Source organism: Ornithodoros turicata, chromosome 5 (genome assembly GCF_037126465.1).
Source record: "Ornithodoros turicata isolate Travis chromosome 5, ASM3712646v1, whole genome shotgun sequence".
In the NCBI taxonomy this organism is placed as follows: domain Eukaryota; kingdom Metazoa; phylum Arthropoda; class Arachnida; order Ixodida; family Argasidae; genus Ornithodoros; species Ornithodoros turicata.
Genome location: NC_088205.1, coordinates 37,766,829 through 37,838,917, shown reverse-complemented (window position 1 = coordinate 37,838,917; position 72,089 = coordinate 37,766,829). Strand labels below are relative to the sequence as shown.

The following is a 72,089-nucleotide window of genomic DNA, read 5'->3' as shown; positions in this document are numbered from 1 at the left end:
CTTCCACAATTTTTCTGCAGATTTCGCACGCATGAATGCCCCATCGTGCGCCACCGGAAGTTCGTTAGTTAGGTAGGCAACAAGCTATGTGTCTAAATGCGGGTCACGTTTTTCTGCACACACCCTGTATATCTTCCCCCTCTCCTCATTCTATTTCACAGGCAGCCGTAGTATCACTCTGAGTGTGCCCGTGCGTCCCCGTTGAAATAACGTATCTCGGACAGAAGCCAATCCAACAGCGGACTGCTTACACATGCATCTGTCTTGGATTTCCCTAACCATGTGTTGTTTAAACACAGCCTTGATCTCTGTGTTCCGGAAATTTAGGGAACATCCAGAGTCCCTAAAATGTGTTGCCAAGTTTCTCGAGGCCATCAAAAGTCTGCCCTTGTCTCTCTGTGTTTCACTCTGGCACTCAGATACAAACTACCCCATTTCAACACAATAGGAAACACAGATTTGTAAATAGCATCTGTTGATTGCACTGTACGTACCCCCCATATAAAGGATCATAGTGGATGTTACATCTTGTGTGATAATGTCAGTAACACAAGAAAGCTAGATTTGAAACCACTCATACTTCGTAGTAGGAGTAGTTTTTGTGTGAAGCTACGCAATTCCTGTCCACCAAATAATTTCAACCATATGTTTCATCTGCCAGTGTGATAATCCCCTCAAAAGGAATTCTCACTTAGCTGGAACTACCGGTTCTAAAACCTATCCCTAACATGTGTAGCATCAGGGAGGAAAACCAAGGGGCACTGTGGAAAAGACAAACACACACGGGCTATGTTCTTACTGTGTAACAGCTCCTCTGGCTAACAAAATGAACATGTTCTAAATTAATACAACATGGCTTGACATGATACGCTGGTGAAAGCTAAGAAATAAAATAAGTAGTTAAATGTACAATACATAAACACTTGTCATAACATGATAGTTTCCTTCCCGCATTCATACGCTGCCATACCTCCCGCTTTAAAGCTCAGCTACGCCGATTTTCGAGTGTCACAGAATGGAATGGTACTCACACGATGTGTTCATAAGGGAACACTGATTATGTATGCAAAATAGTTATCCCAAACTCCTCGCGGTTTTCCGAAAAAGTGAATTTTTAGTTTCACTGACATCCCGTCTTGTGGCCCGCAAACCCTGTGTCGACGACACATTCGTGGTCTGCCCGCGCTCCGGCTTGGCATGACTTTTGGCTTGGTTTCTTCCGCCAAGCCGGCCAGTTTCTTCTGCCGAGCCGTCTGCTGCGCAGATTCACATTGGGGAAGCGATAAACAGTTCGCTATTAGGAAGCCAGTATATTTCTGGACTTCACTAAACCCACGAGGAACGTGAGTTTTGCTTCCTTCGACTGCAAAGCATTTGCTAGGCCAGTACAGGTGTGGTTCGTGTTCTGTGCTGCGTGCCGAGAATGCGTGAGCATTTTGCTCCCGTTTGCAAGAACACTTCAGCATGCAGTTCCAGTGTTTCAAACCACAATTTTCCGAAAGGCGAAAGAGAAATCTATTGACTGCAACAATCGGTTACAACTTCGACTGTGTGCCACCTTCGAAAGCAGCGATTTGATCAGTTCATCTGGCTCATACGAATGTTACGGAAGCAATGCGCAACTTCTTTCACAAGAAGCCGAAGATGTTTCGTCCGGGATGCTGTGCCAACCTTATCTGCAGCAGGAGATTGCGGGGGCAGGACTGGGCAGCAGATAAAGGTAAGACGCGTAATGTTAGACAAGTCAGTCATGCGGTGCAAATTGCATCACGTAGAAGAGAAAAATACGCTATCTGTTAGTTACTGCTTCATCCTTTAGAGATTACGCCCCAGCGGGTACAGATTTGGAATTGCCTTATTTGTTAAATGATTTCGCAGGCATTCTGGCACCACCGAAAAGCTTGCACTCCTCGTCTCAACTATCACCGTCTGGGGTTCAAGCTGAAGGCTGTCACCAGTGCCAACCAGACGCCCCTTCAAAGTTAATCTGTTTTTGTTGACGGAACAGTGACACCTGGTACTGAAACATTTCATTTTCCGATTAATCAAGTGCATTCCATCACTTGTGCTCGACTTCTTGTGTTCGTATACCCTTGCTGTTGCTCGCTAGCTTATAGCAACCATGCCTGAGGTGCCAGCGCTTTCAGAGTACATTTAAGCAGTATCATCGTATCATATGCACGGCAGCACATCTTGTGTATTTTGAGTAAGGTATAAATTCAGTGCTGGCTCAGCTGTTGTATTTTGGTCACAAATAAGGTGTTCTTCCAGAGCGCTCAAGGGCAGTTCAAGCAGTTTCATGCGTGCAACAGCACATACTTTTTCTCAGTTTTGACTAAGGTAAATCAAAATCTTCCAGTTGATGTCTTTCGGTCATAAATTATGTTTTTCAAGACATTCAAACAGCATCATGTGTGCAACAGTACATACTTTTTCTCAGGTGAAGTAAGGTAAATCTGTCTGCCGTGGTGTTCTGGCAGTGCAGCAGAAGCTTTTGTTGAATTCAAGTGGTATCATGTATACAAAAACTTGTTTTATGCCTTTCTGTAGCTGCTGTACTAATATTGTGAGTACAGAGACATTCCTGCATTACGTTCTTACTTCCAGGTAAACCTGTCACGCAGATGCCCTACCCCTTGGTATGCATAGTTCAAGATTGTCCCGAAACAATCCACCCGGAGCATTATTCTTCAATTGGCAGTGGCATTACTATCACAACACACCACATACTGCATGTCTATGGTGCGTGTACAATGCATCAAACCTATTCTCAGGTACAGGCCAGCTGGTACGCAATTACAACATGAAACAACTGACACAGAGACCGTAAAGTCATGCCTTTTCCTCCGCGCCTCGGGTTTCATGTTATTATCCTCACATGCAAATCAATTTGCCTGTGCTGTGCAGCATGAGCAAAAGCATATATTGTTTGTGGTCACATGACACGGAACACAAATACAGTGAAACCTTCCTATGTTGGACACCCGCGGTGCAGCCGAAGCGTCTCCTACTTATAGAGGTGTCCGAGTTACAGAATATGACGGCAACAAAAAATGGAAGAGATCACAGCTGTGAGAAATGTCCCCCTCCTTCAATTTAAGGTCCTTAGTGGTACCTGGTGGTGGTTCCTGGTAGTGGTACCTCTACCCACTCTTCACTGATAATTATTACTGATTTTAGTATATTGAATTCCGTTCAGATTCTACTCAATGGCATTACCTCTAGAGCTTTTCGAGCAGCAAGGACTTGTCTCTGAAGCGTCAGCCCACTTCTCATAGCTTTGGTGCAGTGTTTGTTCAAAGGCTCTAGACAAACTGAAGACAAGTGCTCACATAAAGAATTACAATGTAGGCTGACAGCACTTGTTTTTTTTTTTGGACTCTAAAAACTAAAGCAACAAAATGCTGAGACCAGTATAGGGGAAAAAAGGGGCAAAAGTCAAGGCCACTGGCTCATTTTGGGATTTTTTGGTGCAAAGATGGGCCGATATTGAGGTAATTTGACCAGGGTTTTCTCCGACTTTGCAGGGAAAACCCTATCCTACTTCCAAGATAGGGAGGTGTTCGACATAGAGAATTTCGTCCCCATGTAGTTTCAATGGGAGCCTGCCCGTGCAATGAAATCATGGGGAGTTGTCCGAGGTAGGGAGGTGTCCAACTTTGGAGGTTTTACTGTACTATAGAGCATTCTACATCATGTAATCTAACAGTTGTTCACGTTTGGATATTTTAAACATGGAATTTACCCTGCATGCACCATACAATGTCCAAACACGAACAACTGCTAGAGAGCAGCATGTACTGTTTCCGTATAGCACTTATGGCTTGCGTCCTGTGATCGAAAACAGTGGTGTCTTTTTTCTGCTACAACCAGTAAACTACAATAAAGGTTTAGAAATACTGTGTCATACCATAAAGCACTATGGGAAATGGCAGTTTGAAAAACTGGAGAAGACTGTCATTAGAATGGGGGACATGTTCTACGGTGAAATTTTTTACAGTGTGTGCTGTACCACGTAATGCACTGCAGGCCTACCACAGTATGGTAACGCTCTGAATACTGATTTGCTCAAAAAAGGAATGTGTGCATTTCTTGTACTAACTTCCCCTTATGCAAGGTTGTAGAAAAATGTTTTCATGGGGAGGGAGAGGACATCATTCTGGAGTCTCGTTGTCCTACAATGTGTCGTGTGTGAAGGTCATTTTGAAGAGTGTAGGTGGTACAAGACTGTGTTCCCACATTCTTGGCAGTGTTGACTAATAACCATAATAAGGTAGAGGGTACATTTGTTGCTTCATATATTTGTGTCATGGCAAAGTATGTAGAGATACATCTGTCTCAACATGCAGGTGACAAAACTACTTTTTATGCCAAAACTATGACAAATAGTTGTCTGTTCAGCACCACTAATCATGTGCCAGCCTCCATGACATGTCTGTGACATTCCAAAGTGATTAACATGTCCCATAGATGTGTGCAATGCTGAAGATGACTGTGTACCTTCCATGGATTCTTGATTTAAGAAAAGTACTGTGTGATTTGCTAACAGCGCCTGGCTGTACCTTCACAATTCTACATAAAAATATGTAAAGTTTGCCGAAGGAAACATCATGAAGGTCCATAGCGAAAAACCCTGAGACGAGGGATAGGAAGGGACATACACAATGTCTTAACATAGCTTGTTTATGTCCCTTCTTGTATCTCCCCCTCAGGTCTCGCCATCATGGACACTATCACCAGCTAGCTTGCTGTTGAAGCGTTCTTTCAACGATAAGGGTCACTTTCATGGACTGGATGGCAGCCAACATGCTGTCAATAAAAAGAATAATGGAAGGAGCTCAATATGATCCTCAGGCTGTGCGTGGTCATTGCTTTCTGACAAATGGTGACTTAGAATTTCAGGACAGTGCCTGCAGTGGTAGTATTCTTGTGTTCTCACCCTTGACGCCCATTGTGTGTCATCGGTCATCTGTAATCTGCTAATATGCACATAGCTAAAACAAAGTATATTTGTATTTCTTTGAATACAGTTGGTACAGCACATTGTTTTTTACATGTTCTTTGGAAAATATAAATAAAAAATTCTCTACTCTGCAAGTCTCCTGTCAGCTCTACATAGCAGCTTCGAATTTCACTAGAAGCCACGTGTGAAACCTAGACCAAACTAGTGGTGAAGGTCCATATAGGTAATAGATAGATACTATTATTATTATTAGATCATGGGTCAGGCTTAGGTCCTGGTTGGTAGCAACGCATTTGAATCTTATTAAAAATTGGTGCAGGAGGTGACCAACATCACTAAATACACCAACTGACTCTCACAAATTTTGTGGTGTTATACTTTTGAAACAACATTAATACGCTGCAGTGGTCTTTTCTCCTTTGTTCCCTTTAACCTAGAAATATTAGGTCTTCGGCATCACCAGCCTTAGTTGCTGAGCATGCAGTTATTTACGTTGAGCACTGCAGTTTCATATTTGTTTCTCTGGACAAGCAAGCCCGCTTCCCCATTTTGATAAGAGTCTTTCAGCTTTGACAGGGCATTTGTGGACAAGGAAAACATTTGGACTATTGTGTATTTTGCTATGAAGTGCACCGTACAAGGCAGAGGACACCATCAACCATTTCTACCAAGGTTATTAAATTTGTGATAAAGTACATATACCTTTTGTCACTGACTAATTTGGTGGCAAAGTTACTTGAGTGGCAGTTGTGCAATTTTAAGCACATGTTTTAAAAAAAAAATAGGATATGGGAAGTGCTGACTGGTTGAACATGTGGAGTACCCAATATAATAATTGGGGGTTTACGTCGCGAGACAACTGAGTGTAGAATACACAGCACAGTGTAATGTTCCTTATTCTGGCAATGTTAGCATGGTTCAAGAAGTGGGAAATGTTGCACTACCCTTAATAACATCTGTTGGGCCCAGCAAACAGGATACACATACCCTGATCTGAAGAACAATGCGCACACTCAAGTAAACATGCAAAAAATACGTATAGGGGCTCTCGACCTACATGCCGCGATGCGCTCTACGAGATAAACAACACACTACAAAACTACATCCAACACTTTTTGTGCGGGGCAACTCTAATGAGCACTTTCATATAACCGACGAATGGTTCAACGAGTGCAGTTCGATTGGTCACGATACATTCCTACGTCGTTCATTGCAGTCGCACTATGATGCTGCACAATATATGTATCTCGTGTAACAAGCCTGGCAATCGCACGATGTGCATGGGCAGAAATACGGCCTTCTTTCTTTGAAGACCAGTCCTCTGCAGGTATATTCTCAAACAATCACCAAGTCTCGCGTTGTTGCTCAATCGCTCCCATTCCAGCACTTGTTGTAAAAGCAGCAAACGGGTTGACGTGAATGGCAGCTGAACAGTTGAACTGCGAAGTTCTCGAGCACATAATCACAATTTCACGCCGAAAATGATGTTGAGGTGAGTTCGCGGTTGTTGTTTCAATCGTTCAATAGTTCTCGGGATTACCTCGGACGAAACGCTCATCGTAGCCGGCGGCCATAACTGGATTTCCTCGCAAACGGGAGAAGACGCTAGGGAAGTCAGAGAAAGCCTCAGCTTTCATCCAATCAGACGCACGATTCTCTATCTACGTAGATGGAGCAGGTTTATCCCATCTACGTCACAAAAATGGCTGCGCGCATGGCTTGTTTTGGTTTCTTTGATGAATTAATTTTCGTAATAGGAAGACAAAATTGAGAAACGAAGGTGCGTTTCGGGGGCAGTTGGATGTGCTCGTTCTGAATATCACAACCGTTTCAACACATCGGGAAATCGGCGTAGCTGACCTTTAAAGGAACTGTAAAGTGAAATTTGACCCCCCTGTTTCTGTGTGCGACCTGGTAGTGTTTGCCTGTGTGATACCTCACAGAGAGCCTAAGCACTCAAAGCGCGTTAATTATTACACAGCATAAATTACAAAAATTAAATCGGACGGTAGGATGCGCCACGCAACAGCTAAAAAAGTCATGATGGGAGTACTCCCGTCACGTGATACCTAAGTAATACACAATGAGCTTATGGCCGGCTACTAATCTCCAATAAACACTACTTTTAGAATCACAAGAATTACTGGGACAATTCTTCAAAATATCGAAGAAACAGTATTCCAAAATACTGTCAGCGCCCTCTGTTTCCTCTCCTCCCAACCATATCGCACGGCGACGGCCTTGCGAGGTTTGTGTTTGTGTACGCAAAGAGGTTCATTTCCTGCCGAAATTGAACAAAGCTTTACCTGACAGCGATTCCGGTATCTACTGTAATGTTTGGGGATACACCAAGTGTGCTCTTTCGACAAGGGACGTTGTGTACCACAAGATTCCAACGGAAAATGCGCGGAAACAAAGGTTGTTACAAGCGCTTGGTCAAGACATTCGTGAGCTACGCCGTATTTCTCTGACGACTCGTACGAAATGGTAGCGGCAGATGGTCGAAAACTTCTCAAACGGACCGCAGTCCCGACACCAGTGTTTCACCTTGTGACGTCTGACGATGCGAACACCAGTGCACACAGGTATGTATATTTACCGATTCACAGGAAGAATACATGTATGTGGTTCACTTCAAATTAAAATCAGTTTTTGTGATGCATATATACGCTGCGTAATGTACCAAACGCAATATCCCCCTTCCCCTGGGGAGTCCTGAGCTCTCGCAGGAGAATATAAGTGTCAAATAAATTATGCGCTATTGATACTGACAGTATTCTTCATTCATATCAGCGAGACAGGCTTCCATCGTGACTGACAAGAATGTGAAACTCGGAAGTAAAAGCGTGCAAACGCATGATTTATCGTCAACGCCTCTCAACCTTTATTCAGTGATGAATTCAACACCTATTGTCCATACACACTCATGCTCACAGGTGGGTCAAGCTCTTGTTCTGTTTAACATTTTAACTTCAGCAATTCCTTGCAGGTGCATGATATGACAATATCTGCACCACTGGGGGACCCAGCTGTTTAGTCATTCTGGAAATCTGAAGACAACAGTTTTGAATGGCCTGCTGATACAAGTTGGCAGATACTAAAAGTTCTTCTACTTTGCAGTGTTGTGCCCTCTGCTTCACCAGACCAGAAGAAGTAAATCAAATGTGCATCAAATTCAGACCTTCCGGTGCATCTCACAAAGTGGGCACAGATGTTCACGTCACGCTTCTCACCACAAAAGCCGAATGCCCAAGTGAACACAATTTATCTTGGAAACGTCAGCCAGAAGTGAACAATGTGGCTGTGGGGAACATCTTGCTGTCTGGCGCAATCCTTTTCAATGGGACGAGTGCAGCCAAGATGTGAATTCATAGCGCCTTATGTCTTCACAGATTCAAATGAAACCTTGTAGTACTTGCTGTTGACCAGGTTCCTTAGTTACTCGAGCTGATTAATATTAAAGTCACCTCAACAGACCTCACCTACAACACCCACCAGAAGGGTCGCGGGCTCCCTTTCGCGACACAGGTAGGATTATCAGAACTCACGACCATAAGAGACTGAAACATTCAAATAATCTTACTGTAACACAAGCTTTCGAATAGAGTCCGTACTTCATTAGGCATGATACAGACACACATGGCACAGATATTTATACTGATGTACAACAAACAATAGAAACAAAGAAGGTAGTGAGGAGGAAATCCAAATTCTTGTTAGAAAGTATTGAGGGCGCGAAAAAATAATACAAAACAAGGCAAGCAGGCTTTGCGTAGTTAAATTTTCTGTTACAACAATTCTATCTGCAACAATTACATAAAAAGTACGTGTAGTAAACGGTAAAAAGAACAAGCTTGTACAATTGCAATATGCAATAGGCGATTTCAGATATTGCCCTTGTGCTCCGCACGGGGGCCCTCCGTCGCCCAAGTCACGCGCATCGCGTCATGGGAAATGGTTTGCATTCGTGCTCGCTGCCTGTTGCTCGAGGTGATGCGGGACCACTGATCTCGATTGTAAAAGGCTGGATCGCGGATAGGGAGCGCGAGCGTGAAGAAACCGGCCGCCATCTTACTGTACCCACAACAGTCGCCGCAGCGATCATGGCAACTTCTTGCAATTACGGTCGTACCAACCGTTCTGGCAAGGTTACAGGTCCTAAATTTATACAGGTGAGTCACTCTTTATCGAGGAATAAATAGTATTTATTCTGTATATTTAGTAGACGATTATGAAGTGTTTTTTTGCCCAAAACGAGCACTGGATGCAGGTTGCTTGATCGCTCTTCCGACGTTCAATCGAGCACACTTGCATTTTACCCGGAGGCAAATACAGTTTGAGTGCATAATATGCTTGAAAGAACACGTTACACTACACAGGTAGTGTTGTCATCAATATATGTGCGAGCACTCGAGCGCTTTTTTGCATGCATTGCTAGCATGGTACACCGTGTTCTCTGCGGAAGCAAGTGCCACATTCATTTCTTTGAATTACCTTCACACCAAGTTCGGTATTACGTCGTAATGAGACCACGATTGTCACCTTTTTTCATGTATTGGTATTGTTTTGTGCCTTGGTTTGATTTGTGACAAAGAATCCTACGTAACGGTGGTGTGGCGCGACTTGAATAACGCCTTTGTGTCTGAGCTGTATCGTCAGCTTGTTGCGATAGTAATAATTTGTAGCGTGTCGTGCTATTTGTAGCACTTTTTAAGGCAAAAGTGGTCTCTCAATACAGGTTTCGTCATGAGGGCTACCCAGTGAATAATCTGTGCAGTGTGATACGGCTGGGTGTACAGGTAAGTATCACGTTCCTCATCCACTGGTTTCTACTTTACAGGAAGGAAAAACCTCAGTGCACGCACTGTGGTTAGCCTCTCTCAGTTTTGCATATTTTCTTACATGTTCACATCAGAAACACACCTTACGCTTTAGGCTCCTTCACCCAGCAATATAATAATTAGAGATTATAATTACTTTTAGAAGAGTTCCCCATATTCTTTTTAGAATAGTTTTTAATCTTTTTAATTTTTAGAAGATACAGGGATTGTAAACCATGTTTTAAACTGATGTTTTAACATTTGTCCAATGCATTTATTAAACAACATATTCATTTTTAACTGGTTGCACCCAAACCAATGTTCTGATGTATTATTTCCCTTGTTGTCGATGCACCATAAAAATTGGAATAACCATCATCAGTGCAGGTTACTTCACAGCTGCCTCGACATACTCAAGAAATGGGTGCAGAACCTGCGTAATACCCACAAACCTGGACTACCACACCACCTCCAGAAAGTAAAGGCATATGTGTCACATGGGATTTTTAAAGGCATTCACAGTATATAATACCTTGTATGAACTGTTGTAGATCTAAGCAGCCTCTACAGTACACTCTCAGAAATTAAAACTTGTCAGGGATCTGTGATAATCGTTTCAGTTACTAGGCATGCACATATACGCTATAAGAAGAAAATTATTTATTGAGATGAATGCACTTCTCTGGCTACTCATGTTGTTTACATCTACTGTTGATCACATTCATTTATCACATATTATATTCTTATATATTATTATTATATTATCACATATTCGATCACATTAAATTTAAAATTTAGCATATATGAGAAAATATCAGGAGGGAAGTTGATATTCATTGCTCATTCCAACCTAAAATTGAGTGCTATAAATTTAGAGAGCGTACCTGACCATTCTCATTCCTAAAATATATATTGCCATTGTAGCAAGGTCACAAAACAATAAATGTAGTCTTTTGCGACCTCCCTGCACGTTCATTGTATCCTGAAACGCATAAGTGCAAGAAATAAATCTTGAACTTCAATAAACTTGATGTTGTATAAACTTGACATAAAATGTTGAATAATATAATGAACAATATAAAATATTGAATAAACTTGAACTCATATATTCTCTTTACTCATCATCAGTGATCTTCCTTACAAAAGCATATAGTGTTAGACTTTTTTGTTTGCGTTTCACAGAGTGAGTACACGAGGGACAAAATGAAAAACTTCACATCTGTTTCAAGCTCCAAATAGTCCTGTTGCAATTTGAAAACCATACGTGGAGCTGCATTTTTTTGAACATGCTCCACATAACAAGCATGACAAAGTCAGCACTGGATAGCAGGACCCAGTCCCCAAGCAACTTTTCTCAACAAGTTGTTTGGTTGTTTTTCAACAAGTTGTATTCAACAAAGCATGTGAGTGCTGGAGAAGGACAAGGCGCCTGCAAATAATCAGAACAAATAAAGGAAGAAGCAAACAAACATAGAAGGGCTGTACTTCAAAAAGAGATAAGTCCTGTGTCTCAAGGAGGTGTTACCACTTTCTAAGTAACTTAATTGATTAAGCTTACATCACTACCTGATTAACTGTTCTAACGAGTGTGATCTAATTGCGTAAAGTAATTATTTGGGCTGCTTCGGTGTGTCCATATTTGCGAGGCAAAGCACCGCTGTCGTTTACTAAAAGACTCTTTCTAAGGCGATGCTTGATATAAATCATACTAAACGCATACACGGCTAAAACAACGGCTGTGATTCTACAGAACGATCTCTTTCTGCCATGCGAGTATATCTTTTCCCGGACCGTTCTTTATGGAACAATTTTTGTCCAGAACGCAGTACGGGATATTATATACATGGTTGTTGTTTACCTCAAGTCGTTTCTTATTGAAATATTGGCTGGGAAACGTGCTGTAGTACAATCCCCAGCGCTGCACTGCAGTGACGGTCTAGTTTCGGAATGCAAAACATAACGTAATTAAGAATCGAACGGCAGGACACCTGTGAAACACTGTTAGGATACATCAGTATACTGGCACCTTACAAAATTGTGTGACGACAAACAACGATCAATGCTAGCAGCGCAATGAATACTCACAATCTCTGTTGCCTCCCATTGTTTTCTATGGGCACACACAGCACTTTAGGGCCCACCAACATGGCGGCCCGAAGGCACGCCTCTCCCCCACGAGCCCCTCTCCCATGCGCGATCCAGCCTTACATAGAGATCAGTGTGCGGGACCGTTTGCGCTCTTCTTCTCTCTGACTCATGAAAACTAAATCCCAAGGTGCAGCGGGGCTTTCGCAACACGGCGCTCTCTGGTGGGCCATCCATGCAATTTCTGAAATCGTCTATTGCCATGCTCGGGAATGCTTAGTGGCCATGTAGTCCACAAGAGGATCTTGTAACAGATGGTTAAGAAAAAGCTTGAAGCTGCGGTCAAGTCCCGTTCATGTGCAGAGCTAAATCCGTGGATGCAGCATACTTGTAACCACCTTTACTGGTGTAGTTCCAATTCTGAGGGAAATGCAGAGCTTCAGCTTAGCATGTGGTATGAGTTTACGTATACAAATGAGCTGTGATTCAGGAAACAGTGTATACAAGCTTCGAGATAATGTGTCTAGGTTTGATCCGGCACGCTTTCAACGTCCATGACAGCCATGAGGGACCATGTTTCGATATAAAGAGCGTACTTAGCCGTGACCATATCTTATCTTCGCAGAGGATGTAGATCACCTCCTGAGTGAAACACCAACAACTTGCAATGATGTGAGCTATATATACAGTGAAATAGTAGCGGTCTGCAAAAGGCCTGAGCCCGCACCAGTGACTGCAATTGGACTGGTATGAGGGAACACATGGGAAGTTTATAATAAGAAATTGAGAAATGGTTGCAAAGATGGATGTGCACAGAAAAGGTCTAAAATTTTTGTCAACAATAGGGATGCTTCTGAAGAGAAGCCTCTGTTGATGCCATTGGCATGATCCCACCTGGGGCCTTCTTATACTGATCAAGTCATGAACTCGAGATGTTTTATAGGCAAGGTGATAGTCTATGTTCTCTTAGAGCTTATGGACTGGAACGTGTTTGTGGCAAACACCTGTACAATGAACATAAGAAAAAAAGTATACATACATTGCGTTATTGGTTGGTGCTAGGTGGCACTTGCAAATTGATATGAACACAGTATGGGGATGTTCTCCTCCATTGTTTGCTTGTTTACTGCTATTACTTGTATGCTCATTCATAAACAAAGTGATCAATAAAGCAACATTACAAGCTTTGATGTCTGTAGAATGTATTTTACTGCGTAGTGACTGTCTGGTTATTCCAGAAGGGGGCAATATAGGTTTATTGCAAAGAAAAAAGGGTATGTGGCAGACCTCTATTGTGCATAAAAGGCATACTGTTGTGATCAAGCATTGTTCACGACCAAACCATACAGTGTACCTCTGTCAAGATGGGAGGCATCCAATGCTGCCTACAAGCACCGGAAGGAAAAGCAAGAGCTTCATGTCAGTGAAAGCAAATAAACACACATATGGTCAGACAGCACCTACTGCATCACACGTCAAAAAGGCAAAAACCTTTGTATGCTTGAGAAGGAAAGGTTTCCCTTATGGCATGCACTGCACATGCTTCGAAGACTTTTTTGCAGTGATTTCCTAATGGTCCCCAGAGTCACCTGGTAAACTGTTTGAAGGCAACGTACCGAACCTTCCTGCATGTACCATGGACAGCGTAAAATTATGATATGTACAACTACTAATAACACACCGAGAGCACACGTAAATGAACTCACTTGTTCAGTTTGCTGTTCCTGATAACATCGTACTCGTCGCTTTCTCTCACGTAGCAGTAGGATACCTGGAGTGACTCAGTCTTCAGCCACAGTATTTCAAAGTACAGATTTCTTGATGTGCAACCGCTGCACTGCTTCAGTAACGTCTCATTTCGCGGCAACAGATGCATTCTTCTGCCGTCGGCATCGGCACGCATTTGCCGCAAGGACACCTGAACCGAAAGAGCAATGCCATATTTCCGCTGCGAGGTTCTCAACATTTTCGTTACAACATGAAGAGTGTTTCCCACGGCGCCCAGGTAACGCCAATGACGGTAATTCATCCTCCGTCGACGATTCTGCGGATGACATCGTGTCATGCTGCTTCTCCCGCGTGCACTCGTACGAACGAAAGTTTTGCGGGCGTGACTGCTGGACTATCGCAAGCTCGAGGGAATTCAAGTTTGGAAAAATCACACGACGTGGACCTCAAAACAAGATTACGGCTTCGCCACAGACCTGCCGGGAGGCGAGACTAGCCGTAGCCGACACGAACCAACCCAGTGTTGTTGCTGAGGGAGTACTGAGCTTTGCGCTCGAATGCAATCTTTGAAATTCTATTCCTCAAAGAAAAAAGGGATTCAAAAAGAAATATTTCGTAACTGAGGTGTACTCTTCCTAGGCTTTCATAAAATCATAAGATAACCCTGGGTTGAAATTCACTTTACAGTTCCTTTAAGGAATTACTTAACTATATTACTACATTGCGTGCCATTACACGCTCCTTTGACAGAGCTTGAACAGGAATACATAGCACAGAATAAAAGTACAGTGACTTTCCATTCACGCTTAATGGCCGCTGCAGTAGTGCAAGAAGGCCACTGCTAAGTTGTGTTGAGATGAGAGACACCACTTCCTGTTTGCCATGTCTGAATGAAATGCACCTGACCTGATCCAAAGCAGCTGTTCTGAGTCTGGAACACACAACCAGAAAAACACAACACAAGCCGCAACATTACAGATAGGCAAATGAACTGTGGCGAGCTCCACCTTGGGACAAAATCAACAAGTAATTCACGAAAAGTCAATGAGTGCCTGAAATATAACATCCCTGACTGGTAGCAGCAGGGTCCATGTTCAATTCCTGGTGCTAGCACTGACTGGCTTTTTCATGAATTATTTGTTGAAGTTTCCATGTGCCTGAGAACATGAACGACTCATCAACCACTGAATCCTCATGAGGTGATGAGGGTTCGTCATCCCAAAGAGGCTCCCTTTCGTGCATGTGTCCTTAGGGTTGCTCACCACTGCAGAAAAAAAATAGAATTTAATGACAAGAAATGGATAGTCATGTTTACTTTATAATGATTTTGCGCAACAGAGAGAAGACGGTTGAGACCATCTAAATTTTAATGAGACGAGACTTTCACACATAAGGCTGCACTTCTTCAGGTCTAACACCAAGTCACACACACACAAAAAAAAAGAATATACGAGGGGTGTTCAAGTCAAACCGGGACTTTTCATTGTTCGCAAAAGTAAAATGAACTTACAGGCTTGAAATTAGTTTTATTTTTCAACGTAATCTCCAGCTGCACTAATCCCCTTGTCCCAGCGTTTCACGAGGGCCTTGATGCCAGCAGCATAGAAATCCTTACCGGCGCGTAGCAGCCATGATCGGACCGCATTCTTGACCTCATCGTCGCAGCTGAAGTGGCGGCCCCCAAGGAACGCCTTCAGTGGCCCGAAGAGATGGAAATCGTTGGGGGCGAGGTCTAGACTCTAAGGGGGATGTGACAGCAACTCCCAGCCAAGTTCCTGTAAGGTGCGTGTCGTGAGATGTGCGGTATGTGGGCCTGCATTGTCCTGTAGGGGGAGGACTTCTTTAGTGATGAGGCACGGCCGCTTTTGCTTCAGCGCCTTATGCACATCCCTGAGAACCTGGCAGTAATATGTACTATTGATCGCACTATATGCACTATTGATATCGAGACATGTTATCCGTCGGTCCTTCAGGATCAGGCGTTTCACAAGTTGGATGTCCTCAGGAACTCTGACACTGCATGGGGTCTGAGGATGGTCCTGCACTGATGTACGGCCGTCTCGGAACCGTTTGCACCACTCCAACGCTTTGCTGCGGCTAAGTGCACCGTGGCCATACTGAGCCTGAAGTCTTCTGTGAATTTCAGATGACTTTACGCCTTCATTCACGAGAAACTTCATGACAATTCGCTGTTCGATGTGCGCGCTCAACTCGTTGTCGGCCATCTTGTCCAGCACGTGCCTTCTGTTTTGGTGGTGGTGATGGCGAAAGGGCTTCTGTTTTGCACAGACGTTGGACCACTGATCTCTATACGGTCCGCAAGCCCGCGAGTTTAGTGCGCATCACGTCACTGTGACGTTTCTAGGACGCTCCCGATAGGCCGAAGGAACCATGTGCGCGCTTCAAGAAGGCACATTCGATGCACGGAGTGCCCCTGGGAGGGCCAAAACAGCTCTGGTTTCTGTATTAGATGTCCCACTTTTCGTTGGGAATGATCTTGGTTTATCGACGAAAGACAAACGAAAGGTTAACGCAATATATTTGCTGAAGTTTCAACTATTCGGCTCTCGTTTAGGTTCGCTTGTGCGAGCACCCTGCAAACATTTTCCCCATTTTGTTCACATTACGGTCTCACGGAGTTGACAGCTGTCCAGGGGAACAGCGAGTGTCCTCGTAGACATGGAAAATTCAGTCACATGGCAGCTGTAATGGTCTAAACTACCGTGAACGACAGGACGACGACAACAGTGCCTCAGCACGCGTACGAACTTCCGTCTTCCACTGTGAAGCAACTGGAGCCTGGTGCAGTTGCACCCGAACAGACAATGATCATGCTCGTTCCTGGTTCGTTCCACTGTTATTAGACGTTAGAACTACTATGAGACCACTCAAAACAGCACATTAAACTGTGACCTGCCGCGGCGCTCTTCGTCACTGTCACGAAAGCAGAGCCTTGGGAGTGCGCCGTGTTTGAACACTTTCTGTAGTCAACGTAAATCACTGCACAACACACACGCACACAAACACTCCCCCGGGTCGTAGAATGCCTTTGAACCCGACAGCAGCAGCAACAGTTAATCGCGTTCTCCCACCGTCAGCGAATCCGTGTGCGCTTTGGAAATAAATAAGTGACACTACATCCAAATGCGACGAAGTACAGTCATAAATGCAGGAGGTGTTTAACACCGTATCACTTAGCAAAGCGGAAAACACACACAACGTATGGCGGGTTCCCTGATGTTTACCTTTCTCTGGTTCGCACGTGGAGGCGACAGGGGCCTTGGCAAATGGGAGCGCGGCACGCCGCCGCGCACGTCATTTTACACCCTCGCCCTCTTCTGCTGCGCAGAAACGTACTTGCGCAGCGTATGTATAAAGGCTGGATCGCGCATGGAAGACGGGCTCGTGGGGTAGAGGCGTGCCTTCGGGCCACCATGTTGGGAGGCCCTAAAGCGCTGTGTGTGCCCATAGAAAACAATGGGAGGCAACAGAGATTGTGAGTATTTATTGCGCTGCAAGCATTGGTCTTGTTTGTCATCACACAATTTTGTAAGGTGCCAGTATACTGATGTATCCTAACAGTGTTTCACAGGTGTCCTGCCGTTCGATTCTTAATTACGTTATGTTTTGCATTCCGAAACTAGACCGTCACTGCAGTGTAGCGCTGGGGATTGTACTACAGCACGTTTTCCAGCCAATATTTCTATAAAAAACGACTTGAGGTTAACAACAACCATGTATGTAATATCCCGTACTGCGTTCTGGACAAAAATTGTTCCATAAAGAACGGTCCGGGAAAAGATATACTCGCATGGCAGAAAGAGATCGTTCTGTAGAATCACAGCCGTTGTTTTAGCCGTGTGTGCATTTAGTATGATTTATATCAAGCATCGCCTTAGAAAGAGTCTTTTAGTAAACGACAGCGGTGCTTTGCCTCGCAAATATGGACACACCGAAGCAGCCCAAATAATTACTTCACGCAATTAGATCACACTCGTTAGGACAGTTAATCAGGTAGTGATGTAAGCTTAATCAATTAAGTTACTTAGAAAGTGGTAACACCTCCTTGAGACACAGGACTTATCTCTTTTTGAAGTACAGCCCTTCTATGTTTGTTTGCTTCTTCCTTTATTTGTTCTGATTATTTGCAGGCGCGGTTGTGCGAAACAATGTCCTTCTCCAGCACTCACATGCTTTTGTTGAATACAACTGGAGCGTGAGAAAAGCTGCTTGGGGACGGGGTCCTGCTATCCAGTGCTGACTTTGTCATGCTTGTTATGTGGAGCATGTTCCAAAAAATGCAACTCCACGTATGGTCTTCAAATTGCAACAGGACTATTTGGAACTTGAAACAGTTGTGATTTTGTCATTCTGGCCCTCGTGTACCCAGTCTGTGAAACGCAAACAAAAAAGTCTAACACGATATGCTTTTGTAATGAAGATCACTGATGATGAGTAAAGAGAATATACGAGTTCAAGTTTATTCAATATTTTATATCATTCATTATATTATTCAACATTTTATGTCAAGTTTATACAACATCAAGTTTATTCAAGTTCAAGATTTATTTCTTGCACTTATGCGTTTCAGGATACAATGAACGTGCAGGGATGTCGCAAAGGACTACATTTATTGTTTTGTGACCTTGCTACAATGGCAATATATATTTTAGGAATGACAATGGTCAGGTACGCTGTCTAAATTTGTAGCACTCAATTAGGTTGGAATGAGCAATGAATAGCAACTTCCCTCCTGATATTTTCTCATATATGCTAAATTTTAAATTTAATGTGACCGAATATGTGATAATATAATAATAATATATAAGAATATAATATGTGATAAATGAATGTGATCAACAGTAGATGTAAACAACATGAGTAGCCAGAGAAGTGCATTCTCAATAAATAATTTTCTTCTTATAGCGTATATGTGCATGCCTATTAACTGAAACAATTATCACAGTTCCCTGACAAGTTTTAATTTCTGAGAGTGTACTGTAGAGGCTGCTTAGATCTACAACAGTTCATACAAGGTATTATATACTGTGAATGCCTTTAAAAATCCCATGTGACACATATGCCTTTACTTTCTGGAGGTGCTGTGGTAGTCAAAGTTTGTGGGCATTACGCAGGTTCTGCACCCATTTCTTGAGTATGTCGAGGCAGCTGTGAAGTAACCTGCATTGATGATGATTATTCCAATTTTTATGGTGCATCGACAACAAAGGAAATAATACATCAGAACATTGGTTTGGGTGCAACCAGTTAAAAATGAATATGTTGTTTAATAAATGCATTGGACAAATGTTAAAACATCAGTTTAAAACATGGTTTACAATCCCTGTATCTTCTAAAAATTAAAAAGATTAAAAAATATTATAAAAAGAATATGGGGAACTCTTCTAAAAAGAATTATAATCTCTAATTATTATATTGCTGGGTGAAGGAGCCTAAAGTGTAAGGTGTGTTTCCGATGTGAACATGTAAGAAAATATGCAAAACTGAGAGAGGCTAACCACAGTGCGTGCACTGAGGTTGTTCCTTCCTGTAAAGTAGAGACCAGTGGATGAGGAACGTGATACTTACCTGTACACCTAGCCGTATCACACTGCACAGATTATTCACTGGGTAGCCCTCATGACGAAACCTGTATTGAGAGACCACTTTTGCCTTAAAAACTGCTACAAATAGCACGACACGCTACAAATTATTACTATCGTAACAAGCTGACGATACAGCTCAGACACAAAGGCGTTATTCAAGTCGCGCCACACCACCGTTACGTAGGATTCTTTGTCACAAATCAAACCAAGGCACAAGACGATACCGATACATGAAAAAAGGTGACAATTGTGGTCTCATTATGACGTAATACCGAACTTGTGCGCGAAGGTAATTCAAAGAAATGAATGTGGCACTTGCATCCGCAGAGAACACCGTGTACCATGCTAGCAATGCATGCAAAAAAGCGCTCGAGTGCTCGCACATATATTGATGACAACACTACCTCTGTAATGTAACATGTTCTTTCAAGCATATTATGCACTCAAACTGTATTTGCCGCCGGGTAAAATGCAAGTGTGCTCGATTGAACGTCGGAAGAGCGATCAAGCAACCTGCATCCAGTGCTCGTTTTGGGCAAAAAAACACTTCATAATGGTCAACTAAATATACAGAATGGACGCCTATTTATTCCTTGGTGAAGAGTGACTCACCTGTATAAATTTAGGCCCTGTAACCTTGCCAGTACGGCTGGGACGACCGTAATTGCAAGAAGTTGCCATGATCGCTGCGGCGACTGTTGTGGGTACAGTAAGATGGCGGCCGGTTTCTTCACGCTCGCGCTCCCTATCCGCGATCCAGCCTTTTACAATCGAGATCAGTGCGTTGGACCACCACATGGTGAACGCGGAGGCCTGTCGCGTGTGACTGACGAAAAAGAAGTAGCGCAAGCCATTTGACTTGAACGCCCCTCGTATGTAAAGTAGAGAGCAAGAAGAGCTAGGGTTGGTACAAACATGCAAATAAAAATACAAACATATATAATAAAATAAAAAGGGGATACGACTCCATCAGTTTCAAACAGACAAGGGATGAGGTGTGTAGCATATAATACATGAATGACCACGGTGGCCAGGTCAGTACTTGGCACAAAAGGCATTCACGGGCGACACATTCAGGGAAACAGTGCTACAGTGTCTTCTCAACATCTCCCTTGCCGGCTTGAAACTGATGGGTTTGTACCCCCTTTTTATTTTATTATATATGTTTGCATATTTATTTTTATGTTTGTACCAACCCTCGCTCTCTACTTACAACATGTCTTATACAGGGTGCGTCACGTAAGACTGACCAGAATTTTTATGAAAACCCTATGACAGCAGCATAGATGTTGTTTTTGCAGTTGAGTTCTACGGCCAGGCGGACATCCTCTCCAAGAAAGTGTGCACTACAAGATGACTAATTACCTAAAATTCATTAATTAACTTTTTAATTAGGGGATTTCGGGCAAAAGCGAGATAGCAGATTGATAGACTATCCTCGTTGAACACCATTCCACGTTTAAAAAATCCTGAAACACGCACGTGCGCTAAAATATCCATCCCCGAATTTTGGTACGCAAATGAGCCGAAACCGAAACCGCGGCGAAAGCGAAAGCGAGGAGTACAGCGCTCATTTCACGTCAGAGGGCCACGTGATTTGGAGCGGTGAAGATAATTGGAGTAGGTGCCGCTCAGCTGGCCAGATAAGCCTCCGTCGGAGTGGGTGATGCGCTTCTCAGGCGCGCTTTTTCGATTTTGGCTCATTTGCATAGCAAAATTCGGGGATGGATATTTTAGCGTACGTGCGTGTATCAGGGTTTTTTAAACGTGGAATGGTGTTCAACGAGGATAGTCTATCAATCTGATATCTCGCTTTTGCCCGAAAACCCCTAATTAAAAAGTTAATTAATGGATTTTAGGTAATTAGTCATCTTGTAGTTGCACACTTTCTTCGAGAGGATGTCCGCCTGGCCGTAGAACTCAACTGCAAAAACAACATCTATGCTGCTCTCCTAGGGTTTTCATAAAAATTCTGGTCAATCTTACATGACGCACCCTGTATATTCTGGGCAGTGGCGTAGCCAGACCTCCAAGGTATGGGGGGGGGCTCTATACGAAAACCACCCACTCCCTCCCCGACTGTGATCCTGGGTGCGACAACACACAATACTTGCGCACACCCCAGCATGCGGATGAAAAAAAAAACACACGAAAATAATTGATTTGGACATTCACAATACGATTATAGTGATGTCCAATGAGGTGGCGTCACGAGATTGGAAGGATTTTGAAAAGCTCATACTTTGGAAACCATTCAAGTGTGCCGCTTTGATAGACGCCATGAACTGTAAGAACTTTCGCGATCGTCACACTGGTCCCCCCCATATATTATTTTCTCCTAGGATTTGCATGATTTGCCTGGGTCGGTCAGTGGCAGGTAGGGGGGGCTCGGGCCCCCCTAGCCCCCCCCCCCCCCCCCGTGGCTACGCCACTGATTCTGGGATTTTGTAAGTGTAGCCTTCTGCACGACAGTCTCATCTCATTAAAATTTAGATGCTCTCAACCGTCTGCTTTCTTTTGTGAATCATCTCTACCGCGGGATTCTTGTACTTTGCTCTGCTACATACTATGATTTTCAGTAAGATTATGGACTTTTGTTAAAGAGACTACATAGCGCTGCTCAGGTGTTTTTGCCTAGTGAACAGCACCCACTAAAAATATATGAATGTGGGATTGCCCACAGTAATGCACCAAGTGCAACACAAGTATTGTAGAATGCAGGTATTTTAGCTTACATGCCAATCCAGTACCACTATCCAGTGTTAAGTTGTGAGAAAGAAATAGTTCCCATTTTTCTTAGCTATCAGAACGCAGACAGTGAATTAATAAGAGTAGACAATGTTAACATGAATTATGGGCTATTCTTCAATTAAACATTCACAGATAGTAAAGGCACCTTCCTCAATTGACGTTGATAACAGTGAAAATTCTAAAACGTTATCGGAGATGACATCAGCTTCTGCCTGTCAAAAAGGATTGTATGTCCAACAGTAATCCAGCTAACAGTAACAAAAATGTGCAAAAGGCAAATTAACTGAACTAATGTAACGTACCTTCTATACCAGACAGTGAAGCTTGTACCACCCCATCCACAGGAACCAGTGTTTGGACAGCAAAAGTGCTTGAAGTGGGACATAGCAGTTCATCGGAATGGCGACCTATGTTTTCCACCCTGAAAGCAGAGGTTGTAATGTTGAGGGCAGATTTAAGAGTGGTGCCAAGATGTCTGCATGAGAGCTCCAATGAAAAGTGGAATATAGGGGAATGCTCAAATTATAACATCACATTGTCATACCTGAATGACATCACATTGTCATTGAATATGACACTGGTTTCATTTTTCGTTGGTCTGTACAGGTTTGCCCGAAGCATAGCAGGAGAAAAGCTGGAATATGCGAAGAATGCGTGTCTACTCTGAATGGCGCGATTTCTCCGTGAAGACGGGCTCATGCTGGAGAAGAGCCAACGCCATCAGTCAATGGCTAAGAGGCAGCGAGCGTGAAGCCCGTTAGGCACATCCCGAAGGCGGATGTTTAACTGGAGTAAGGCACACCCTGTGACCCCAAGCAAGGCACGATTCATCCGGAGCTCAATTTAAGTTAACGGATTGGTGGTTTACTTCAAAGCGTAGCTCAGTTCCACCGCACCGACCATTACGCCTGACACCGTAAGAGATAAATAAATAAATAAACATATAAGAAAATAAATAAGTAAATAAATACTCTCCAAACCCAAAGATTGCTGTCAATAAGGGTGGATAAAATGCTGCTTCTAATAATCTGTGGTCACATGTACGCTAAAAATGGTGGTGTTATCCTCACTTCTGAGTTACTGCATCCTTGTATTCCGTTTCCTTGTATCCTTGTATTCCGTGTATCCTTGTATTCCTTGTGTATTCCGTTTATATGTATATACCTTAGTATCTTGTACGTTTTGTTTGTCTGCATCTTGTCAAATGTCCATTTTATCATGCACTCTGTTTCTTCTTAATTTTTTCTGTATCCCTACCGTGTGCCCACCTCCGTTATGTTCGGGCTTTTAACGTATCAACAATAAATAAATAAGAACAGAGGGCGGGGGGGGGGTCGAAGTAGCTTGCCGTTGCTGGTCGCACTCAAGTGGGCATCGTCACGACTATAGCCCTCCCCCCTCCCCCCAAAAAAAGAGAGAGAGAAAAGGGGGCAGAAGAGAGCTGACGAGTTCAAAGAAACTGAAAAACAGAACTTCACCACACAGCACCCTGTGCGCTAACCATTGCCCACGAATGATGGGGTTATCGCTTCTGATTCGAAAAGAGAGGGTGCGTACGCCCTTTTGTGTCAATGATTATACACTCTTAAAACAGAACTTCACGACATAGAACGCTGAAGACCAACCGTTGCGCAGGATGATATCGTTATCGCTCTTGATTTGTGGAAGGCGCTGGGCGTACGCCTTTTTGTGACAATTAACATTTCTGCATAAGTGTCACAAAAGGCGTACGCCTACCTTTTGGTGGCAGCTAGACTGCAACTAATCTGTCAACAAATTATTCATGCACCAGATGCAAGCCAGACCCTGCCTTCAGCGTGCACCTGTGGTAATTCACAAGTTAGATTATCAATACTGCTGTGTTGTTAATCGTGGCTATATCAGAGGAAGCAAAGTAGGACAGGTGCACAATCGATTCATGAAGCTTCCTATTTTTATATCCGAACATCGACTTACTTTTGCTCTCGTTTTTTGCCTCTATCGTTCAAAATTTGTGTGCTGGGCATCATGGGCGTACCGAGAGGGGGGCAAGTTCCAGGGGGGCCGTGCCCCCCTGGAACTACAAGGTCGCTTGTGAAAGTAGTGCGCTCTTTAGTCACAGGTCGTAATGATTATTCTCAGATGTCATGATAGGAACCTCTGAATACTCACACAGTGCGCAACGTCCGCCTCCAGAAAAAGATGTGGTTGGGGGTGGGGGTTTGCACTCTTGCCCCCCCCCCCCCTCCTTGGAAAAAATCCCGGGAACGCCCTTGCCGGGCATCTCACTTCAGACGATTTCGTGCCGAGATTCCAAATTGCCTCTGGAGTCGCGCGTAACCTATGATGACATTCGCGGACGAAATCCTTGGAGTGGAACTCAGTCCGCACGGCTGCCGCTGTCAGGCAAGAGCTTCGCACTGCTTGGTCTTGTGGCAACTTATAATACAGGGTTCGCCAAGATAAACTTCGGGGTTTGTAACGAAGATAAAACAAATAGGAACAGTGTCGGAAAGCTAAAGTAGATGTTAGAGGACGTATTATGCCCCAAAATTTTATGTCGATACTGGCATTTTGTCCGTTTCTCTGCGGATAAATCGTGAAAATTAGAAAACCGCCGGTGCCTAATCGGCTATACCTGTGTTTCAGCTCCTTTCCGTCAGATGGCGAAACGGTCGAACGCGGCGTTGCAGACGACATCGAAACAAAGTGAAGAAGTGGAACTGAATGCAGAGTCGTACTCTGCAACGCCGCGTTCGACCGTTTCGCCATCTGACGGAGAGAAGCTTGAACACAGGTATAGCCATTTAGGCAGCGGCGGTTTAGGCAGCGGCGGTAGCAAGCCACTTGACTGTGGCTGACAACTCTTACCCCCTACAAAGAAGAAGAAGTACGGCTGTAAACAGAAAAACTTTACAACATGGGCGTGGCTTGTGCGTGTACTAATAGGTTATTCATAATTTCAATATAGAAAAAGCTTTCTGTTGCCCCGCTCGTGCACATATATGAGATCATCTACCACAGCTCCAGTACACTTCCGTATCCTGCTCCTTTGCGCATGTGACACAGTTGGGGGTGTTTATCCGTGCGTCTCTGTATCCGTACCGTGTGTCCGTGCATTGTAATACGGAGTTCGTACACTCTTTGGGTTAAACAGGAAGAGGCGTTCACATCTCCGTGCTGTAGACCAAGATTAACACGTGTGAACAGATGAATACAATGCATCCCCTGTTGCTGGGCCCGCGAAAAAAAAAGATTTCGTCATGGGACGAGCGGCCATGATGGTGTGAGTGTTAGCAGGAACCAACTGTGCACCAACGATGTCATGTTTTGTTGCAATGGACCTATAACGGCCACTTATTAAATAAATGCAAACGTCTAATCACTAGGTGTACGTATAGCTCTAGGTGAGAAATGGGCCTTATGTGAACCTTCCTAATTTCTCTATTGTCATCACGATGCCTTTCTGTTTGGAGTTGTCAAAATCTGTGATAGCTGTATGTATTCGGAATTGATATGATTCATTAAATCTGATATGCTTTATTTTTCTGTGTTCTCGTCTGGTATTGTTGACTGAGCGCGCAAAAGGGAATACAAGGCAAGCGAAGTGTGCCAATGTAAACGTGCATGGCTAATTATGCACTACTTATTATTCATACTAGTGACGTCGTCTCTGACGTCATTTATTTACAATCGTAGTAGTCCGCGCAACGGATGGATGGCGCGGACCGCCTCTATCATGGCGTCATTCCGAAGACACAGGGGCCTATGGGAGTTGCGCCACCTGTTTAAATATACCTTGCATTATCCACCGAGGCCGAAAATGATAGACCCGGAGGGGACGGACGGCAGATACAGTCGGCGATGTCGGCTGCTTTCTGTATGAAAAACACGGTATACACGGTGGTTGACTTTGATATGAGTTTTCTTCGTGTAGATCTTCGTTTCCTTCCTACAGTGAATATCGGGGCTTATTTTATCGTGATATCGCTGCATCTCATGACTGGAAACTACGAGAGTGGGAATAACCTGTAGTGCAATTTTCACACATGGTGCATATCTGTCATTCAGAAACATTTAAAAACAAATTTTACAACTCTGCAACACAACAACAATAACAAAAAAAAAGAAAGCATCCCTCTATTGGATATATGTAATACCTCGTTTATACAGGCACCTATTTCTTATTGTGTTCGCTGCTGCGGTGGAATACGCCGGCCTGCCCCCACAGGTTAGCAAGTTATCCTAGTAACTACAATGTACTACCAACCTTAGCTGGTAAAGCATGTGTACTAGAAAAGAGAAAGACATGTGTAGACTGGATGAAGCCACTGACTGCTTTGTTTTAATTAAAAAATAGTAGAATTTATTGGACATCAAATCAATAAGGCAGCACACTGTGATTCTTGCATGGAAGCACATAAGAATCATCATTCGAAACTTTGTTAAAAGGCATGCGTACAAGGAACATCACTCTGAGTACCATGTGGCATGATATAGTACATTTACAAACAATACAATACGATTGCTGTGCATAAAACGTTATAAAATACAAACCCACAAAGAAAATCGCTATATTCCAAAATGCATAAGGTAAACTACATGCATGAACATATGACTTGCTTTGTTTTAATTAACAGAGATAGTATAAGTAATCGACTTTAAATAAGCAGGCCAGCACAACACATTAAGATTTGTGAGACTTGCATGAAAACACATCAAAATTAACATTTTGAAACTGTGTTAAAATGCATGCACACAAAGAACATTGCAATGAAAACTGTGTGGTAATACATGAACAAACAAAAACTAGAAGAATGCTATAAATAAAATATTTCTAAAAGCAATACACAATTAAAAGAGTGCTGTTCCAAAACGCCTAAAGTATACTAAGGTCATATGATCTAAAATAATGCTATGAATTTTATCACAGCAGGATGTGGCTTAACGAAGTGCTGCAGCTAATTAGATCTATGTATATACATGGTCAAAGCCTGCATGAATAAAAGGGACCTCAGCTTTTGTGTCAGTGAGATGCTGTCGTAGCATTCCTTTTTCAGCTCCAGTTGGCCTCGACAGGGTAAGACTGGGTCTTTTCGGGCCCTGCTTCTTTGTCGTGTGAAAACGAAGCTGCTTTTCCAGCTTTTTATTCTGTGGTTCCTTTGCACACCTACTTCCCTGCTTGAAACTCAACAGATCGGCTGCATTTTGTAACAATTTTTTTTTTACTTTTATGACGGTGTCATGCTCAACATCACCTGAGGACAAATAACCAACAACGCTGTGTGCCAGTCAAACTGCTTGTGATACATCTGAGCTGTCGGCAACGGCCACTTTTGTTTCGTTTAAAGCACAGATACTGTCGAAGAGCTCTTGGCAACTGCCCATATCTGGTTGACCACTGTTGCTTGGCTGTGCACATTGTGTATTCACTGAACATGCAACCCTATGTATATGTTTGCACATATTAGAGCTGATTACATGATCATGACATGTACAAACATAGTCATGAACACATCTTTTACACTGTTCGCACTTCAGCGCGCATTTCCCTTGGCATTCTGCATCAGATATTGCTGTGACGGTGTACGTCACACCTGTAACTGACTGGGACTTTACGTGCCAGACAGTTGTGTCATTTGATGACGCCACACTATCATCTGCCATTTTTTCACTTGCATGATGAGCCTTTATAATGAGACTAGTCTTATATGTTCTGGCTCCCTTGCACATCTTGATGAGGCGGTGAAAAAGCTTGTCCCTGGTCAATTTCATCAATGCTGATATCAGTTTGTCTATCCTCTTGTTTTTTTGTCCCTTGAGGTAGCAGTGCTTGAGAGCTCTATGCATGCTCTCCAAGTACATGTTAGTGTTTATTCCAGCACTCATCCTGTGGCAGTATGCTCACACTTCAGGTCGTGATGCATAATGGTTTCTGAAGTAGGTGAGAAAATCTTGAATGGTGTTGTCGTCGTCACTCAAAAATAGTCATCAACTTCTCGAACTCTTGGGCGTCTGTGCACTCCAAAAGCAGTCGCAGCGTTTTGTACACTTGAATTTGAGTATTTTGACCTTTAATCTTGCTCAGGTTCTTTCGCCAGTTTTGGTCCATGTGCCATGCACACAGGAGCCTCCACTCTGCTTGTCCCATCACAGTCCTCCATGCATTATAGAACTCTGACGCGTCATCCGACATGAACACCGTTGTGTTGAGAGGCCCTGCACATGCCCTCACTGATTCAAGAAACACCTTGAGAGTTGCAGTGTCGGTCCGGTTAGAAAGCAGGTAAGCACAAGGCACACCAGCACCGTACTCATCAACTGTCATGAGAGTCGTCAAATTGAAATCGTATCCAGTTGTACCTGCAAGAAAAAGACAAAAAAGTGAGCGTCAAATGTACATGTATATACACATTGCATTTCTAATGCTCTCGATTGAATGTACACAGACAAGGTTTACTAATTCCTATAATTTAAATTCCCTGTTTTTTAGGTTTTCCCTAAAAACTTTTAAAAAATTATTTTATAACAAACAGTGGACCATATAAAATAATAATTTGATTTTGGTTTCAGCTTGTTCTTGAGAGTCTTAAGAGGGGATACCAGCTCCAAAGGCCCCATGTATTTTCTATGGAACACGTTTCGTCCTTAATCTCGGTTAATATTCGACGGATTTTCACGCGGTTTGTTTTGTACGATAGCTTGTCCAATGGTGCATTTGAGCTTCATTACCGATTCTTGATTTTCGCTCTTGACATTTTTCTAAGCGTTGCGAAAGCACGGGAAAATTGAAAAATTGCAACTTTGAAGCGCTCTTGTTAAAAAGTAAGAAGAAAAATGAAAAATCCGTATTGGGGGGGGGAAACTCGGATGCAGAATTCTTTCCAGAGTATTTTGATACATACTCATTGAAATCCGCTCACCCGTTATCGAGATTAAGGGCAAAATGCAGATGTACCTAGAGCCATGGGAGATGGTCCTGTCTTCCCCCTGCATGGTAGCGCCATGCCGCGGATTAGAAGGGAGAAGTACCACTCCGCGTGAGGAAGCCCCGTATTCCAAACCCATATCCTTCCTTCTCGTGGTGTGAGTCAGAAGGGATCAGAAGCCCATTGTAGGAGGCCCACTTGGTGCCTTCAAAGCGGATTAACCGATGGACAAAGTCGATAATACCCGCCCTCGGTAGGCTTGCCAAGTGAAAACGGGTAGCTGCATTTTGGTCGGGGACGTCTCCATCCACCAAGGAAACGAAAAGGAGCTCACATGTTATATTATCAATTTCGCTCAAACGTCTTCAATGAAACAGCGTTCGACCGAATGGCATTCGACCAAATTGGCGGACCACGCGCTAGCCGCTCACCGGACAATTGCTCACCGGACAATTGCTCACCACAGAACCGCTGAAGCCGGACAATTGCTCACCGCCTCTTTCACCGCACTTATATGTAGTGTTATTTCGCGTTCTTATGTGATGTGATTTTATTTCTCGTTTATGGCGCTCATATATTTGACTTTTTTTATGTTAACTGAACTTTGGTGTACCTCCGACCGAAATCCCCGTTGCAAAATAAACTACTGTAAATAAATGTTATCTGACTATAAAATGCACAGTCGCGCGCGGGAAACTGCCAACAGCGAACTTAGACTAACCTAATAATAAACTAACCAACATGCTGTTCAGTCGTGTCCGCCTTGCTAAGCCTAACGGCGCTAAAATGTGGCGTTCGTTCGCTAAACCGACTTGGACAGACAGAGAAAATTTGTGCATTTTAGTGCTTAAATAGTGATGTGTTTTTAAATCTCCCGCGGCTTGTGTCTTGGTGACGCAGGCATGGGTGTACCGAGAGAGGGGCACGGTCACTTGTGAAAACTGTGCACTATTTTTTTTTTCTCATATGTCATAATAATGTGAACCTGTAAACACCCGCACAGTCCGCAGCGTCCGTCCCCAAGGAAGGAGGTGAGGTGGTTGCACGCTTTGCCCCACTGGAAGCACTTTGCTGTCCCCCTTGGAAAAAAATCCTATATGAGCGCCCCATGGACGCAGGTTCTGACAAAGACGCTTCATGCGTGCCTGCAAGTGGACGACCTCTCGCCTTACCCTCTTCACTGGTGGATTTCCTAGATCTATTTGAAGCAACTTAGACAACTAAAAAAGAACTTCAGCTATAGCATAAAAAAAATCAAGCGCCATAAACGCGAAATAAAATCTCAATATAAGTGTGGTGAAAGAGGCGGTGAGTAATATTGTCCGGCCTCAACGGTTCTGTGGTGAGCAATTGTCCGGCCTCAGCAGTTTTTTGGTGAGCAATTGTCCGGTGAGCAACTGTTCGGTGAGCAATTGTCCAGTGAGCAATTGTCCGCCCCCCCCCCCTTTTTTTCATGGTGTACACGCTCGGAGACCATCGCATGCGAAATTCATAAGTTAATTTTTATGTAGTTGGTGAGAGTATGCAAATAAACGTTACACGGCATATCTTGTAGCCGGTGCATCACTAATACCAACCCAACAGAAATTATTTCGCCAGCATGAACCGTTTTCGAGTCATCCAGTCGGGAGATTTTAGTGAGGAGCACGCTGTAAGTCAAAAGCTGCAAGACGATACACAAGTCGAACAGAGTGCGAACCAAGGAAGAAACCACAGACACATTTGTCCCACAAAGCTGTATTTCCTTCAACAACCCCTCTTTTCTTAGGAGATTAGCCGTACATTTTTTGTCGATCCGAACAAATGCAACAAGGTCACGCGTGTTGTTGGAACTACATGCCCCAGCGGCGTATTGCGCACTTCCTGAACAACGGCACTGGTTACGGCACCCGGCGCCTATAGCGCCATCTGTGGCTGTCTAGACCCCGGCGCCATCTCGTGCCGAGAGACTGCGAAACGCCGCGGCTGGTATCCCCTCTTAACGAGAACTCTCTCTAAGGAGTAGTCGCCTCCCAGACAAAATTACGCTGCCCAACACCAAACTTTGGCAAACCGCACTCACCACTCACTGCATGCCACTCCTACCCAGCTTATTTCCCCTGAGTTTACTTGTGTTGTCACAGTTCTCCTCACAATCCCCTAACTTTTCCAGTCATGCTGAAACCCCCTTTAATTCCAAGTCTTCAGCTTTCAATGCAAGCTAAATATATGCTGTGTGTTTCGTGTAAAGTACCACAAAATATTATCGAAAATCCCATTGTCTGAAACTTATGTAGCAAACCGTATCTGCTTTCATGAAACCGTCTCCACAATGTACGAGCACAGCTCTTTGGTAAAGTTTTAATGGCGAGAAATAATAATAATGTGCAGGGTGTAACAGAGTGGCTTAGGTTACTGTTTACTTCTACTCCACGTTTATGTAACATATCAGTAAACTTCAACAACTGACATGCAGCACTCCTCCGTTTAGACTTCTAATTTGCAAATGACTCCTCAAGATGCTGGAGAGTATTTCATTTTTTGTAGCTGCATGTCTGTTTTCTTAGTTCATGCGCAAAAAGGGCCAACACGTAATGAATGGCAACCTGACCTGGATGCTCCAATTGTGGATATGTCGCTTTGTAGAATGCGCTGATACCTCCCCATTACGTTGTTTTCTTACCATGAGTTGAGTCGATGCAGATCTTCTCTGAGCCCAGCTTCGATAACAGCTGTTGCTGTGGTTCTGTCATAATTACTAGAACAAAGTCCTCCTTGTTGAACAGGCCTTTTTCATCACACACTCCCTGTTGCTTGAAAAACTTCACAGGGCCATTTTCCTGGGCCAGCATTGCGTCAACCCAAGTAGCAACACTGACAAAGTCGTTATGGTTCATTTTTTCGGCATAATTGATGTCGAAGGACTTCAATATGTTATGTAGGTTCATTCGGGTGACAAGGTGGAGACGTGACACAGGGCCAGTAGTGGAGTCGCGTGTGTCATCCAGGACAGCTTCTAATGACACGCCTTCTGCTAGTTTCCCTTCAAGTAACATACATTGAGTCAGATACAGAGATGTTACATCGTGATTGCTGTTGGTGGGCTGGACGGGGCAGCTTGAAGTGTAGGTGCTCAACTCAGTGAAGTGTATATTAATGATCTGACTTTCTTTGGAGTTAAATCCATTTCCTGAATTCAGGAGGCAAAGACTAGGTGCTATTTTTGGGCATATGATTAGGTGTGAAATGTGACGGTCCTGACCGGTTTAGCATCATAGGTTATTTGTTTACCTCTTTCCAGCAAGTTGTTGCATAATTGAAAGTGTGAAACATTGTTATGTAAGCATTTTTCAGAATATATTATTCACACACTTAACTATTTTTTTTATATGGAGTTTACATCGATCATGTGTACACATGCAGCTAAGTACTGTATACTTACAAAGGTATACTGGGATTAAATACACTACATTCTGTTATTCGCACAAATTAATTGTTGATAGACTATCTATATTTCAGGAAGAATTGAGTAAAAGTTGAATTGGTTGTAAGCTGATCCGGGAGGGAATAATTGAGCCTCTGTATGCAATACGGGGATAAGTCGAAAAATTATAAACCGAGAAAACTGCAAGTGAATATTTGGTAAAGTAATTGCAGGTGAGTTTCCTCGAATAACCCAAATGCAAGATGTGTAGTGTATACGCATGTGTCTAGTCTACATGCATGTCCCATTAGCATCGCTTCTGAGTGTGTGACTTAGCAGAAATTGAACAAAATACAGCACATTATTTTCGTGCAGGAAAAACAGTTTTCACGAATCAGACTTTCATGGTGATGCCACGACGGGCAAAGTTATCTTTGCGCAGTGGAGCAGCCTAGATTGTGATTATCGTGCTGCTAAACGAGCACAATCTTGAAAATAATGTCTGTATGGCCAGCAAAATATGACTTATTTTAGCAGAGTGCACGTGTTCTTTTCTTTTTTCTTCAATTAATTTCTTCAGTAGCACTGCTGACATGGTTACGTGAGGTAGGAAGAACATGTTTTTCGAGTGGAAGACGAAGTTCATTTCCACATCGTAGCAAAATATAAGCTACACCAGTTGTATGCGTGTGTAGAAAAGGGGCAATCTGGTTGTCCATCCCATTGGCACACATGCATTTCCCGTTTCTTACCCTCCTGTAGCGGGTCAATAAATTGCAATACGGTCCTAAATTTTATTTGGCAGGTATACACTAGTATGTAGATGCCATTGCAACAAAAATACTAAAAAGGGGATAATTCGACTTATCCCCTTATTGCATACAGAGGTTCAATTGTGTCAAATCAGGTTTAACCCGAGGAGGTTCGATCCATGTATATTTTCTCCCATACTATGGAATACATTGTGTTACCATAGCACGCTATACCTGCAATTTTTGCCTTTTCATTTGATGACAGCTGAAAGTGTTGTGGGTCAACACCATGTCCTCTGTGGCGTTTCTGGTAGTGCACCTTCACTCGTGCACCAGTGCTTCCTGCCTCTTGTCATCGTCATCGATGCAAAACAGTGACTCCCAATCTTGCATGACTTTTGTGACTTCAGCATCCTTTTCCCTGTTCCTGTACTGTAGTACTTTCCTGAGCGATGGCACGTGAGATACTGTCTCACACTTCCATCTGCTAGTCGTGTTGCAGCTGTAGATGCTACAAATCTCACTTGGTACTCTGATTCCTCACTTTCTTTCCATGTCTTGAAGTCTATAATGAACAGAAAGGATTACCAGGTCAACAGCTTTTGTCCAACTGCCTCATGATACATGTGATCTTAGAAAAAATAAATAAATAAATAAATAAATAACTTGGTGAGTTGAAAAGCCACTTTTTTTCCCCTTCTCCCGCTAGAAGTTCGTGAACTATCAGAGATGCATGCTTGACCACAAACGCAGGTGGAATGCGAGAGTTTGAGATTACGAACGCGGATTTTTTTTCCTGGGTTTTCCTGCTTTCAACCAAATGTAGACAGTTCCCTGTGAAGTTGGTCCAGGACACGCGGTTCCCTCGAGCAACATGCCAATTCAAGCAGGCTGAGCGCGCGCGCTCTGCCTGCTGTGGTGGTGTGCGTTACCGCGCGGTAACGACACCCACCACCCCACCACCACGGAACACTTCCAGCCAGGCTACAAGTCAAGTTCCACCCTGATCCAGCGTGGAACTTGGTTGGTTTATGGACATTTATTATTTAAAATAATCATTTAAGCTGTTCTGCGTCCAGCATGGAAACAGCCCAGGTCCAGCATGGGATGATGTTTTACTAGGAATGAATATATCTCACCTTGTTCGTTTGTGAACGTCATATGGATAAGTTCCTCTTGAAACTCATGTTTCATGACGGCATGCTTCCGCAACGCCTCGAGGTTCACAAACTCTGATGTGCACTCTTCGCATTTGAAAGGGAGGCGCAGATCAGTCACTATGTTGTGCACGCTGCCGACATGCCTTCGGAGAGTCGACGGCCTTGCAAATGCCCTATCACAATACTGGCACGTTGCTAGGGGCTTTGAACCCAAAGTTTCAGACTCGGACATCGTTGATAGAACCAACCGAGCCAACTACACAGCGACACAACTCGACACAAACCGAAACCACGTGGTCTCAGCTTCGTCTCGCTTCGAAACAAAACAACTTTATCCGGTGAAGTTAAAGCATGATGCCACGCACAATATAACTTAAAAAGCACACAGATAAAATGACAGATAATACTACCGATAAAACGACAGATTAGCTCATACACAGAGAGCCGACAGCAGACGACGCTTCACTCTGCTGGCCGGCTCTGCTACATACGGTTTCTCTCCAATGAGGTTTGAGCCAGGGTGTCGAACCGAACCCGAACCCGAACCGAAAACCGTACCCGAACCGTTAATTTTGCCAGAACCGTACCCGAACCCGAACCGAAATTTTCATGACACTGTTGAACCCGAACCGGAGCAGAACCGTAAAAAATAATAGCGGTAACCGGTTCGCAACAAAACGGTTCGGACATAAAAGAAGTCAGCATAAGAGTTCCTCTCAATCCCAGAACGAAGACACATTGGTATCACCATCACACATCCACATCATGAATTTCGAAAATTATCACCTAGCAGACAAACGGGGACGTATAGTAAGTATACTCTCAGCGTCTTTTTAACATGCTGAAGCGCAGTTGTCCTTGTGCGCGCCATGTCTAGCGCCCCACGCACGCGCTGCGGCGTCTACTCTTCAGAGACGAGGCGCCGATGCGGACGAATGAAACAGGAATGGAGTAGGCCAGTTATGTAGCTCTATGGGACGAATATGTGATTAAGTAGGCTCCCAACATTTCCCTTTACACGTGAGCAGTAAAAATTACACAAGTTAGAAACATGAGAAGTGGAGAAGCAGCATACGCAGAACAGTGCCTGTTTGATTGGCCGTGGTTTGAAAAGTAAATGCAGTTCTGCTTATTGGTAGTGCAGTTGTGTCGCCTGTTGCCTTTGCCTTTGTGTTGTGGATTAGTAGTACTAGTATACTGCTGTGAGCTCGGACAGAGTAAGGCTGGCAGGCTTCCTTTAAGTGTATCTTGCTGGCACTGTGCGTGTGAAAAAAGATTTTAGGAACAGAAAGTAGCAGGTCTACGACGCTTCATCCATTTCTCCTTTCTCTCGCTAAAGGGAGTACCTGACAGCTAAAAACATCAATGCAGACAACAGCGGTACGCTATTAGCCACGCATTTCCTGATAAAAGCAGTTTTATGGAACATATAAAATAGCAGCGTTGAACCGATTTGCGAACCGGTTCGATTTTTGGCATGGCCGAACCGGAACTGAACCGGAACGAAATCAAAGCAACGCGAACCCGTACCCGAACCGAACCCGTATTGTTTGCGGTTCGACACCCTGGTTTGAGCATGACGTCACGCACTATGACCAATCGGGTGGAGGTGCATTACTCCCGGCAAACGCTTGTATGGCGGGAGGTTTCGTTTTTGCCATTTCCGGTTCCCGTTGGTTCGCAGAACGGCATGAAGATTACCAGTTTTAACGAATGGTACTTACCTGAAGTTAGAGCTGGAATTATACGATGTATAGGGAGACACTTACTATCAGGGTTAACAACTGCTTTTCCCCTTTTTTCGTAGTCAGATGTCAAATTCAAAGCAAAGGTTAACTTTTGTAACTCCAGATGGCGCTGCTGTCCCTATATAACGCGTCGATCCCCCATCCCTACTCGTCTTTCCGAGTAGTGACGGGGCAGTTACGCTTAAAGGGACGGTCTCGTACAGATCGAGCGATTCCGAAACTTAGCTGAAGTTATATTCAAGAGTGCTACAGAAACACAGTCGCGACGTTTCAACCAGAACAACGAAGTGGTTTTCGAGAAATTTGAAGGAATATGCCGTGACAGCAGACGACGGAAGTCGCAGCTGGATTCAACTCCCTCTCATGCAACGTCACATGTGATGTGGTTATGGTATTTATGGTGGCAGGTCGCTCATTGGGCGACCGAAGCGCAATGCACAATACAGTCGGAGGTGTATGCGCTTTGCGCTTGGAAGTTGTCACGCGCGACGTCGTAATGTCTGATAGCAAATTTAGCGATAGTGACGGGTCCCTGTCACTAAGAGGTGAAGATGAACTCATCGGCGCCGATCGATTGAAGAACCGGGGACGTCGATGAACCTTTAGCTACTGACCCTTTGCCACAAGAACGTGGTTAGCCAGTGAAAGTAGTGGATGATCCGGAATCGATTGACGGGCAAGACTCATCCATAAAAGCGCACTTTTTTGCGTATATATGTTCCGCCTGATCGTGACACCATTCTAAATTGTACAAACATTGCAGGTGTGTGTGTAGCCACTGCACGCCAATACCAGCATGTGTTGTGCGCACAACCCGGAACCTGTTTCGATCCGTCACGTACACATGGTGTTGGTATTCTCCTGAAAGGTGTTTGTAAGGTTTGTTCTTGTTGCGCAGCTTTTTATTTGCATATAAAAATCTGTGTTTCATGGTACGTTATGCAAAATTTCAGACTTGGGCATTTCGTTATATGTATCAGAACTTGGATAGACTGCTGAAGAAAGCTGCTCTCTCTATCCATTCCCGCAAGCGGCAGGAGGTTGTCAACGTGATAAGTGAAGGCTTTCCATTCATGTCATTACACCTGGAGCAAATGACAAAATCAAGGATAAGCTGATCTACGTCAACGTCTTCAATTACCCCTGGCCTATCTGCACATCTCACATATCCCCACATCCCACATATCTACATCAAAGACCATGCTTCTGCATCGAATGAGCCCTTATCATCATTGACGATTATAATATTTCATATCAAAAATACCTAGACGTGCATTACGAACGTGCAAGATGGAACAGCCTTATTTTTGCTAATATTATGGCGATGTGTTCATGACTGTTCAACTGTTTAAATATCAAACTTACCTAGACATCCATCACAAATTTGTAAGACGGAACAGCGGTTTGCAACTTCATGTTGTCTGCCTTATTGTTGCTCATGTTACACCGGTGTGTTCATGAGCCCATGCTGACTCAGATTTTGATTCGATATCAGGGGTTGCACACTAACATGTCCAACACGTTGAATATGAAAGATGTGGAAATGTTTAAAAAATATGAAAAATACCTAGACGTGCACGACAAATTTGTAAGATGGAACAGCGGTTTGCAACTGTTCGACATCTCGTCAGTCTTATTTTTGCTCATATTACACCGGTGTGTTCATGAGCCCATGCTGACTCAGATTTTGATTCGATATCAGGGGTTGCACACTAACATGTCCAGCACGTTGAATATGAAAGATGTGGAAATGTTTAAAAAATATGGAAAATACCTAGACGTGCACGACAAATTTGTAAGATGCAACAGCAGTTTGCCACTGTTCGACATCTCGTCAGTCTTACTTTTGCTCATATTACACCGGTATGTTCATGAGCCCATGCTGACAGAGATTTTGATTCGATATCAGGGGTTGCACACTAACATGTCCAGCACGTTGAATATGAAAGATGTGGAAATGTTTAAAAAATATGAAAAATACCTAGACGTGCACGACAAATTTGTAAGATGGAACAGCAGTTTGCAACTGTTCGACATCTCGTCAGTCTTATTTCTGCTCATATTACACAGGTGTGTTCATGAGCCCATGCTGACTCAGATTTTGATTCGATATCAGGGGTTGCACACTAACATGTCCAGCACGTTGAATATGAAAGATGTGGAAATGTTTAAAAAATATGAAAAATACCTAGACGTGCACGACAAATTTGTAGGATGGAACAACAGTTTGCAACTGTTCGACATCTCGTCAGTCTTATTTTTGCTCATATTACACCGGTGTGTTCATGAGCCCATGCTGACTCAGATTTTGATTCGATATCAGGGGTTGCACACTAACATGTCCAGCACGTTGAATATGAAAGATGTGGAAATGTTTAAAAAATATGAAAAATACCTAGACGTGCACGACAAATTTGTAAGATGGAACAGCAGTTTGCAACTGTTCGACATCTCGTCAGTCTTATTTCTGCTCATATTACACAGGTGTGTTCATGAGCCCATGCTGACTCAGATTTTGATTCGATATCAGGGGTTGCACACTAACATGTCCAGCACGTTGAATATGAAAGATGTGGAAATGTTTAAAAAATATGAAAAATACCTAGACGTGCACGACAAATTTGTAAGATGGAACAGCGGTTTGCAACTGTTCGACATCTCGTCAGTCTTATTTTTGCTCATGTTACACCGGTGTGTTCATGAGCTCATGCTGACTCAGATGTTGATTCGCTGTCAGCAGTTGCAAGCTAACATATTCCAGCACGTTGATTATAAAGGTTGCGGATGTTGAGTGTTTATGTAGTCATCTTTTATTGTCTCTTATTGTAATGTACGTCCGCAGCACTGACCAATTGTGTTAAAATTGGGTTGTTGGTATCGGGTAGTCATAATGATGTTCAGCAGCAAGCTCTGAGCAACCTGTCATCCTGTCCTGTCAACAAGGTTGTCTTATCTTTTGCTGCTTGAACATCATATAATCACAACACTGATTTGTGGATATAACTTACATGTTTATATTATGCAATACTTTTCTCACATCAGCAATGTGCAGGGAAAGATTAAATAGAGCTGTGAAGCCTGCGAATTTGATTTGTTATATTTGTGACCCATTAATAGGTGTTGATTCTGGCACAGGAAGGAGTGCCTGTTTCGAATCGGACCCAAGAATTCGTGACCGACAGTTCTGATGCCTTCTACAAACTGAACCTTTATTCCTCTCTCGCGCTCCTCGTCTTCGTCCACAGCTGAGCCTAAGAGCCCTCTCCTCCTCATCTTTCTTCCACATCCTCCCGGGCCACGGGTGGTGCGATATCCCCTTCCAAGCGGTGCAGCAACTGCACGGGACGGTGAAGAATGGTCTTGTTGGCCAGCATGACCGCACAGGCACGAACGACACCGTCGCGTCCGGGAATGGTCTGAGTTACGCGGCCGAGCTTCCAGAGTAGCGGCGGTCCTCTTTCGTGGATGATGACCACGTCTCCGACCCTCAGTTGACTCTCCGGGTCCCGTCTCGCCATATGCGCCGATCTCAGCTGGAAGAGGTATTCCTTGCGCCACCTGCTCCAGAACTGCTGGCGAAGACTATCCTGTGCTTTCAAGTAATGCTTGAGTCTCCCAGCGTCCAACGGCTGTGCAACTTCGCCCGGTGTTGGGGTGGCAGTCAAGCGCTTCCCTACGAGGAAGTCTGCAGGAGTCAAAGGGTGCAGGGCAGCGGGATCGGAATCCACATACGTCAGCGGCCGGCAATTCACTATGCATTCTACTTCGCATAAGGCCGTTGTGAGATCTTCATACGTCAAATGGCGCCTTCCTAAGCAACGCCTGAGGGAGTCCTTCACGCATCTGACCATCCTCTCCCACCACCCGCCCCACCAGGGTGCTCTCTCGACAATAAACCTCCATTTGATGCGATTCCTGGAGGCAAAATCTTGCACTTCTGAGGACGCGGTGGAGAGAATCCGTGACGTCTGATGGAAGGTGCGAGCGTTGTCTGACATGATCAGTGACGGAACCCCGCGTCGGGACGCAAAACGCCTAAATGCGCCGAGGAAGTGTTGAGTGGACATCCCGGTCGCCAATTCGAGGTGGATCGCGCGGGTAACGCCACATGAGAAAAGGACGATGTACGCCTTCCGCTGTTCGTTATTGTCAAATGCATAGAGCGGTCCAGCAAAATCCACCCCTACTACGTCGAAGGGACTCGTGGGTGTGATCCTTTCCCGCGGGAGAGGAGCGACAGGTGCTGTTTCCGGATCCAGTCGTCGTCGTTTGCACTGTAGACACATATGAAAAGCGCGACGAACCGTCTGTCGACCCCTTACAATCCAATACTTCTGGCGAATTTCACAGAGTGTGTCTTGAACTCCTGTGTGGTGTAGACGACAGTGCATGTCGAGCACGAGCAGCTCTGTGAATCGGTGTCTGGACGGCAGAAGGATGGGGTGCCGTACGCTGTCGCTTTCGTCGGCGTACCTCAGACGACCACCGACGCGGAGTAATGAATTCTCGTCGATATACGGGTTCAATAGCAAAACGGCCGATGAAGAAGAGATGGGGCGTCTCGTCTGTAGGTCCTCGATTTCAGTGGGGAAAGATTCCAACTGAGTCCAACGGACCCAGAGCAGCTCTGCTGAATGTAGCTCCTCCGCTGAGAGTGAGCCACTGTGTTTCGACTGGGGTCTCCGGGTGTTGTTGATGTACCTGAGCACGTACGCTGTCACACGGAGCACGCGGTTAAGGGAGCTGTGATCTTCGAGTTGAAGAAGGGGGTCCCGATGCTGAACGGCGATGGCGCAACAGGTCTCCTCGATCCGGAAATGCGGAGATGTGTTTTGGGCCGCGACGAGACCATCCACGTTGCCAAATAACCAGGGTGGACCGATCCACCACAGCTTGCTGTGGAGCAGCTCAGTCGCGGTGATTCCCCTCGTGAGCAAGTCAGAGGGGTTGCTTTTCCCGTCGCAGTGACACCATCTAGCCGGGTCCGTGAGCTGGCGAATCTCTCGTAAGCGCCCCTCGACAAACTGAGGATTCTGCGACTGAGTCATCTTCCCATTCTTTATCCAGTGCAGTGCAATCTGAGAGTCCGTCCACAACGTGACCCGTGACTGCAGGGCAGGTATGACGTCGCAGATGCTCTTGAACAGTCTAGCGGCGAGAAGGCAGCCATGGAGCTCTAAACGCGGAAGAGTGACCGTCTGCAGTGGTGCAATGCGACCTTTGGCGATGAGCAGGTGGGAGCTGACACCCCCGGGAGCCTTGTGGGTGCGTACGTATGCAACCGCTCCGTAGGCCCGCGGGCTTGCGTCTGCAAAGATGTGAAGGTCTGGGACGGTGCCGGCCGGATTGAAGGGAGATCTCGGTGCTTGCATTGTGGAGAGCGCGGGAAGGCCGCGTACCCATTCGCGCCACGCTTGGTGTGTCTGGGGGTGCATGGGTTGGTCCCAAGGAACTGCTTCCTTCCACATTGCTTGAAACAAGAGCCTCGCGGTGACCGTAAAGGGAAGGAGCAAACCCAAAGGATCGTACAGTCTAGAAAAGGTCCTGAGCACCGTGCGCTTCGTGGGCTCATTTTTCTGCGCGAATTCGTGAACCGCGGTGACTGGTGCTAGGATGACGTCCGCCTGTCTGTCCCATGGTACACCTAAGATACGATGCACTGGGTTTGTACAACCGACGTTATCGTAGGCAGTTTCGTCTGCGAGAAATTTCTGTTGAAGTGCGGTGGAGTTCGCTGCCCATTTTCGGATTTCCATCCCTGCGTCCCCCAGGACAGCTCTGGTCTCGGCATATATCGTCTCGGCATCTTGCACGTCGTCGCAGCCAATTACTAGGTCGTCAACATAGAAGCTGGTGCGGAGGCGAGCTGCGGTGGCTGGGTATCGCGAAGCGACCGCGTCGAAGTGATGGTGCAGAGTTGCCGCGAGTAGGAAGGGGCTGGACGATGCTCCGAACGGGACTCTGGTCATCCTCCACTCCTGAGTCGCAGGATAAGGGTTGGATGATGACGGTAGCTCCTGGATCCACAGAAAGCGGAGGGCGTCTCGGTCCTCTGGTCGGATCTGAATTTGAAGATACGCCTTGCGAATGTCGGCGGTCAAGACAATGGGAGAAGACCGAAACGTGATGAGGAGATGGAGGAGGTTGCTGTTTAAGTTGGGACCCTTCGACAGAACCTCATTAAGAGACGGTTGGCCGGGAACATGGGACGAGGCGTCGAAGACTATGCGGACCTTGGTCGTGACGGCCTCCATACGTATAACGGCATGGTGGGGCAGGTAGTACACGTTCCTGGTTGGGTCTGGGCCAGAGACTGGTTCGGCATGCCCTTCGACGAAGTATTCGCGCATTGTGGCGTCGTACTGCTTGAGAACGTCGGGTGCCATTCGGAACCGCCGGAGTTGAGCGTTGAGTCTCGTCTCGGCGGTTACCCGATTGTGTGCCTCTGGTGGTAGCCCAGGCGCCTGGATCATGAGGGGAACCTCATACCGATCTGTCTGCCACTTGATGTTCTCTTGAAACATTTGGAGGTCTGCCGCTCCGGTGGGAGCAGCTACGTCAGAATCCGTGATACCTAATGCATCTAGTCGCCACAGGTTGGTCAGCTCATGCTCGGGCGCGTCGTTCGTGCAGCACAAAAGTGACGTGGTGGCGCGATAGTCTGGTAGCGAGCAACGCAGTGGGGCAACACCTTGGACGATCCACCCAAATACCGTTTCGACGGCTGTGATATTGTTGGGAAGGCGCTCTATTCTGCCAGACACAAATCGCCAGTAGTAGTCCGCGCCTATCAGCACGTCGACGTTCTGCGATAGACAAGTCGTTGTGACCGGAGAGAGACCACGATCGTGTAGCATTTGCAAGATCCGGGCATCCACAGGTGGGCTGAGCGACCTGCAGATCTGTGGTATAGCGATGGCCTCTACTTCCAACGACTGATGTAAGCCATCGATACGCAGGGACACCTTCTGGTATGTGCGATGCGTGGACGGTTGCGTGGAGCCAAACGCAAAGATCGACATGTTTTCGGATGCCAATCCCGGGCATCGAAGCCGCTGAGCGAGTTCCTCGGTGATGAATGTTCTCTGACTTCCGTTGTCGAGAAGAATGCGTACGGGCGCGGATCCGTCAGGGCCGGCAACCTGAACCACAGCGGTCTGCAGAAATGTGACAGTAGACGAGGTTGACGCGGTGGTGGCTTGGATTTCAGGTGTCTGCGCTGGCGATGATGAAGCCGATCCAACGATCCCGGCGGTGCGCTCTCGCGCTTCGCGTTTCGGTTGTATGTCGCAGAGCACAGTCAGATGTTGTCCGTGGCATCTGGTACACGTGAGACTAGCTGAAGAGCGACACTGACGGGCCAAGTGGTTCCGCTTGGCACAGCGGAAGCATCGACGCGCTGACGTGAGGCTTCTCCGTTTTCCCTCGGGTGTGAGCGGCGCTGGACAAGTCGCCGTGCGGTGATCGCACGCACGGCAAAGGGCACACGAAGGGAGATCGGACGGCGGTGCTGGTGGAGCTCCATCAGGGCGTGTGGAGTCTGTGCGCACACCAGCTGGCAGCGCTGCGGCCGAAGGAAAGGGGGCTGGCGCTTCGTCTTCCGCGTGGACCGGAGGCGTATGCCGAGGCCGGTGAAGAGCGACTTCTTCCCTTGCTTCCACTTGAATGCGTAGGGAATCCATCAGTGCACGAACCTCCGCGGCAGTGGGCGATATGCGAGTAGACTCTGTGGAGGGGGCTGTCCCGCTCTCGCTAGGAGAGACCAATTCCTTCCTTCTCTGCCGAAACTGCACGAAGAGATCGGGTGGAAGGCAGCGAGTAACAACCCTATAGAGCACGACATCATAGCCAGACTGCGGAATCTCCAGTGATTCCAGGGCCCTCGTGTGGCGCGAGACTTCGTCGAACAAGTGACGTAGCTGAGTCACGTCCCCAGAACCTTGCACTGCGCGGAGCGACAACAGCTTGTCGATGTGCTCGGCTGCAAGGAGATCGGTTCGTCCGAACCGCTGCTTCAGGGCGTCAACAGCTATCTGGTAATTCGCTCCACTAAGGCTGATCCCATCAATAGCGCGCTTGGCCTCATCGGTAACGTAACACAGGAGATACTTAAACTTCTCCACTGTAGCTAGCGCACCGTTGTTGTGGATCGTTGCCTGGAAGTGTTCCCAGAACCTGTCCCAGTCTTGCAACTTCCCTCCGAACTTTGGAATTTGCAGCTTCGGCAAGGAAACAGAACGGCTGGTTGATTCTCTAGGAGTGGAATCGCCCAGTGCGGCAGACGGCGCAACTGGCGATGTGAGCTGTCCTGCCGTTCGAAGGACCCGCCTCGCGCGCGTGATGGCTGCTTCGAGCTGCTGCTCGCATTCCAGGATGCCTTGGACTTCCTGGTCATACTGCTCTTCGCCGGTCAGCGCCAGGATCTGACTGTCCAAGTCTTGCAGCGCCGCCTTCCTCGCCACTAAATACTCGATGTCGACTTCAACATCTTCGAGGGAAACCTCCCCCGTCCGGGGTTCACGTAGTCGATTGACGGTGCGAGTGACTGCTGCTCGGGTCCCGGCTCGTGACCGCTTCAGGCCGTCTAACAGGTCAACGGGCATCGAGAAGAGTCGTCGTTCCCGGGTTTCGGCACCAAAATGTTTCGAATCGGACCCAAGAATTCGTGACCGACAGTTCTGATGCCTTCTACAAACTGAACCTTTATTCCTCTCTCGCGCTCCTCGTCTTCGTCCACAGCTGAGCCTAAGAGCCCTCTCCTCCTCATCTTTCTTCCACAGTGCCACTCTCATCAGTTAGTGTAAGTTACTGAAGGGGTACAAGACAACATTATTGAGCATAGTTTCGCGATATACTGCTCCTGTAGGGATAATACTTTAGAGAGGCTATATGCAAAGCAAACTGATGTAGCCTGCTGGATCAAGCACTTCCTTCTCGCAATACTACCGAGGTACGCGCGGGACTGCCGTTTCGTGCGGTGCTGACAATTTCTGTACACATCATTTTCGGATATTATCAACAAAGTAATACCTACCTTTCAATACTGCGTGTTCAGTTCTTTGGACACCGTTGCCGCTAACAGTTGACTGCGTGACGGCCGGTCGACAACTTTTAGTTTGAGCTGCGTCCGGCGCCGTCTCATACATATCCTGCTCGCAGAACGACTCTTACCTCATATGCATCGTGAACGAAACGTGCGGAGTACATGCACGCGTGTGACAATCAGACCTTTTGTTGAACATGCTTCGAGTATATGTGACTCCCAACAGGTGCTTTTCTATATATATCCACTTTCGTCACATATTGTCGTCGACAAAATATTTGTTATACACCCGGGTTACGTTTCCACCACTTCCTTACGGAATACTCTTTTCGCAGGTAAGACGAACTAGAAGTGCTCAAAATACCGAACGATACGACAAGTTAGTAAATAAGCGTCAACTGCCTTAGGTGGAGTCATCCACGTAAACTCCAGCTTGAAGAAGATGCGAGACGTATTGACATTGTTGTTCGGCCACATTTTACAATACGCGTCTTTCGTTTGACCACACCAAGTGCAGCAAATTTATTGCCGTCTCCGTGATCCTCGAGCACCTTTTGGAAGTCGTCTGCTCTCACCGCTGCAAAAAGGCGCGAGAGCAGACGATTTATTCATCCAATAAGCGGTCTGCCATCGTAGCGGATATCGCTGTTGCCAACAGAAATCGCGATGTGCTGGCGCTGTTCTTATCAACTTAATTCGTTTATTTAATAACCCTGACGATTCTGGACGAGCGAATTCACAGTATTACGTTTTCAGCAATGAGGAATCGAATGGTACGCTTTGTGGATGGGCCAGGGTGTACGAGACCGTCCCTTTAAAGTGGGTGTACACGAGAATAACCACATTCTGGACCTCTGCCACAACCCGCAGAGGGCGAGACAACAGGAACAGTAAATGAGAAAAATAAACCTAAATAGGAGACTGGGTGGGGGTTGCCCTAAAAAGGGTGGGCGTACCCCCTGATAGTAAGTGTGTCCCTATACATCGTATAATTCCAGCTCTAACTTCAGGTAAGCACCATTCGTTAGAACTGGTAATTATACTTCTGCATATGTCGGCCACTTACTATCAGGGTTAACAACTGCTTGGTCAAAGCTCCGTGTACACCCGAGAAATAAAGCACACGTACACAAAAGTCTGCTCTCGTGCTAGAATTCTGACTGTAATATTATGCAAATTATGTCCATAAAACAGTCCGCAAAAGTTTAGCTATGAGGGACAATTATCTTGCACATGGAAGTATATAGCTGCTCCCTTGGCTGCTCCTCTAGTGGAATCTGCCTCGAAGGTACTGGTGTCAAAGCCAGCTAGCTCTATCGATGCTTTATGCAGCTTGCTTTGGAGCCTCGAGAAGCTAGCATGAAAGAATTTTGAGTTGATAATATAATATCAGAGTAACCAGCACAGTCAGGGAAAGTACACGAGACTATGTATGACTCAAGATAACGCAAGAGACGCGGCTCTTGAGGTAGACCTGGGTCAAAGACTGATGGCCAGGACTTGAGATCCGAGAAGTCTTCTGAAGATGATCGACCATCAACCCCCTACCCGACTCCTTATGTCCAATGCTCGTCAGGACCAACAAAATAAGGTCTGCTAAGCGCCCCGCCGTACTCAAGGCAGAGTACTCTTGTAAGACTCCTCTCGTACATTGAACGCGAAACATTAGTCCCTAAGGAGGAATGAACAATGTAACCTGCTGTGTGTTCTCTGGTGCATGTGTAACTGCTGCTGGCAGAGGGTCATGCAGAGGTTAGCCTTCGCAGTGTCAATAGTCTGCGCCAAGCTGACCGGTAGCAACCAATTGTCCTATCAGTCACTGTCTCAGTGAAATGAACGCGGGCTAGGAAATTCCTGTGTCGGAATAGGAGAAAAGTATTACTCGTCCTTGCACTGCACCAGCTAACACCCCTTCCGCCAGCAAGAGTCGTATGCAATCTATGTGTCCTTGATACACAGTGATAAGCTTCCACTGAAAGACCTGTGCGTGAAGTTGATTCGTGTGCGAATTTCATACTGCCAGTTGATACCCATGCCCTACCAGTGGCTGAACTAGGTTGGGTGTATGGAAACAGGACTGGAAAGGGTGGAATCACTCCAAGCTCTTTGCAGGCCAGTCGCAAGAGGGATAGCTTGGCCGGAAGGGTCAGATCCCGGCTACCAAGATGAGAGAGCTCATCGACCCGCACATTTTCCATAGACCGAACGCGGGAAATGCGCACCGACCTGGCCCTGCTCAGTTCTGGCTGAGGGCATCCAGTCCTCTGTCTGGTTTGTTTCGAATGGAAATAGTGTGGCACTCGGCAATAAAAGATCTGCCAGGGGGACCCGTTTCTAATGGTCCCCACAGCCTGTCTATCTTCTTAAAAAGAAATTGTTGTGTGCAGTTTCAGTGTGCAGGAGATCTGGATAAATCACTGTGCCACGCTCTGCTCTTTGGGAAGACCAACTGCCAAAGACGTGATAATCTCGAGAGCAAAGAAAAGGAGCTTCTGAACTGGAACGAAGTGAGGGTTCGTTTTAATGGCAATGAAGCCCAGTGAGAGCAAGAAGTTTACTACGGATTGCATAGAAGTCATCAGACAACAAGGGGCTGGTCTTAACTGCAAGTCCTTCTCTGGGAGCACACACACACAACTGAAGGGAAAAGCGTAATGTGTGCACTGGATTGGAACATATATCTCATTATTCCTGCAGCTCCTCTGTTATTACTTTGGCTGCATAGACGTGCGCCTGAGTCTGACCTAACGGATATCGTTCCTCGTCCACTTTGTCAAGAAATGGTTGAACGAATAGTTGGGACGCCATTTCGTCCTCTGGATATGTTTCTTTTGTGACCATGCTGAGTGCGTAGTTCTGGGACAATGCGAGAAAACAGTCTCTCTACGTTTGCTGCAGAGACATGCAATCCGTTTGCAAAGGTTGGACAGGGCGGTCGCTATTTGGTCGGCAATGACCTGTCGTTCCACCCTTACAGGCCGCCTGTACCTCGTGGCATCCCCTGATGCATTGGAGAGCTCCTGTCCCGAGTTTGTGCAACGTTGCACCAGTGACACCGAAGAACTGACAGTAGTAGTTCTCAGACAGTTACCGAAAATGGTAACTATATATACGTACTCAGCCCGCGATCACGACCATCCGGCCTCAGCGTGGCTGTCGGCGTGTTTCAAGTGTGGCCATCCGGCCCTTGACACCCGAAAACAGTAACTATCCGACAAGGAAAATGCAACTTATTTGACTGCAGGCGAAGTCGCAATCACACTGTTTCCCTCAACATGAGTTGGGAAACCAAAAGTAGCTTAGACAAACTCCTCCTGCGACGTCGTCACGGAAAGGAAATACTTCCTGCTGTATTGCACAAACGAAGAGGAGGGCAACTAATCTCAATCCCTAAACGGGGAGAGATGATGGTGGCACAAGAGAGGGAGAGGCGTGCTAACCCTCTTGCTCTGGGATTTGGGCAGACTTGTACACGTTACCGAAAAAAAGGAACTAAATATAGTTACTCGTTACCACAAAAAAAGGAACTAAATACGTTACCCGTTACCAAAGTTACAAAGTGCGTTCCCGTTACTCGAAAGTAACGAGTTACTTTTGCGTTACCATGCTGTTACAGAGCCACAACCATGTCAAAATTGACACGTGCTTCATTTGGGTCGACAATTTCTGTGGAATTCGCCTTGAAGAATAGTTGGTACTCGAAATGGGCATCGATTATTTGTGGTGCGTTTGCTCGAGAGAGCCTGTGTGGCAAGACTGAAAAATTGCTGTGGAAATGCATGGTTGCATCAAATACAGCCACCTTTGTTTGGTGCATGTGTTGGATGCGCCTGATTAGTAGCGAGGCTGACTCCTCGAGGCTCCGAGGCTCCGTAGCGAGGCTCCCAGGAGCTGAACATCCAGGTCAGGTCACCTTGTGTTAGAAGCGTACGAGATTTCGGGAATTTCCACATACTAACTGACCATGTCGTCCATGTTGAAGCCGAGCGCAAACGAAGGAAAGGAACGAGTAATGTGAGTAACGAGTTACCGATTGTTGTAACTGAATACGTTATTTGTTACAATTTTTAGAAAAGTAACTAGGAAGTTACTTCGTTACCGAAAAAAGTAACTGGTTACTGGGTAACGAGTTACTTGTAACGAGTTACGTACAACTCTGGATTTGGGTAGTCCATCCAAGAGCCCCCAAGCTACCCAAGCTACCCAACCATAAGTAGTAGGTACTGGACTCTCATAGTGCACAACGCTCAGCTGGCCTGAACACGATTTAATTAGCAATTAGAGTTAATTGGGACCCCCACATTAATCAGCACCCTCCAGGGAGCCACCACACTAATTGGGGAGCATCTAACTCGTGTCCAGACCAGCTGAGCGTTGTGCACTATGAGAGTCCATAAAAAAGAAAAAAATAATAGAGATAGAGTGGAGAGAAGAAGTTTAATTGAAGATCAACGACGCCATCTTGAAGAAAGCGGTCCGTAACGGCCGCTGACCATCGACGGAGCACAGAGGCAGGTTGCAAAGCATCGCAGCTATGACCACCAGTTCCGGACATCCTGTGACGTCATCACGGCATGTCTGGGGCAAGTTAGGACAGCTCTGGGCATGCAAGGAGAAGAACACTCGTAATACAGAGGCTGGTAAAGCAAGAGTATGCAAACCATCAATAGCTAACAAGAAAATAGAATTAGTTACACAACAAATGATCCCACCACAACAGGAGTGCAGAACGATGCGACTGCTCTATCCGACAGCCAGGCAGAGAACTGACTCGTAATGGTTTTTTTCTCCTGTATAAAGCCCGGCAGCTGCACCCCCTAGCGGTTACTTTCTCAACTAATCTCACAACAAAATTATTAAGAATCACACCAGCGCTACTCCCATTCCCAAGGCAGAAGAAGATAGAAAATGGCGGGGATGCCTGGACAACAGCAACCAGCACCCGACGTGCACTGACACAAAAATCGCAAACAAATCGGGAAGAAAGTTGGCGAAAGCATTAGTTACACAACAAATCACCTCACCACAGCAGGAGCGCAGACCGATGCGACTGCTCTGCGTTACAGCCAGCCAGAAACTGAGCGAGCGCGGGGAGCGCACGTATGCTTTCCGCGACAGCCGGAGAGAAACTGACTGGGGCGCCGCTCCGCGGCCGCTACGCATACGCGATCCTAGCGCCCTCTGGGGCGACCACCTCCGAGAGGCTAAGAGTGAAGAGCATTCCTGCGCCCCCTGCTGGCCGTTCTCATTGGTCGTGAGGCTAAGAGAGAAGAGCATTCCTGCGCCCCCTGCTGGCCGTTCTCATTGGTTGTGATGTCATCCTATTGTCTCAGGGCTACCCTGTTTTTTTCCACTAATGCTCCTTTGGTCAATCTACAATGAAGCCACAGTATGACGTCATCATGCACCTGCGTGGCTCAAGGACGCGTACGCTCTAGACAGGGGACCTATTATTTATTGAATCACTATCCCATGATTATTTCCTTTATTCTTCTATAACGATTGAATAGGAAACTATTGCAGAAAAGCACCATGCATGAAAGCTGATCGTAGGAATTCCAAAGTCTTACTAAATGAGACTTGCAAAAGAACAAAATATCCTAACACGTAACTCCATCAACGGCAAATAAGAGGACTAGGTACTCAACAAATCAACAAAGAGTACGGGTAAACAGGAGCGCAGAACTCAGGGCAGCACTATCGTCAAGACAACAATGTTCCTTGTCAAAAAATAAAAAAATAAAAAACGTCAACACAGGAAAGCATGCATATCGGGGCATGTCAGAACACGTCAGCACAAAATGTACGACTGCTGGGCAACAGAGGAAAACAAACAAACACTTGAACAGAGTGAAAAAGACACTCACCATCATTTTTCCCGTTCACAGCATTCCCTCATTGTAAATCCGCTCGTCACAAAATCCACCTGCATCGTCGAACACCATTCACCAGTGACGAACCACACATCCGCACCCCATCAGAGGCAGACAGGACCCCACCGACGCTACGCTCTTCCACTGACGGCCAACGCCAGGAGCAGAATTTGCGTGTCGAGACCCGTCAGTGTCCAAGAGAGAAGTGAAACCTTGCGCCCCCTGCAGGCCGTTCTCATTGGTCGTGACGTCATCCTATTGTCTCAGGGCTACACAGTTTTTTTCCACTAATGCTCCTCTAGACAAGGTCAACCTGAAACAATAGTCTCTCGGTATGCGGTCATCATGCAGGTGCGTGGCTCAAGGACGCGTACGCTCTAGACAGGGCACCTGTTATTTATTGAATCACTATCCCTAGATTATTTTCTTTATTCTACTATAATGATTGCGTAGGGAACTATTGCAGAAAAACACCATAGACAAGAGGAGATTGTAGCATTTCATTCCCAAAGTCTTACTGTACAGGAAAAAAAAAAATGGTTCAGCAAGACATAAAGTCACACACCTGTCCCCCTCGCGGTTACTCTCTGAACTAAATGAATCGCAAAATTATTAAGAATAGCTCTACTCCCATTCAAGGCAGCACTATCGTCAAGAATATGCCTTGTACAAAAGGAAAAAAAACTACATGCAGAAGGAAAGCATGTCAGAACAAGCCCAGGCATGTCAGCACATGTTTGTCAGACAAGGGGGGAAAAAGCGAAAAGAAACAAAGAAGGAAACCAGCATCAAACTATTTCTTCTTATTCAAAAACAGTGCTCATCATAAATCTGCCCAGGACAATACACACTATTTTTCTATTGCCACACTTTTTTCCAGTAACGGTCAATGCATTGCTACAGACTGCGTGACGTCATCACATCCTGTCTGAAGAAGAAGACACCGGCAAAGACTCCTATTATTTATTGAATCGCAAGATTATTTCCTTTGTCCTACTCTTAATGACATTGATTCTCTCATTAAAATTCAACAAAAAAGCACCCCGCATATTAACGATTTTCACCCCAAAGGCTCATCATGGTCATTAGAATTACAGTAAACTGCCACTGCTCTTTTAAAATAATAAGTGAGACCACTCAACATCACCTCCAGGCTTATGTAATACATGACCCTTTCTATGCTCATACATTCGTTGTCTGAGGCTACACCTGCGAGCAAAAAAGGCGCGGAAGCCGGGTGGGCAGAGTTCCATTCGCGCATTGCGAGCAAAAAGGCGCGAAAGCACAAGACAGAACGCCTTTACGGGAACACGATAGCATTCCTATACTATATTAATGATTATTGCATTGCAGTTTAGAAAAACTACAACTAAACTATAATTTTAGGAGCCCAACTTTCTATGGAAACTATAATTGCCCTATTACTTGGATCGCTACTAATGAAGCGCTCCAATTTTTTCTCTCTTCCCATTTCAGCCTTGTCATGCAGGGAAGCAGACTCATATCCAAAATAATTAATTTACACTGAGGGTGCCGTGCTTCAGGAATTCCTATCCTGCGCTCAGATGCAAGCATTTCTTCACGGATACCTTTAACAGCTGACTTCCTCAACATATCGAACACCCAACAAAATCACAATCAGAGGAACCCTCTTCTCAGCTGCACCATGCGACTTTCTTCTGCGTAAAATCGGTGATTTGAAGAAGAGAGCAGCGAAAAATTGCGCGCGCTTGTGCTCGACCTGAAGCATATGCCAATAAACCAAGAAAAAGGCACTCATGTCTGGTATCTGATAGTGCCACATACACAGACGCATTGTCGTAAAGAAAGCACAGGACACGGATACACAAATTTCCTTTGGTGAGCAGGGAAAAGGCTTAAGACCACAGGTCACCACACATCGCCACGCGGCTAGCACAACATGACACCAACAAGATACTAGCAGCGGGAAGAACTGCAACACTGCTAAACAAGTCCAGACATGCCACGATGGCGTCACAAATCAGGAAGAAAAAAAAAAGCACACGCACGCACGCACAGAGGACAACGCATTAAACACACGGAGCGCTCAGGAATAATCGTAGTGTCACCGCACATCGCTACGAAGCTAAACGTCTAACACAAGACGACACCAACAAGATATTAGCGAAGGGTAAAAATTGCAACACTACCGAACAAGTCCAGACATGCGACATCGCATACAAAACACTGCTCATCGAGGAAAAGGCCTAAGCCTGCGGCGGATCATCATAGAGCGTACACAACCTCATTTTTTCTATTTTGCGTAAACTAAACGCGGTCTGCTTGGAAAACGACGTACAAATTTTCTTAAGGAGCAGAGAAATATTTCTACTCCGTGCTCAGATACCAGCATTTCTGCTCAAAAACCTGCAAAATTAAACACTGCTTACTTCGTCAAGATATCGAACAAAATCAAACAAACAAACAACCCCACTTCCACTGGTAGAACACTATTCAGCTTTTACGCAGGAGGCTTTCTTCTACATAAAAAGTAGAGAAAATAAGAAAAGAGCAGCGAAATATTACACGCACATTTGCTTGACTTAAAAAACCTGAAGCATATGCCAATAAACCAAGAAAAAGACACTCACGTCTGGTATCTGATAGTGCCACATACACAGACGCATTGCCCTTTCGTAAAGAAAGCACAGGACAGGGATACACAAATATCCTTAGGTGAGCAGGGAAAAGGCTTAAGACCTCAGGTCACCACACATCGCCACGCGGCTAGCACAACATGACACAAACAACATACTAGCGGCGGGAAGAACTGCAACACTGCTAAACAAGTCCAGACATGCCACGATGACGTCACAAATCAGGGGAAAAAGCACACGCATGCACGCACAGAGGACAACGCATTAAACACACAAAGCGCTCAGGAATAATCGTAGCGTTACCGCACATCGCTACGAAGCTCAACGTCTAACACAAGACGGCAGCAACAAGATATTAGCGAAGGGTAAAAATTGCAACACTACTGAACAAGTCTAGACATGCGACATCGAATGCGAAAACACTGGTGATCGGGGAAAAGGCCTAAGCCTGCGGCGGATCATCATAGAGCATACACAACTTCATTTTTCTATTCTGCGTAAACTAAACGCGGTCTGCTTGGAAAACGACGTACAAATTTTCTTAGGGAGCAGAGAAATATATAAATTTGTACTCCGTGCTCAGATACCAGCATTTCTGCTCAAAAACCTGCAAAATTAAGCTCTTCTTACTTCGTCAAGATATCGAACACCCAACAAAATCAAACAAACAAACAACCCCACTTCCACTGGTAGAACACTATTCAGCTTTTACGCAGGAGGCTTTCTTCTACATAAAAAGTAGAGAAAATAAGAAAAGAGCAGCGAAATATTGCATGCACTTTTGCTCGCATAGCTATAAGAGAAAAAATAAATAAAAGAACGACGCACACACTAATAAACTGTGACAAAGACACCCATTTCTGCTATCAGATAATTATTGCATAATGCTAAATACTCATTTGCATTGGCCCTGCGTGAAGAAAGCACAGGACAGGGATACACAATCTATCTTAAGCGAGCACGGAAAGTCACTTAATAAAGAGCTTAATACCATAAAGTCTGAATTTTTGCAAAGAAAATAAAGCCTGAACAGCGCTACGAAGGTGACAGACACATACTAACAAACAAACAAACACTTCTTCGAGTCTGTACACTCTTTTAAAAAATAATGAAAGCACACATTAAAAAAATCAAATCGGCTAGGTAGCCTACCCGACGTTGTGCCTTAAAGTTGGCTGCACGCAATGCGCGGAAGCGTGCTGTGAAGCCAACTTGCGGTTTTGCTGGATGCACATGAAGTCCGATTCCAATTGGAAACCGCGCTAAGGACGTGCCAAACGTGGAATTTTCGCAAGATTAATCCCAATACCTGGAATTCTGTTCATTTTAGCGGGAATGCTGGCGCTTGTGCTCCATTATTCGAAATTTTCGAATATTCGAATTTCTCGATTATCAAATTTTCGAATACGAATAGGGTTGGAATATCAACAATATTCGAACAATATTCGAAATTTCGAATATTCGCACACCTCTAGTGAATACTGACACTCAACGATATATAAAAAAAAAAACAAATTCCATTCTCATGAACTCTCCTCTACCGAGCGGCTTTCTCCTGCTCTACCTGGATGCTGACTTTTCCCCCCCTCACCTACATTCTGAGTAAAAGCAGTGACAGAAGAAAAGAACCGCGAAAAATTACACGCATTTGTGTCACAGGACAGGGATACACAAATTTGCTTAAGTGAGCAGGGAAAAGGCTTAAGTCGTACCGCTCAGGAATAATCGGAGAATCACCGCTAATCGCTACGCGGCTAGCGCTTGAACAGCGCTACGAACGTGACAGATACATACTAACAAACAAACAAACAAACAAACACTTCTATTCATTTCTATTGATAAAGGCGTAAACCACACTACAAGAACAAAGCACGCTGCTTCAGGAAAGCGTATCAAATGCATCGCAACAGGACCGGCTCTCATAAAATAGCCTACCCAAAACGAAGACTTCACCAGGTTCGCGAGGTAATTCCATTAAAAACGCTCTCGGTCTATCCTACAGATAGCAATGCAAGCGCTGCTACCCTTATTTTTTAAGCCACTATTCCACGCAATAGTACATAAATGTATCACTCGTGTCACATGAAAAGGCACACACAAAGAACTTACTTGTCAAGTGGGATCCCTGGTTCAGGAAAGCGCGCGCGCCCGCGCGCACACATACACAGACACACACTCACATTTTCACACTCACAAACACAAAGTCTATTCTCACAACCACATAAATCCATATTATTCCTCAGGTCAATAATTATCCTACCATCGTCAAAAGATGGCTCACTCTTGTATGCGATCGCAAAGCGATAGGTCCTCGTTCCGGATGTAATAGGATATCGCCACTCGGCCGACGCGAACCAAAAAAGAAAGAAAGGAATGCGCGTTCGCTATACCTCCACAAAGAAAATTGTGCCGTGCTTCTACGCAGCGCTCATCATACAGGAGTGAATTGTCTTCTTCGTTTTCCTTTTATTTTCTTGCACCCATATATTTTGCAAGAATACTATAGAGCAGAACGGACAAACGTGAACATCATTCGCTACACACTGTAGCTCTCATCATTTTTAAACCAAACCACTTAACATGTGTTCATAGGTCTTCACTAAATAGGTGAGCCGATAATGACTCAAAATGAAATGAAATCAAATAAAATAATCATTCCAGCATCGCTGGCTGCAAGCTTGGGTACCCTGCTTGGGTCTGCTGGCGCTGGAATAAAAGATTTATCGCGAGGGTACTACAATGGTGAGCTCTGCTGATGTTTAAGTGATAAAACAGTGCTCCCGAACCGCGCCCCATGCGAGCCGCGCGCGGACCCGTTCTCGGGACGCGACGCGCGCGATTCCCCGTGCGAGCGCAACGCGGGCCTCGCGGTTTGGACGCGCGCGATCCCTTTCCCCGAGCAGGCGCACTGTTTTATCACTTAAACAGCAGCAGAGCTCACCATTGTAGTACCCTCGCGATAAATCTTTTATTCCAGCGCCAGCAGACCCAAGCAGGGTACCCAAGCTTGCAGCCAGCGATGCTGGAATGATTATTTTATTTGATTTCATTTCATTTTGAGTCATTATCGGCTCACCTATTTAGTGAAGACCTATGAACACATGTTAAGTGGTTTGGTTTAAAAATGATGAGAGCTACAGTGTGTAGCGAATGATGTTCACGTTTGTCCGTTCTGCTCTATAGTATTCTTGCAAAATATATGGGTGCAAGAAAATAAAAGGAAAACGAAGAAGACAATTCACTCCTTATGATGAGCGCTGCGTAGAAGCACGGCACCATTTTCTTTGTGGAGGTATAGCGAACGCGCATTCCTTTCTTTCTTTTTTGGTTCGCGTCGGCCGAGCGGCGATATCCTATCACATCCGGAACGAGGACCTATCGCTTTGCGATCGCATACAAGAGTGAGCCATCTTTTGACGATGGTAGGATAATTATTGACCTGAGGAATAATATGGATTTATGTGGTTGTGAGAATAGACTTTGTGTTTGTGAGTGTGAAAATGTGAGTGTGTGTCTGTGTATGTGTGCGCGCGGGCGCGCGCGCTTTCCTGAACCAGGGATCCCACTTGACAAGTAAGTTCTTTGTGTGTGCCTTTTCATGTGACACGAGTGATACATTTATGTACTATTGCGTGGAATAGTGGCTTAAAAAATAAGGGTAGCAGCGCTTGCATTGCTATCTGTAGGATAGACCGAGAGCGTTTTTAATGGAATTACCTCGCGAACCTGGTGAAGTCTTCGTTTTGGGTAGGCTATTTTATGAGAGCCGGTCCTGTTGCGATGCATTTGATACGCTTTCCTGAAGCAGCGTGCTTTGTTCTTGTAGTGTGGTTTACGCCTTTATCAATAGAAATGAATAGAAGTGTTTGTTTGTTTGTTTGTTAGTATGTATCTGTCACGTTCGTAGCGCTGTTCAAGCGCTAGCCGCGTAGCGATTAGCGGTGATTCTCCGATTATTCCTGAGCGGTACGACTTAAGCCTTTTCCCTGCTCACTTAAGCAAATTTGTGTATCCCTGTCCTGTGACACAAATGCGTGTAATTTTTCGCGGTTCTTTTCTTCTGTCAATGCTTTTACTCAGAATGTAGGTGAGGGGGGAAAAAGTCAGCATCCAGGTAGAGCAGGAGAAAGCCGCTCGGTAGAGGAGAGTTCATGAGAATGGAATTTGTTTGTTTTTTGTTATATATCGTTGAGTGTCAGTATTCACTAGAGGTGTGCGAATATTCGAAATTTCGAATATTGTTCGAATATTGTTGATATTCCAACCCTATTCGTATTCGAAAATTTGATAATCGAGAAATTCGAATATTCGAAAATTTCGAATAATGGAGCACAAGCGCCAGCATTCCCGCTACAATGAACAGAATTCCAGGTATTGGGATTAATCTTGCGAAAATTCCACGTTTGGCGCGTCCTTAGCGCGATTTCCAATTGGAATCGGACTTCATGTGCATCCAGCAAAATCGCAAGTTGGCTTCACAGCATGCTTCCGCGCATTGCGTGCAGCCAACTTTAAGGCACAACGTCGGGTAGGCTACCTAGCCGATTTGATTTTTTAAATGTGTGCTTTCATTATTTTTTAAAAGATAGTACAGACTCGAAGAAGTGTTTGTTTGTTTGTTAGTATGTGTCTGTCACCTTCGTAGCGCTGTTCAGGCTTTATTTTCTTTGCAAAAATTCAGACTTTATGGTATTAAGCTGTTCGAATAGAAGTGACTTTCCGTGCTCGCTTAAGATAGATTGTGTATCCCTGTCCTGTGCTTTCTTCACCAGGGCCAATGCAAATGAGTATTTAGCATTATGCAATAATTATCTGATAGCAGAAATGGGTGTCTTTGTCACAGTTTATTAGTGTGTGCGTCGTTCTTTTATTTATTTTTTTCTCTTATAGCTATGCGAGCAAAAGTGCGTGCAATATTTCGCTGCTCTTTTCTTATTTTCTCTACTTTTTATGTAGAAGAAAGCCTCCTGCGTAAAAACTGAATAGTGTTCTACCAGTGGAAGTGGGGTTGTTTGTTTGTTTGATTTTGTTGGGTGTTCGATATCTTGACGAAGTAAGAATAGCTTAATTTTGCAGGTTTTTGAGCAGAAATGCTGGTATCTTAGCACGGAGTACAAATTTATATATTTCTCTGCTCCCTAAGAAAATTTGTACGTCGTTTTCCAAGCAGACCGCGTTTAGTTTACGCAGAATAGAAAAATGAAGTTGTGTATGCTCTATGATGATCCGCCGCAGGCTTAGGCCTTTTCCCCGATCACCAGTGTTTTCGCATTCGATGTCGCATGTCTAGACTTGTTCAGTAGTGTTGCAATTTTTACCCTTCGCTAATACCTTGTTGCTGCCGTCTTGTGTTAGACGTTGAGCTTCGTAGCGATGTGCGGTAACGCTACGATTATTCCTGAGCGCTTTGTGTGTTTAATGCGTTGTCCTCTGTGCGTGCATGCGTGTGCTTTTTCCCCTGATTTGTGACGTCATCGTGGCATGTCTGGACTTGTTTAGCAGTGTTGCAGTTCTTCCCGCCGCTAGTATGTTGTTTGTGTCATGTTGTGCTAGCCGCGTGGCGATGTGTGGTGACCTGAGGTCTTAAGCCTTTTCCCTGCTCACCTAAGGATATTTGTGTATCCCTGTCCTGTGCTTTCTTTACGAAAGGGCAATGCGTCTGTGTATGTGGCACTATCAGATACCAGACATGAGTGTCTTTTTCTTGGTTTATTGGCATATGCTTCAGGTTTTTTAAGTCAAGCAAATGTGCGTGTAATATTTCGCTGCTCTTTTCTTATTTTCTCTACTTTTTATGTAGAAGAAAGCCCCCTGCGTAAAAGCTGAATAGTGTTCTACCAGTGGAAGTGGGGTTGTTTGTTTGTTTGATTTTGTTGGGTGTTCGATATCTTGACGAAGTAAGAAGAGCTTAATTTTGCAGGTTTTTGAGCAGAAATGCTGGTATCTGAGCACGGAGTAGAAATATTTCTCTGCTCCTTAAGAAAATTTGTACGTCGTTTTCCAAGCAGACCGCGTTTAGTTTATGCAAAATAGAAAAAATGAAGTAGTGTATGCTCTATGCTGATCCGCCGCAGGCTTAGGCCTTTTCCCCGATCACCAGTGTTTTCGCATTCGATGTCGCATGTCTAGACTTGTTCAGTAGTGTTGCAATTTTTACCCTTCGCTAATATCTTGTTGCTGCCGTCTTGTGTTAGACGTTGAGCTTCGTAGCGATGTGCGGTAACGCTACGATTATTCCTGAGCGCTTTGTGTGTTTAATGCGTTGTCCTCTGTGCGTGCATGCGTGTGCTTTTTCCCCTGATTTGTGACGTCATCGTGGCATGTCTGGACTTGTTTAGCAGTGTTGCAGTTCTTCCCGCCGCTAGTATCTTGTTGGTGTCATGTTGTGCTAGCCACGTGGCGATGTGTGGTGACCTGTGGTCTTAAGCCTTTTCCCTGCTCACCTAAGGAAATTTGTGTATCCGTGTCCTGTGCTTTCTTTACGACAATGCGTCTGTGTATGTGGCACTATCAGATACCAGACATGAGTGCCTTTTTCTTGGTTTATTGGCATATGCTTCAGGTCGAGCACAAGCGCGCGCAATTTTTCGCTGCTCTCTTCTTCAAATCACCGATTTTACGCAGAAGAAAGTCGCATGGTGCAGCTGAGAAGAGGGTTCCTCTGATTGTTTGTTTGATTTTGTTGGGTGTTCGATATGTTGAGGAAGTCAGCTGTTAAAGGTATCCGTGAAGAAATGCTTGCATCTGAGCGCAGGATAGGAATTCCTGAAGCACGGCACCCTCAGTGTAAATTAATTATTTTGGATATGAGTCTGCTTCCCTGCATGACAAGGCTGAAATGGGAAGAGAGAAAAAATTGGAGCGCTTCATTAGTAGCGATCCAAGTAATAGGGCAATTATAGTTTCCATAGAAAGTTGGGCTCCTAAAATTATAGTTTAGTTGTAGTTTTTCTAAACTGCAATGCAATAATCATTAATATAGTATAGGAATGCTATCGTGTTCCCGTAAAGGCGTTCTGTCTTGTGCTTTCGCGCCTTTTTGCTCGCAATGCGCGAATGGAACTCTGCCCACCCGGCTTCCGCGCCTTTTTTGCTCGCAGGTGTAGCCTCAGACAACGAATGTATGAGCATAGAAAGGGTCATGTATTACATAAGCCTGGAGGTGATGTTGAGTGGTCTCACTTATTATTTTAAAAGAGCAGTGGCAGTTTACTGTAATTCTAATGACCATGATGAGCCTTTGGGGTGAAAATCGTTAATATGCGGGGTGCTTTTTTGTTGAATTTTAATGAGAGAATCAATGTCATTAAGAGTAGGACAAAGGAAATAATCTAGGGATAGTGATTCAATAAATAACAGGTGCCCTGTCTAGAGCGTACGCGTCCTTGAGCCACGCACCTGCATGATGACCGCATACCGAGAGACTATTGTTTCAGGTTGACCTTGTCTAGAGGAGCATTAGTGGAAAAAAACTGTGTAGCCCTGAGACAATAGGATGACGTCACGACCAATGAGAACGGCCTGCAGGGGGCGCAAGGTTTCACTTCTCTCTTGGACACTGATGGGTCTCGACACGCAAATTCTGCTCCTGGCGTTGACCGTCAGTGGAAGAGCGTAGCGTCGGTGGGGTTCTGTCTGCCTCTGATGGGGTGCGGATGTGTGGTTCGTCACTGGTGAATGGTGTTCGACGATGCAGGTGGATTTTGTGACGAGCAGATTTACAATGAGGAAATGCTGTGAACGGGAAAAATGATGGTGAGTGTCTTTTTCACACTGTTCAAGTGTTTGTTTGTTTTCCTCTGTTGCCCAGCAGTCGTACAATTTGTGCTGACGTGTTCTGACATGCCCCGATATGCATGCTTTCCTGTGTTGACGTTTTTTTTTTTTTTTTTTTTGACAAGGAACATTGTTGTCTTGACGATAGTGCTGCCCTGAGTTCTGCGCTCCTGTTTACCCGTACTCTTTGTTGATTTGTTGAGTACCTAGTCCTCTTATTTGCCGTTGATGGAGTTACGTGTTAGGATATTTTGTTCTTTTGCAAGTCTCATTTAGTAAGACTTTGGAATTCCTACGATCAGCTTTCATGCATGGTGCTCTTCTGCAATAGTTTCCTATTCAATCGTTATAGAAGAATAAAGGAAATAATCATGGGATAGTGATTCAATAAATAATAGGTCCCCTGTCTAGAGCGTACGCGTCCTTGAGCCACGCAGGTGCATGATGACGTCATACTGTGGCTTCATTGTAGATTGACCAAAGGAGCATTAGTGGAAAAAAACAGGGTGGCCCTGAGACAATAGGATGACGTCACAACCAATGAGAACGGCCAGCAGGGGGCGCAGGAATGCTCTTCTCTCTTAGCCTCACGACCAATGAGAACGGCCAGCAGGGGGCGCAGGAATGCTCTTCACTCTTAGCCTCTCGGAGGTGGTCGCCCCAGAGGGCGCTAGGATCGCGTATGCGTAGCGGCCGCGGAGCGGCGCCCCAGTCAGTTTCTCTCCGGCTGTCGCGGAAAGCATACGTGCGCTCCCCGCGCTCGCTCAGTTTCTGGCTGGCTGTAACGCAGAGCAGTCGCATCGATCTGCGCTCCTGCTGTGGTGAGGTGATTTGTTGTGTAACTAATGCTTTCGCCAACTTTCTTCCCGATTTGTTTGCGATTTTTGTGTCAGTGCACGTCGGGTGCTGGTTGCTGTTGTCCAGGCATCCCCGCCATTTTCTATCTTCTTCTGCCTTTGGAATGGGAGTAGCGCTGGTGTGATTCTTAATAATTTTGTTGTGAGATTAGTTGAGAAAGTAACCGCTAGGGGGTGCAGCTGCCGGGCTTTATACAGGAGAAAAAAACCATTACGAGTCAGTTCTCTGCCTGGCTGTCGGATAGAGCAGTCGCATCGTTCTGCACTCCTGTTGTGGTGGGATCATTTGTTGTGTAACTAATTCTATTTTCTTGTTAGCTATTGATGGTTTGCATACTCTTGCTTTACCAGCCTCTGTATTACGAGTGTTTTTCTCCTTGCATGCCCAGAGCTGTCCTAACTTGCCCCAGACATGCCGTGATGACGTCACAGGATGTCCGGAACTGGTGGTCATAGCTGCGATGCTTTGCAACCTGCCTCTGTGCTCCGTCGATGGTCAGCGGCCGTTACGGACCGCTTTCTTCAAGATGGCGTCGTTGATCTTCAATTAAACTTCTTCTCTCCACTCTATCTCTATTATTTTTTTCTTTTTTATGGACTCTCATTGTGCACAACGCTCAGCTGGCCTGAACACGATTTAATTAGCAATTAGAGCTAATTGGGACCCCCCACATTAATCAGCACCCTCCAGGGAGCCACCAGACTAATTGGGGAGCATCTAACTCGTGTCCAGACCAGCTGAGCGTTGTGCACTATGAGAGTCCAGTACCTACTACTACCATAGCCTCCTATATACTGATCTGCCTGCCCGCTGAGCGCGAAACGGCTGTTCACCGCACTACGTGGGGGCGCCAGTTTCTCAGGATACACGGGCTCCTTCATAAAGCAGAGCTGCGACAACTCCGTCGGTAACTCAGACGTGACCACTGGTCTCTATGTACGTATAAAGGCTGGATCGCGCATAGGAGAGGGGCGCGTGGGAGAGAGGTGCGGCAACCGGCCGCCATGTTGGAGGCCCACTGGCGTCCTCTGCTCCCATATGAAACAATGGGAAGCGATTTGATTCAGACTATTTATTGCGCTTTAAACGCTCCTCATTGCTGATTAGCACGCATCTTTCTTAGGAATCAGTGTGCTGATGTATTCCAAACGTGCTTCAGCCGTTTCCTGTAGTTTTTAATGGTAATTGCCTTCTTTTTCTTCTCCGCTGCCTGTATTCGGAATAGGGGGTCGTAACTGTTGTGCACAGGGCGCATACGCATGAAGGTGAATTTGTGGAATGTCAACCTATAAGATTAATTATTTTTGCTCAGAACGGTTTCACACTGTTTGTTATTGTAAGGTACTTCCGTTTCTATATTTTTTTTTTGTTTTTGTTTGTAGTTCGGTTTTCGTGTGGTGTTCCGCGGTTCTTTTTCGTTATTATGTTGTTTGGTATTGTACGGTTCTCGTTTGACGTTTTCCATTATCGTATTATGTTCTACGAGTGTATCTGTGTGTGTTCTGCAATAAGACCTTGATCCTTATTCTGAAGGGGCTCATCATTTTATTCACCACATCACCACCAGCAATGGGGCGGAGTATAGACCCTGGCGATGAAACTCCCCATTCCTCATCTTAAAATAACGTTATTGTCACGAGTGCTTTGCAGTTGTTCAGCTGTCAGCGTATTTCATTACAGAAATTCGAAGCGCTGTTCACGAAGAGCATGCACATGCATGACTTATCATATACGCTGTAGGAGCGACTGCACATACGAGGTTAACACAGCAGTTTATTTACTCCCACCGTACCTCACAAATTAAAATAACAGTGGCGCAGGTTCAGCATCCGCTTCTTCGGCACAGCTGAGCGACTGTGAGGGGAACCTGCAGACTATCCTTGACCAGAGGAGGCACAGTAAGCGGGTTTCGCCGCCGCGAAAATAGTGTCGCCGCTGGCATTTCCCGCCAAATTCCTGCTATTTACTTTCCATTGGCTCCGGTCCCCCACGTGACCTTTCTCGATCATGATTGGCTGAGGCTCATTTAACCGGTGGATTCGCCCGCGTTCGTTTCTCCGAGGCGCCGACCCTTCTGACCGTTGTGTAGCTGGCGTCTACGACTCTACGTATGTGAGCAGACGGTGATTTCGTTTCGTGGATTTCGAAGATGTTCGAGCCATGGACGAACGCCTGAATGAAAGGTGGGTAGTTTCATTTTAAATCGAACAACGTGTGAAAGTCGTATTTTTTAATTCGTCGAGAAAAAATATATGTTAGAGGACAGCTCAAACGACGCAAATTGCGCCGCGTGCGACGCTCGTGCGTGTAGTAGTTTCCGCGTAGGAGAGGGGGAAAGTCTGATGCTGCTTGAGCACGCTTTCTTCTGGACCGACTTTGACCGGATCTAGCACCGCTAATTTTATGTCTACGAACTGGAGGTTTTTTGTGATTATAGGCTGCACCATAGACACTGTCGACAGTCACCCACAAAACTCTGAGAGCCATAGATTTTCTGTTAAAAAATGCCAAACTTGGCGTAAACGTTCAAAAAGGCCAAATTTTGTTACCAATTTGCTTCATGACGGAACCTCTGAAAACATCGAGCTTAGTGCCATTCGATAGGACATTGAAAGAGCTTTCGTGCTCTATAGAGCTCATTTTTCTCAGCCCAGTTGTTTCTGCGTTATTAGCTTGAGAATCACACATGGTAGGCGAAAATTGCCAATGTTGCATCTCAGTTTTCTCAAAAATGCCATCTTCGATTTCCTTGATTATTTTTCAAAAGGTGGCGTCATGTCTCTACTTTAGACGCCAAGTGAGACAATCTTTTATTTTTGCCTGAGAGACGCGCAGCGATTTTTTTTTGTCAGGCAAGGTGCACGAGGCTGCGGCCTTGCGCGCCCCACCCACGAGCACGAGACCTTCAACCTCTTCTTTGCTACAAGTGTCCCGCTGACGGAGAAATCAATGACCACACTGCGTGAGCTTGTTGTAGTGTCCCCAGAGCATCACTTTACGTTTACCCAATGGTCTCCCAGTTCCGTCAGGCTCATTCAAACCGTGGGAGAGTACATGAGTTGCCTGTGCGCCCTTGACGAGAAGCCCCAGTTCGACGAACATGCCGACAAAGCAGTGAGAAGAAACGAAGCTCTTCGTAGAGATCTTTATCCACTGGTAACATCTTAGTTTTTGTTTCAGGTTGCCGCCAGTCCCCCAGGAAGTGTGAAAGTCACATCCTTTTCATTGGTAAAAGAACGAAAAACGGAAGTTTCGAAAAACGTAAAATGTGCCCATTGCGAGACCCCTGCAGGTGGTGGCTGCCACCGTTGGATTAGCATCATCCGATAGCTTTACACATGTCCTTTCACATGATATAAAGTGAATGGGTTCAAGCGCATGGATGCCAGAAGGACTACTGAAGACCACACCGAGGGTTTAAGGTACTTACGGCTACCGGAAACGAGGGATTTTAGTTGTGCGTTGTTCTGTCAGAAATTTTGATTCCCACGGTGACACTGACATATCTCGGTGAGGGCTAACGTGTTATACTTGAGAGCAGCAACTGTCATCACAGCGGTCTTACGGGTTTTGTACCACTCGTCGTGCTTCCGAAATAACGCTACGGAGCATAAAACTAATTAAAGAGAGTATGCACACCTTCGGAACTATCACTTATTGCGCCCAAGCTAAGAGGCGACTGCAACCACGCGACCACAAGTTTGTATTCTCAGATGTTGTAACTTTCTGTCCCCTGTCGCCGTAGTTCTGCCTTCTTAATATTAACTCGCACGACAGCCTCATAGCGTGCGTATGTGTATTGCCTCAAGCACATGTGCGGGAGAATAGTGAATAGGCGCACGTGCGTATACGCACACGTCGTGCGTGTGACTCCCATGAAAGTGCGTAATAGCAAGTTCAAGTCGCCCACGAAAGTATTGCCCTGCGTCTCCACAGGAAAAAATAAACATACGTACCATAAGTGCAAAATAAGTACATAATGCAACATCTGGGCATTAAATTACGAAGCAAAGACTACGAAGCAAAACGCGCTCGTAAACATACGAAGAGCGCCTTTGTCTGGAAAAATCGCTCCGCGGAAAGGTAGACCTACGTCTCAATCAAAAAGAGAAAAGGTATTTTACCAGCAGCGCAAAGTACCGGCATAATTCTGCCCCTGTGGAATACATCGTGAAAAATATTCCGGCTTTTTAGAAATAATTAAGATCGAACATGCAAAATTTTCCGTACCACTCGTGGTTTTGCGATACTAGGCGGACAAAGAATGCGCTTGAACCCAGTCACTTTATATCATGTGAAAGGTCATGTCTAAAGCTATCGGATGATGCTAATCCAATGGTTGCAGCCACCACCTGCAGGGGTCTCGCAATGGGCACATTTTGCGTTTTTCGAAACTTTCGGTTTTCGTTCTTTTACCAATGAAAAGGGTGTGCCTTTCACACTGCCTGGGGGACTGGCGGCAACCTGAAACAAAAGCTAAGATGTTACCAGTGGATAAAGATATCTACGAGGCGCTTCGTTTCTTCTCACTGCTTTGTCGGTATGTTCGTCGAACTGGGGCTTCTCGTCAAGGGCGCACAGGCAACTGAGCCTGACGGAACTGAGAGACCATTGGATAAACGTAAAGTGATGCTCCGGGGACACTACAACAAGCTCACGCAGTGTGGTCATTGATTTCTCCGTCAGCGGGACACATGTAGCAAAGAAGAGGTTGATGGTCGCGTCCTTGTGGGTGGGGCGCGCAAGGCCGCAGCCTCGTGCACCCTGCCTGACAAAAAACAATCGCTGCGCGTCTCTCAGGCAAAAATAAAAGATTGTCTCACTTGGCGTCTAAAGTAGAGACATGACGCCAGCTTTTGAAAAATAATCAAGGAAATCGAAGGTGGCAGTTTTGAGAAAATTGGGATGCGGCATTGGCAATTTCCGCCTACCATGTGTGATTCTCAAGCTAATAACGCAGAAACAACTGGGCTGAGAAAAATGAATTTTATACAGCACGAAATCTTTTTCAACGTCCTATCGAATGGCACTAAGCTCGATGTACTCAGACGTTCCGTCATGAAGGAAATTGGTAGCAAAGTTTGGCCTTTCTGAACGTTTACGCCAAGTTTGGCATTTTTTAACAGAAAATCTGTGGCTCTCAGAGTTCTGTGGGTGGCTGTCGACAGTGTCTATTGTGCAGCCTATAATCACAAAAATCCTCCAGTTCCTAGGCATAAAGTCAGCGGTGCTAGATCCCGTCAAAGTCGGTCCAGAAGAAAGCGCGCCCAAGCAGCCTCCGGCTTTCCCCCTCTCCTACGCGGGAACTACTATACGCACGAGCATCGCACGTGGCGCGATTTGCGTCGTTTGAACTGTCCTCTAACATATATTTTTTCTGGGCGAATTAAAAAATACGACTTTCATACGTTGTTCGATTTAAAATGAAACTACCCAGGTAAGCAGACAAACGTATGATGGATGTCAGTGATCAGACGTTTAATACTGTCGCCTAACTGTGTGCATGGAGGTACGCCTTGTCCCGTACGGGACAAGGCGTACCTCCATGCACACAGTTTACTTTCAGTTTACAGCTCAACAACTTTTATCACTGGACAGCACGGCGTACGTTCTCGCTATGCTCAAAAATTGCAAGACAAAACGCGCGGGAGATTAGAACTTCGAAAGATTTTCGTATAACAACCAGTGGAATGCAGCCGCCAAGACCCAGCTGCCACCCGTTGCGCGTCCGGAATGTTTGAAGTTTCAACCGTTGAAACTGAACTGGTTCGAACTGATTGGATGGTGGATGGTGATTGGGTAGACGGGCAGACGTCATTGCCATTGCTTTAGCTCGTGCTTATTGAGTACTCATTTTTTGTAATATCTTTAATTTCCGCGGCCGTTCATTATAATTGGGTGGTGGAGGTTAAACGTTAAATAACACATATGCCAATCCAGCGGAAGTGACACCAACATCATCATCATTATTATGCCATCGCCATCGTTGTTGCAGCGACGAGTGTCATATTTTGTGATGTGTGTGTTGAAAATCGCTGTTCTTTTTGCAAACATTTTATCAGTGCCTTTGCTACTGAGCTACAGGTGTGCCTAATATGTAGCGCATTGCCTGTTCAGCGGTTTCAAAGAGATACCATGGGCAGTTTCAAGATTTTTTGAATGGTCCTGAAATCCCTGAGTCACGTCAGATTCCATTTTACTGCTGCAGCTGTGTAGCTTGTGGGAAAATGTTATGTGCAGTAAACAAACATCTGCTATGTGCTGCCCACAGTACGTGCAAAGTGCTTCTGTGTTTGTGGAGCTATGGTTTATAGTGCTGCGCTGCACTATTCGTCGGAGTCGTCGACTTTTTTATTGACGTTTCAGTGATTCAATAATTTAGTTGCTGATTTCTTTAAGTTGGTGTAGCGTAGTTCTCTGCAGGGGAGTTACTCACGTACAAAATTCACATTTACCAGCAACGGTAACGCCATCAGGAACGCTAGTTCGAGAAACATTGCCCCGAACAAATGCGGGCTTTCATTAAGAAAAAAATATATATATTCAGTAAAATAAAATATTACTTCACAGCACTTAGATTCTGGTAATGTCTTCTTGTTGTGGATGCTGTCAGTGTATATGCATGTCAGTGAGCCAAAAACACTCGGATCATCATATGTATGGACATTATTTAAATTATCTACGTACCTCAGTCAGACTGCCTTCATCTGACTGATCTTTTGTTACAATATATGGGCATACAACTCACATAGCATGAAAGACTACATACTATCCATTTGGTCATAATATAATTGGACAAAGTTAATGTGGTCCATTCATGCATAGTTTCTGTAGGTTGTTGCAGAGTTCAGTTTTATTACCTCAGTATGATCATTTGCAAACAGATTGTACTTGCTGCTTAACACACGTGTGATGGAAAGTAAGAGAATAAGGAATTTCCCTCATGTATGAGGATCATCCAACAAAAGTTCCTCTGCTGTGAACAAAATAATAAACCTATAGCGCAACATTGAAAAAAATTATGTGCAGATTAGAGCTCAACGTTACTCCCTAATATAGTCACCTTATTTAGCTGAACATTTTTCATACTGTGATACCAAGTATTCAATACGTTGTCTGTGCCATGCTATGTCCTGTTTACAAAGTGAGGCATTCACTTTGCATTTCACCCGATCAATTTGTGTTTCATGAAAACTTGCGAATTGGTGACTGCCGAGGGGTGATTTGAGAGGAAGATGGAACAGCAGATTGGGCAAATTTTCATTGAAGTAGGAATCATCACCTTGAGCACGAGGAGAACGAAGTATACAGGACGCTCACGAAAAGAAAAATCACGTTTGTGAGTCTCCTGTATACTTCATTCTCCTCATGCTCAAGGTGATGCTTCCTACTTCAACGTTGTACCAGCTCACTTGTGTACTTTTTCTCTCTTTAGCAAATTTCCAGATGAATTTCTGGAACAAACCCCGAGTCTTTCAAGACGAGTGCAGACAGCGTTGACGTGGCACGCTACACCATTCCAAGACCTGTGCGTTTTTGTTTCATTGTAGTTTGACGCTTTCCCAGGATCTCGCAGTACATCCGCATTTACTGTCATTGTGCGTGTGAGATAATCTATAAGTTGCACACAATGATAGTCCTAAAACATTGTCGGCATAGCCTTTCCAGACGAAAACGCGAGTTTGACCTCCTTCAGAATGCTTTCACCGGGCACCCACCATGACTTCCTATTGTATTTTGTCTCAGCACTTTCATAATGCACCTACGTTTCATTAATAATAATTATTCCAAGAAATTCATCTTGACCGTCTTGATACCATTGAAGAAAAATGCAAGCTGCATTCATTCGTTGCTCTTTACGAACGTTACCGAGCAAACGTGGCCCCCACCTCGCATAACTTTCGTTGATCAAGCTGAAGGAAATTTGTTCCCATTAGTATTAGAGTGCAGTACCAGTGACCCGCCAGTCTCCGTTAACAATTCTCGAAATTTCAGAAAAAAAACGTCGTTTTGTGGTGTTATAGCTGATCTCGCACTGTACTGTTCATTGTGCAGATTTTCACGACCCTGTATAGAGGACGCACCATTTCAATGCCTGTAAAGGGTTTTGTATAAACAGGTGTTAACTGTCAGTGGATATTCTCTAAAGCACTTTTTTTTCTTTCACGAAAAGTAGGATAACTCTTCCTTATTAGGATAGTCAGACGTACTCGGAAATATTACATCCATGCTTGAATGCCTGACACATAGGTGAACGGCACTCCATTAACCAACATCTGCAGTGCCGGGATGTCACACCCAACTACTACACCATTCAGTTTGTCCTAGTGGTGTTTCCTTTGAATAACAAATATCGGGAAACGTATTTTTGGATGACCCTCCTAATTCCAGTTCTCTTTCTGCATTTGGCTACATTTTTTAGATTTCTTGCGACGGCTCTTGTGGACAGATAGCAGCATGGAAGACTTAATAATAATTGGGGTTTACATTGCGAGACAACTGAGATCATGAGCGACGCCACAGCAGTCGATCTGTGGATTGCCCAGCTGAGTGTCCTTAAATGTGCAATGAAAGCTCACCGTATTTAATGTCCCATGTGGAAGATGGCATGTCTAAGCAACCTGTATCCTGGCACTAAGTTGCTGGTGTTTTTGGCCGGGTTAGAACCAGCGATCTCGGGATCAGAAGGCGAACACACTACAGGCTCAGCCACCAAGGCCGGTTCACGGACAACTTGAACACCACAATTATGTTAACTCTGCCATCAAGTAATTCAGTTTCCTGCATATGTTTTGTAACAATTGAACTTAAGTTTTGTAAGCCTGAAAGCTAAGCTTAGAACCACCTCTTATAATTTAGTGACTCTATTTGATGTGTGAATGTGTTCACACCTCTTAAAAAGCTAATAAGACAAAATCTTGATGATTTCTAATATGTGGTATATACAAGGCCAGCTACAAGACGTCTACAATTAGACGCCAATTACTAAATGTCTACCAGATGTCTAGTAAATCACTAATTTTAGACGTCTAAATAATGGTAAGACTTTTAGACGTCTAGTCAACGTCTAGTTTGGGCACTATCCCTAAAGTCTAGGGTTAGAACAGGTCTGGACGTCTAGTAGACTACCATGTGTTCCCTGGGGTATTACATCACTTTCTGCCGGTTATCAGTCATGATCTGGTTGATGATTTTGCGTGGCGTTACTTGTTGCGTTTTGTTCCGCTATTTGAATGTGTCTGATGTTTAATATGCTGGTGTGCATGAAAAGGAAAACAGCGTGCATCGCGTACGCAGGGCTCCTCGAATTTTGTCTTTAGTAGACATTATGCGCGTAACGATAGCATGTCTCACAGAGCGTATTCAGCCAATTAACGCTGCCTGTGCTCGGGTTTACCATATCATTAACAGGTTCCTTATTTTTTTTTTCATTCAGACACCGACATCTGTTGTGGCCCTGCGATCCGCGAGCATGCGGCCCCTGTCACCAGAAAATTCGACAGTTGTGCTGGGATGAAGCGGATGGGTTCTGCGACTCATCACGTGCTATAGATGTGTATAATAATATCTACTTTCTCCAAACCGAATAGGTTCCCTTAAGGATTGTATAATATGGTAGTCACGCTTTCTGTTGCTCGGCACTATTTACTCTTTATTTATTCCGCAGTATTCTGTAATAATCGTGTAGATTTACTTGCGTTCAAGTGTTGCTTCTTGTTTATATGTTTACCGTGTCAATAAATTTGTACATGTGAATTGCTTCGTCTGGATTTTCATTTTCTGCTTCCCGATAATATTAGCAGGTGGCCTGGCGAAGTGCTCGGAACAGGGGGGAGGAGAGAGAATTCGAGTGAGAGGGTGTGGAGAGGGCACGCAGCGCACATGCGCAGTTCGTTCAGCCAGCGCGCGCTTTTTGGCACCGTTTTCCGGTTACTTTGTCGTGATTCGTTACGGATGATCACGTGGTCAAGGGGAGGCGGTGGTTTTCGTGGCGAAA

General features: G+C 45.1%; 2 protein-coding genes across 2 annotated transcripts; both read right to left on the bottom strand.

The window, feature by feature from the left end:
- Positions 1 to 27,906: 27,906 nt before the first annotated feature.
- On the bottom strand, positions 27,907 to 33,507 carry LOC135395736 (uncharacterized; the record flags this gene model as incomplete). The annotated part of the gene is made up of 3 exons (XM_064626830.1): positions 27,907 to 28,295; positions 31,524 to 31,883; positions 33,408 to 33,507. Coding segments are annotated over 3 exons (849 nt in total), but the record flags the coding sequence as incomplete, so codon positions are not given.
- Positions 33,508 to 39,193: 5,686 nt separating this feature from the next.
- On the bottom strand, positions 39,194 to 44,527 carry LOC135395735 (uncharacterized). Its single transcript, XM_064626829.1, has one exon. The coding sequence runs from the start codon at positions 44,525 to 44,527 to the stop codon at positions 39,194 to 39,196; it is 5,334 nt and encodes a 1,777-aa protein (XP_064482899.1).
- Positions 44,528 to 72,089: the final 27,562 nt, after the last annotated feature.

Coding starts and splice junctions, on each gene's coding strand:
- LOC135395735 (XM_064626829.1), bottom strand. CDS start 44,527: ATGCCCGTTGACCTGTTAGACGGCCTGAAGCGGTCACGAGCCGGGACC.